We start from the raw sequence: 72,089 nt of genomic DNA on the forward strand, positions 1-72,089 counted from the left end.
TCAGCTGGTTAACGAATTGCCAGGTGAATTGTCCTTGGTCAGTCAGCTGGTTAACGAATTGCCAGGTGAATTGTCCTTGGTCAGTCAGCTGGTTAACGAATTGCCAGGTGAATTGTCCTTGGTCAGTCAGCTGGTTAACGAATTGCCAGGTGAATTGTCCTTGGTCAGTCAGCTGGTTAACGAATTGCCAGGTGAATTGTCCTTGGTCAGTCAGCTGGTTAACGAATTGCCAGGTGAATTGTCCTTGGTCAGTCAGCTGGTTAACGAATTGCCAGGTGAATTGTCCTTGGTCAGTCAGCTGGTTAACGAATTGCCAGGTGAATTGTCCTTGGTCAGTCAGCTGGTTAACGAATTGCCAGGTGAATTGTCCTTGGTCAGTCAGCTGGTTAACGAATTGCCAGGTGAATTGTGGTCAGTCAGCTGGAATTGCCAGGTGAATTGTCCTTGGTCAGTCAGCTGGTTAACGAATTGCCAGGTGAATTGTCCTTGGTCAGTCAGCTGGTTAACGAATTGCCAGGTGAATTGTCCTTGGTGTCCAGGTGAATTGTCCTTGGTCAGTCAGCTGGTTAACGAATTGCCAGGTGAATTGTCCTTGGTCAGTCAGCTGGTTAACGAATTGCCAGGTGAATTGTCCTTGGTCAGTCAGCTGGTTAACGAATTGCCAGGTGAATTGTCCTTGGTCAGTCAGCTGGTTAACGAATTGCCAGGTGAATTGTCCTTGGTCAGTCAGCTGGTTAACGAATTGCCAGGTGAATTGTCCTTGGTCAGTCAGCTGGTTAACGAATTGCCAGGTGAATTGTCCTTGGTCAGTCAGCTGGTTAACGAATTGCCAGGTGAATTGTCCTTGGTCAGTCAGCTGGTTAACGAATTGCCAGGTGAATTGTCCTTGGTCAGTCAGCTGGTTAACGAATTGCCAGGTGAATTGTCCTTGGTCAGTCAGCTGGTTAACGAATTGCCAGGTGAATTGTCCTTGGTCAGTCAGCTGGTTAACGAATTGCCAGGTGAATTGTCCTTGGTCAGTCAGCTGGTTAACGAATTGCCAGGCTGGATTGTCCTTGGTCGTGCCAGGTGAATTGTCCTTGGTCAGCTGGTCAGCTGGTTCAGTCACGTTAACGAATTGCCAGGTGAATTGTCCTTGGTCAGTCAGCTGGTTAACGAATTGCCAGGTGAATTGTCCTTGGTCAGTCAGCTGGTTAACGAATTGCCAGGTGAATTGTCCTTGGTCAGTCAGCTGGTTAACGAATTGCCAGGTGAATTGTCCTTGGTCAGTCAGCTGGTTAACGAATTGCCAGGTGAATTGTCCTTGGTCAGTCAGCTGGTTAACGAATTGCCAGGTGAATTGTCCTTGGTCAGTCAGCTGGTTAACGAATTGCCAGGTGAATTGTCCTTGGTCAGTCAGCTGGTTAACGAATTGCCAGGTGAATTGTCCTTGGTCAGTCAGCTGGTTAACGAATTGCCAGGTGAATTGTCCTTGGTCAGTCAGCTGGTTAACGAATTGCCAGGTGAATTGTCCTTGGTCAGTCAGCTGGTTAACGAATTGCCAGGTGAATTGTCCTTGGTCAGTCAGCTGGTTAACGAATTGCCAGGTGAATTGTCCTTGGTCAGTCAGCTGGTTAACGAATTGCCAGGTGAATTGTCCTTGGTCAGTCAGCTGGTTAATTGCCAGGTGAATTGCCAGGTGAATTGTCCTTGGTCAGTCAGCTGGTTAACGAATTGCCAGGTGAATTGTCCTTGGTCAGTCAGCTGGTTAACGAATTGCCAGGTGAATTGTCCTTGGTCAGTCAGCTGGTTAACAGGTGAATTGCCAGGTGAATTGTCCTTGGTCAGTCAGCTGGTTAACGAATTGCCAGGTGAATTGTCCTTGGTCAGTCAGCTGGTTAACGAATTGCCAGGTGAATTGTCCTTGGTCAGTCAGCTGGTTAACGAATTGCCAGGTGAATTGTCCTTGGTCAGTCAGCTGGTTAACGAATTGCCAGGTGAATTGTCCTTGGTCAGTCAGCTGGTTAACGAATTGCCAGGTGAATTGTCCTTGGTCAGTCAGCTGGTTAACGAATTGCCAGGTGAATTGTCCTTGGTCAGTCAGCTGGTTAACGAATTGCCAGGTGAATTGTCCTTGGTCAGTCAGCTGGTTAACGAATTGCCAGGTGAATTGTCCTTGGTCAGTCAGCTGGTTAACGAATTGCCAGGTGAATTGTCCTTGGTCAGTGTCCAGGTGAATTGTCCTTGGTCAGTCAGCTGGTTAACGAATTGCCAGGTGAATTGTCCTTGGTCAGTCAGCTGGTTAACGAATTGCCAGGTGAATTGTCCTTGGTCAGTCAGCTGGTTAACGAATTGCCAGGTGATTGTCCTTGGTCAGTTGTCCAGGTGAATTGTTGGTCAGTCAGCTGGTTAACGAATTGCCAGGTGAATTGTCCTTGGTCAGTCAGCTGGTTAACGAATTGCCAGGTGAATTGTCCTTGGTCAGTCAGCTGGTTAACGAATTGCCAGGTGAATTGTCCTGGTCAGTCAGCTGGTTAACGAATTGCCAGGTGAATTGTCCTTGGTCAGTCAGCTGGTTAACGAATTGCCAGGTGAATTGTCCTTGGTCAGTCAGCTGGTTAACGAATTGCCAGGTGAATTGTCCTTGGTCAGTCAGCTGGTTACGAAGTGCCAGGTGAATTGTCCTTGGTCAGTCAGCTGGTTAACGAATTGCCAGGTGAATTGTCCTTGGTCAGTCAGCTGGTTAACGAATTGCCAGGTGAATTGTCCTTGGTCAGTCAGCTGGTTAACGAATTGCCAGGTGAATTGTCCTTGGTCAGTCAGCTGGTTAACGAATTGCCAGGTGAATTGTCCTTGGTCAGTCAGCTGGTTAACGAATTGCCAGGTGAATTGTCCTTGGTCAGTCAGCTGGTTAACGAATTGCCAGGTGAATTGTCCTTGGTCAGGTGAATTGTCCTTGGTCAGTCAGCTGGTTAACGAATTGCCAGGTGAATTGTCCTTGGTCAGTCAGCTGGTTAACGAATTGCCAGGTGAATTGTCCTTGGTCAGTCAGCTGGTTAACGAATTGCCAGGTGAATTGTCCTTGGTCAGTCAGCTGGTTAACGAATTGCCAGGTGAATTGTCCTTGGTCAGTCAGCTGGTTAACGAATTGCCAGGTGAATTGTCCTTGGTCAGTCAGCTGGTTAACGAATTGCCAGGTGAATTGTCCTTGGTCAGTCAGCTGGTTAACGAATTGCCAGGTGAATTGTCCTTGGTCAGTCAGCTGGTTAACGAATTGCCAGGTGAATTGTCCTTGGTCAGTCAGCTGGTTAACGAATTGCCAGGTGAATTGTCCTTGGTCAGTCAGCTGGTTAACAGAATTGCCAGGTGAATTGTCCTTGGTCAGTCAGCTGGTTAACGAATTGCCAGGTGAATTGTCCTTGGTCAGTCAGCTGGTTAACGAATTGCCAGGTGAATTGTCCTTGGTCAGTCAGCTGGTTAACGAATTGCCAGGTGAATTGTCCTTGGTCAGTCAGCTGGTTAACGAATTGCCAGGTGAATTGTCCTTGGTCAGTCAGCTGGTTAACGAATTGCCAGGTGAATTGTCCTTGGTCAGTCAGCTGGTTAACTAATTGCCAGGTGAATTGTCCTTGGTCAGTCAGCTGGTTAACGAATTGCCAGGTGAATTGTCCTTGGTCAGTCAGCTGGTTAACGAATTGCCAGGTGAATTGTCCTTGGTCAGTCAGCTGGTTAACGAATTGCCAGGTGAATTGTCCTTGGTCAGTCAGCTGGTTAACGAATTGCCAGGTGAATGGTGTCAGCTGGTTTGGTGAAGTCTTGGTCAGTCAGGTTAACGAATTGCCAGGTGAATTGTCCTGGTCAGTCAGCTGGTTAACGAATTGCCAGGTGAATGGTGTCTGGTTAACTTGGTCAGTCAGCTGGTTAACGAATTGCCAGGTGAATTGTCCTTGGTCAGTCAGCTGGTTAACGAATTGCCAGGTGAATTGTCCTTGGTCAGTCAGCTGGTTAACGAATTGCCAGGTGAATTGTCCTTGGTCAGTCAGCTGGTTAACGAATTGCCAGGTGAATTGTCCTTGGTCAGTCAGCTGGTTAACGAATTGCCAGGTGAGTCAGCTGGTTGTCCTTGGTCAGTCAGCTGGTTAACGAATTGCCAGGTGAATTGTCCTTGGTCAGTCAGCTGGTTAACGAATTGCCAGGTGAATTGTCCTTGGTCAGTCAGCTGGTTAACGAATTGCCAGGTGAATTGTCCTTGGTCAGTCAGCTGGTTAACGAATTGCCAGGTGAATTGTCCTTGGTCAGTCAGCTGGTTAACGAATTGCCAGGTGAATTGTCCTTGGTCAGTCAGCTGGTTAACGAATTGCCAGGTGAATTGTCCTTGGTCAGTCAGCTGGGTGCCAGGTGAATTGTCCTTGGTCAGTCAGCTGGTTAACGAATTGGTGAATTGTCCTTGGTCAGTCAGCTGGTTAACGAATTGCCAGGTGAATTGTCCTTGGTCAGTCAGCTGGTTAACGAATTGCCAGGTGAATTGTCCTTGGTCAGTCAGCTGGTTAACGAATTGCCAGGTGAATTGTCCTTGGTCAGTCAGCTGGTTAACGATTGCCAGGTGAATTGTCCTTGGTCAGTCAGCTGGTTAACGAATTGCCAGGTGAATTGTCCTTGGTCAGTCAGCTGGTTAATTGCCAGGTGAATTGCCAGGTGAATTGTCCTTGGTCAGTCAGCTGGTTAACGAATTGCCAGGTGAATTGTCCTTGGTCAGTCAGCTGGTTAACGAATTGCCAGGTGAATTGTCCTTGGTCAGTCAGCTGGTTAACGAATTGCCAGGTGAATTGTCCTTGGTCAGTCAGCTGGTTAACGAATTGCCAGGTGAATTGTCCTTGGTCAGTCAGCTGGTTAACGAATTGCCAGGTGAATTGTCCTTGGTCAGTCAGCTGGTTAACGAATTGCCAGGTGAATTGTCCTTGGTCAGTCAGCTGGTTAACGAATTGCCAGGTGAATTGTCCTTGGTCAGTCAGCTGGTTAACGAATTGCCAGGTGAATTGTCCTTGGTCAGTCAGCTGGTTAACGAATTGCCAGGTGAATTGTCCTTGGTCAGTCAGCTGGGTGCCAGGTGGTGTCCTTGGTCAGTCAGCTGGTTGAATTGCCAGGTGAACTGTCCTGGTGGTCAGCTGGGAATTGTCAGGTGAACTGTGGTCTGGATATGATCCATTCATCCCAAATGGCACCTAATACCTTTTATAATTCACTACTTTGACCTGTGCTCTATGGGCCTGGTCAACAGTAGTGCACTATAAAGGGAATAGGGTGCCATTTGGGAGGCACAGATGGATGGAGAGGGACAGGGAATGATAGCTAGACAGGCAAACAAACTTCTGAAACCTCTCTACTCTGCCCCTGGTGGCAGTAGCAACTGTCGTCGGTGAGGACAAAAACAGAGCTTTAAAGTTAAATGCCAAAACAACCTAATCAGCAGCCCTAGTAAGGTGCTATGTTATCAAGCTAGCTAACACTGCTAGCAAACTGACATCTCTGTTGTTTGGTTGACATTCCACAGTAAATTCAGCTAAACAAGATGCATTATTAGCCAATTCCTTCCCCTTTAGCTAGCGTTAGATAGGTAGACTTGACTGGTTGTCAAAACAAGAGAGTTAGCTAACCTAGCTAGTTAGCTAGCTGTCTAGTTCTGATGGGGTTCGCTAGCTGACGTAGCGACCTACTTAGCTACGATTCCAGGCAAAATAAGTAAAGGAAATATTAGTATAACTGGACAACACTTCGCGAACTATGTCAGCTCAAAAGTGAATAGAGGATAATGGCTACAATTAGCTGGGTAGCCAGCTGACCTTACCTTGTTTATGCGCTCGAACAAGAGGAAAGTGTGGGGTGAAATCCCTTGGGTGTCGTTTAAAGTGTTTTCTACAGTGGAAACACCATGATAAAACCCAAATTTGCTCTCTATTCAGAAAACCACTGACACTGGTCTCCCACCAATACATTAGCTGGCTAGTCAGCTTTTGCTAATTTGACAACTAGCCGAGTTGGCTTCTTCCTGTGCATGTCACATTCCGGAAGTCATTCAACTTTGTGTGCGGAAATGTAGTTTCTCTGGGATATGGTTTTGTAGTTTAATTTCCCCAAAATGATTGTAACAAACATACTATACATTCAGACATAGGCAGTATTTCTGTTACATGTATTTTAAATACGTATTTAATTACTCTTGAGTATGTTTTTTTTACACTGTCCCGAACTACAATGTATTTTTGTAACAAGATACATACAGACCTTTAATGTATATTTACAAAATAATTTTCTATATAAAAAAAGTTATATATATATTTTTTTTTATTATTATTTTTATAGCGGTTCACAATTTTGTCACCCCCTTTCACACTGCAATGGTATCAGAAGTCTGATGGCACTATGTGTCTGCTAAATGACAACAATGTAAATTAACACTGGGTATTATTCTAATGAGCTCCGCACCCAAAACAAGGCCAATAATAATACCCAGTGTATTTTGCAATTGATCATTTTTACTTTTACATTTTGGTCAGTGCATTTAACCAAGGTATAATAACAACCACATATCACAGTCATAGCAACTAAACTGTTTTTTATACCATTACTGAGAATGCTGTTGGAGTGAAGTATCAGGACTTCCGCCGAAGTCCGTCCCTCTCCTTGTGCGGGCGGTGTTCGCGGTCTACCGGCTGGTTTACGCCGGGTTATATTTTACACCCGTGCTTTGTGACATCCTGAACTTTGTACCTTGTTATTGTTGTACTTGGTGCTGCCTCACCTGTTCTGAGGGCATTTGTTTTTGTGACGCGGTTGCATTCTGTTCACATACTGCCTCATTAAAGTGCCTTGTCCACTCATCTCTGATCTCCTGCGCCTGACTTTCCAACACACCTGCTACACCCACCACCTTGACATGACCGCGTACTGGCAAATGTATTTAGAATTTTGAAAAGTTTGAAAATACAAAATACTTGTATTTTATCGAGATACAATACTTTGCAAAAGTATTTTGTATTTTATGTTTGATACTTTGGTTTTTAGAATATCTTGTACTTGTAACAAGAGAGATTTGTGTGCATATTTTTCCAGTATTACAGCCCTGGGAGGACAATAACATCAGGCCAGTATTACAGCCCTGTGTGGACAATAACATCAGGCCAGTATTACAGTCCTGGGAGGACAATAACATCAGGCCAGTATTACAGTCCTGTGTAGACAATAACATCAGGCCAGTATTACATTCCTGTGTAGACAATAACATCAGGCCAGTATTACAGTCCTGTGTAGACAATAACATCAGGCCAGTATTACAGCCCTGGGTGGACATTAACATCAGACCAGTATTACAGTCCTGTGTAGACAATAACATCAGGCCAGTATTACAGTCCTGGGTGGACAATAACATCAGGCCAGTATTACAGCCCTGGGTGGACAATAACATCAGGCCAGTATTACAGCCCTGGGTGGACAATAACATCAGGCCAGTATTACAGCCCTGGGTGGACAATAACATCAGGCCAGTATTACAGCCCTGGGTGGACAATAACATCAGGCCAGTATTACAGTCCTGTGTAGACAATAACATCAGGCCAGTATTACAGTCCTGTGTAGACAATAACATCAGGCCAGTATTACAGTCCTGGGTAGACAATAACATCAGGCCAGTATTACAGTCCTGGGTGGACAATAACATCAGGCCAGTATTACAGTCCTGGGTGGACATTAACATCAGGCCAGTATTACAGCCCTGTGTAGACAATAACATCAGGCCAGTATTACAGTCCTGGGTGGACAATAACATCAGGCCAGTATTACAGTCCTGGGTGGACAATAACATCAGGCCAGTATTACAGCCCTGGGTGGACATTAACATCAGGCCAGTATTACAGTCCTGGGTGGACATTAACATCAGGCCAGTATTACAGCCCTGTGTAGACAATAACATCAGGCCAGTATTACAGTCCTGGGTGGACAATAACATCAGGCCAGTATTACAGTCCTGGGTGGACAATAACATCAGGCCAGTATTACAGTCCTGGGTGGACAATAACATCAGGCCAGTATTACAGCCCTGGGTGGACAATAACATCAGGCCAGTATTACAGCCCTGGGTGGACATTAACATCACAATTTATTACATAATTTATGAATTAACATGTATTATTTATTTGATCATTTATGAGTTAATACCACTATTTATTAGTATACTGTACATAACTAGATAATAACAATGTCCGGTCTGATTCTCTCGCTATCAACACACTATCAACTGCAAGTGCAACTAACTTGCCTCTCAGACAGACGATCAAATGCTGCACCACTTTTGATCAGGGTCCTTTCGGGACACCATACAGAGACTTCAGGAAGTAATCAGGAAGTAATCACACCCCTTTTGATCAGGGTCCTTACGGGACACCATACAGAGACTTCAGGAAGTAATCAGGAAGTAATCAGGAAGTAATCACACCCCTTTTGATCAGGGTCCTTACAGGACACCATACAGAGACTTCAGGAAGTAATCAGGAAGTAATCCGGAAGTAATCACACCCCTTTTGATCAGGGTCCTTACGGGACACCATACAGAGACTTCAGGAAGTAATCAGGAAGTAATCACACCCCTTTTGATCAGGGTCCTTACGGGACACCATACAGAGACTTCAGGAAGTAATCAGGAAGTAATCACACCCCTTTTGATCAGGGTCCTTACGGGACACCATGCAGAGGCTTCAGGAAGTAATCAGGAAGTAATCACACCCCTTTTGATCAGGGTCCTTACGGGACACCATGCAGAGGCTTCAGGAAGTAATCACACCCTTTTGATCAGGGTCCTTACGGGACACCATACAGAGGCTTCAGGAAGTAATCAGGAAGTAATCAGGAATTAATCACACCCCTTTTGATCAGGGTCCTTACGGGACACCATACAGAGGCTTCAGGAAGTAATCAGGAAGTAATCAGGAAGTAATCACACCCCTTGACTTATTGCAACATTTTATTGTGTTACAGCCTGAATTCAAAATGGATTAAATGGAGATTTTGTGTCACTGTCCTAAACACAATACTCTACAATGTTGATTTTAAAAAAAAGTTTGTTTTTTTAGAAATGTTAACAAATGTATTTCAAATGAAAAGCTGATATGTCTTTTTTTAAGTCAATAATTATTCAACCCCGTTGTTATGGAAACGCTTAAATAAGTTCAGGAGTAAACATTTGCTTCAGTCACATAATAAGTTTCATGAACTCACTGTGTGCAAATATAGTGTTTAACATGATTTATTAATGACAACCTCATCTCTGTACCCCCCCACCTACCATTATATCTGTAAGGTCCCTCAGTCGAGCAGTACATTTCAAACACAATGCCGTTTAAGAAAATAAAAATAAAAGTTTTAAGAAAGTAAATTTATATACTAAAATAAACTGAAGTAAAAATAAGTTTAAAAGTTTTAAAAACCCACTATGTATGGAATAGGGTCACAGGTGCCATTTGATAACGTAGATACAGATATGCTGTGTCATCCCTGAGACTCACATGGAAAGTTACCCCCTTAACCAGTAAGAGCACCAGTCAAACACGTAGCTCCTTCACTCTATCTAGTTTAGGTTTAATCTTATCACCTCACTGAAGACACCTGGTCCCGTCTCACACCCAGGACAAACACTAACACGACAGGACCTCTGAGCTGGGCTGTGAAGCAGCTCCGCAACGCTTTATATTGGATAGGCTGCAGCAGGAGTGAACTCCTTTGTCGGCATGTGCACCTGCGTGTGCACGATATCGTCTGGGAAGCTATTTATGTGCCCGACTTATCTCATCTATAGTATTAGATTCCCGAGTGGTGCAGCGGCCTAAGGCACTGCATCTCAGTGCAAGAGGCATCACTACAGTCCCTGGTTTGAATCCAGGCTGTATCACATCTGGCCGTGATTGGGAATCACGTAGGGCGGCGCACAATTAACTCAGCGTTGTCTGGGTTTGGCCAGGGTAGGCTGTCATTGTAAATAAGAATTTGTTCTTAGCTGACTTGCCTAGTTAAATAAAGGTTAAATAAAAGAGTAGTCAATATGTGTCCTGAACAGTTCAACTGATCTCAGTTCTAGTAGTCTATATGTGTCCTGAACAGTTCAACTGATCTCCGTTCTAGTAGTCAATATGTGTCCTGAACAGTTCAACTGATCTCAGTTCTAGTAGTCTATATGTGTCCTGAACAGTTCAACTGATCTCAGTTCTAGTAGTCTATATGTGTCCCGTACAGTTCAACTGATCTCACTAGCCTTGAACCGGGATTCAATCCCATCACCACAATATCTTCATCTGAACTAGCCTTGGACCGGGATTCAATCCCATCACCACTCTATCTTCATCTGAACTAGCCTTGGGCCGGGGGATTCAACCCCATCACCACTCTATCTTCATCTGAACTAGCCTTGGACCGGGGATTCAACCCCATCACCACTCTATCTTCATCTGAACTAGCCTTGGGCTGGGGATTCAATCCCATCACCACAATATCTTCATCTGAACTAGCCTTGGACCGGGATTCAATCCCATCACCACTCTATCTTCATCTGAACTAGCCTTGGACCGGGGATTCAACCCCATCACCACTCTATCTTCATCTGAACTAGCCTTGGGCTGGGGATTCAATCCCATCACCACAATATCTTCATCTGAACTAGCCTTGGACCGGGATTCAATCCCATCACCACTCTATCTTCATCTGAACTAGCCTTGGGCCGGGGATTCAATCCCATCACCACTTTATCTTCATCTGAACTAGCATTGGGCCGGGGATTCAACCCATCACCACTCTATCTTCATCTGAACTAGCATTGGGCCGGGGATTCAATCCCATCACCACAATATCTTCATCTGAACTAGCCTTGGACCGGGATTCAATCCCATCACCACTCTATCTTCATCTGAACTAGCCTTGAATCCCGGGGATTCAATCCCATCACCACTCTTCAGCTATGCACCTTTTAAAGGTAATGTTCCCTCCTTACCACCGTAGCTCTGTCTAGTTCAGCCTTGATGCTTTCACTCCCCCCTGCCCCGCTACCCCCGCTACCCTCAACCCCCCCCCCACTCCCTCCCCTCCACCCACCTCTTCCTCCCTCAGTGGACCTAACAACGTGCTGTTTTCCCACAGTCCCAGCCTCCAGCCCAGGTGAATGTAAGCCGATGGGGGGGGCCAGATAGGGGCTTCTGTGTCAAAGGTACTACAGTAGACTGTTAGAACGGACACACAGAGGGCTCTGTCCTCTCTCCATAATAGCAGGCTTCCTCTCCCTTCAGACCCACAGTGGACCCACACTACATTGAACCAACCAACACCAGCAGGTAAGTTGCTCTTCTTCATGTTTCATTTACACTATGCTTATGTCCCAAATGTGTCTTTGTATTTATTATGGATCCCCATTAGTTCCTGTCAAGGCAGCAGCTACTCTTCCTGGGGTTTATTATGGATCCCCATTAGTTCCTGCCTTGGCAGCAGCTACTCTTCCTGGGGTTTATTATGGATCCCCATTAGTTCCTGCCAAGGCAGCAGCTACTCTTCCTGGGGTTTATTATGGATCCCCATTAGTTCCTGCCAAGGCAGCAGCTACTCTTCCTGGGGTTTATTATGGATCCCCATTAGTTCCTGCCAAGGCAGCAGCTACTTTTCCTGGGGTTTATTAGGGATCCCCATTAGTTCCTGTCAAGGCAGCAGCTACTCTTCCTGGGGTTTATTATGGATCCTCATTAGTTCCTGTCAAGGCAGCAGCTACTCTTCCTGGGGTTTATTATGGATCCTCATTAGTTCCTGTCAAGGCAGCAGCTACTCTTCCTGGGGTTTATTATGGATCCTCATTAGTTCCTGTCAAGGCAGCAGCTACTCTTCCTGGGGTTTATTATGGATCCTCATTAGTTCCTGTCAAGGCAGCAGCTACTCTTCCTGGGGTTTATTATGGATCCTCATTAGTTCCTGCCAAGGCAGCACTACTCTTCCTGGGGTTTATTATGGATCCTCATTAGTTCCTGTCAAGGCAGCAGCTACTCCACCTGGGGTTTATTATGGATCCCCATTAGTTCCTGCCAAGGCAGCAGCTACTCATCCTGGGGTTTATTATGGATCCTCATTAGTTCCTGCCAAGGCAGCAGCTACTCTTCCTGGGGTTTATTATGGATCCCCATTAGTTCCTGCCAAGGCAGCAGCTACTCTTCCTGGGGTTTATTATGGATCCCCATTAGTTCATGCCACGGCAGCAGCTACTCTTCCTGGGGTTTATTATGGATCCCCATTAGTTCCTGCCAAGGCAGCAGCTACTCTTCCTGGGGTTTATTATGGATCCCCATTAGTTCCTGCCACGGCAGCAGCTACTCTTCCTGGGGTTTATTATGGATCCCCATTAGTTCCTGCCAAGGCAGCAGCTACTCTTCATGGGGTTTATTATGGATCCCCATTAGTTCCTACCAAGGCAGCAGCTACTCTTCCTGGGGTTTATTATGGATCCCCATTAGTTCCTGCCAAGGCAGCAGCTACTCTTCCTGGGGTTTATTATGGATCCCCATTAGTTCCTGCCAAGGCAGCAGCTACTCTTCCTGGGGTTTATTATGGATCCCCATTAGTTCCTGGCAAGGCAGCAGCTACTCTTCCTGGGGTTTATTATGGATCCCTATTAGTTCCTGCCAAGGCAGCAGCTACTCTTCCCTGGGTTTATTATGGATCCCCATTAGTTCCTGCCAAGGCAGCAGCTACTCTTCCTGGGGTTTATTACGTCCCGAACCCGGAGCCACCACCGAGGCTAGATGCCCACCCGGACCCTCCCCCATAGAGTCAGGTTTTGCGGCCGGAGTCCGCACCTTTGGGGGGGGTACTGTCACGCCCTGACCTTAGAGAGCCTTTTTATTTCTCTATTTGGTTAGGTCAGGGTGTGATTTGGGTGGGCATTCTAGTTTCTATATTTCTTTGTTGGTCGGGTATGGTTCCCAATCAGCTGTCTATCGTTGTCTCTGATTGGGGATCATACTTAGGCAGCCTTTTTTCCACCTTTAGTTTGTGGGATCTTGTTTTTGGTTAGTTGCTGTGTTAGTGCTACAAAACTTTATGTTCATTTAATAAATGTATGATGTACACCTACCACGCTGCACCTTGGTCCAATCCATCTCTAAACGAACGTGACACCATACAACAATATTACAATGAACGTATGTGTAGAGTGTGTGTGTATGTATGCATGTGTCTTTTCCTGTGTGTGTGTGTGTGTGTGTGTCTTCACATTCCCCACTGTTCCATAAGATGTGTGTGTGTGTGTTTTGTTCTGTGTCACATTCCCCACTGTTCCATAAGATGCACTTCTCTCACACCACCATCTATTTTACTAGCAGGCTTCTCTTCACACCACCATCTATTTTACTAGCAGGCTTCTCCTACACCACCATCTATTTTACTAGCAGGCTTCTCCTACACCACCATCTATTTTACTAGCAGGCTTCTCTCACACCACCATCTATTTTACTAGCAGGCTTCTCCTACACCACCATCTATTTTACTAGCAGGCTTCTCTCACACCACCATCTATTTTACTAGCAGGCTTCTCTTACACCACCATCTATTTTACTAGCAGGCTTCTCTCACACCACCATCTATTTTACTAGCAGGCTTCTCCTACACCACCATCTATTATACTAGCAGGCTTCTCCTACACCACCATCTATTTTACTAGCAGGCTTCTCTCACACCACCATCTATTTTACTAGCAGGCTTCTTTCACACCACCATCTATTTTACTAGCAGGCTTCTCTCACACCACCATCTATTTTACTAGCAGGCTTCTCTCACACCACCATCTATTTTACTAGCAGGCTTCTCTCACACCACCATCTATTTTACTAGCAGGCTTCTCTTACACCACCATCTATTTTACTAGCAGGCTTCTTTCACACCACCATCTATTTTACTAGCAGGCTTCTTTCACACCACCATCTATTTTACTAGCAGGCTTCTCCACACCACCATCTATTTTACTAGCAGGCTTCTCCTACACCACCATCTATTTTACTAGCAGGCTTCTCTTACACCACCATCTATTATACTAGCAGGCTTCTCTCACACCACCATCTATTTTACTAGCAGGCTTCTCCTACACCACCATCTATTTTACTAGCAGGCTTCTCTTACACCACCATCTATTATACTAGCAGGCTTCTCTTACACCACCATCTATTTTACTAGCAGGCTTCTCTTACACCACCATCTATTTTACTAGCAGGCTTCTCTCACACCACCATCTATTTTACTAGCAGGCTTCTCCTACACCACCATCTATTATACTAGCAGGCTTCTCTCACACCACCATCTATTATACTAGCAGGCTTCTTTCACACCACCATCTATTATACTAGCAGGCTTCTCCTACACCACCATCTATTATACTAGCAGGCTTCTTTCACACCACCATCTATTATACTAGCAGGCTTCTCCTACACCACCATCTATTATACTAGCAGGCTTCTTTCACACCACCATCTATTATACTAGCAGGCTTCTTTCACACCACCATCTATTATACTAGCAGGCTTCTCTTACACCACCATCTATTTTACTAGCAGGCTTCTCTCACACCACCATCTATTTTACTAGCAGGCTTCTCTCACACCACCATCTATTTTACTAGCAGGCTAGGATGTGTGTGGCCTGTCTATTTTACCCTAACCCCTAATCTCCAGGATGTGCGTGGCCTATAATATCTGACCTCTAACCCCTAATCTCCAGGATGCATGTGGCCTGTAATATCTCAATCAATCAACCAAATGTATTTATAATTTATAAAGCCCTTCTTACCAGCTGATGTCACAAAGTGCTGTACAGAAACCCAGCCTAAAATCCCAAACAGCAAGCAATGCAGGTGTAGAAGCACGGTGGCTAGGAAAAGTCCCTAGAAAGGCCAGAACCTAGGAAGAAACCTAGAGAGGAACCAGGCTATGAGGGGTGGCCAGTCCTCTTCTGGCTGTGCCGGGTGGAGATTATAACAGAACATGGCCAAGATGTTCAAATGTTCATAGATGACCAATAGGGTCAAATAATAATAATCACAGTGGCTGTTGAGGTTGCAACAGGTCAGCACCTCAGGAGTAAATGTCAGTTGGCTTTTCATAGCCAATCATTGGAGTATCTCTACCTCTCCTACTGTCTAGAGAGTTGAAAACAGCAGGTCTGGGACAGGTAGCACATCCGGTGAACAGGTCAGGGTTCCATAGCCGCAGACAGAACAGTTGAAACTGGAGCAGCAGCACGGCCACGTGGACTGGGGACAGCAAGTCGTCATCATGCCAGGTAGTCCTGAGGCATGGTCCTAGGGCTCAGGTCCTCCAAGAGAAAGAAAGAAAGAAAAAGAAAGAAAAAGAATTAGAGAACGCATACTTAAATTCACACAGGACACTGGATAAGACAGGAGAAGTACTCCAGATATAACAAACTGACCCTAGCCCCCCGACACATAAACTACTGCAGCATAAATACTGGAGACTGAGACAGGAGGGGTCAGGAGACACTGTGGTCCCGCCCGACGATACCCCAGGACAGGGCCAAACAGGCATGATATAACCCCTTATCTAACCTCTAATTCCTGACCTCCAGAATGTGTGGCCTGTAATATCTGACCTCTAATCCCTGACCTCCAGGATGTGTGTGTGGCCTGTAATATCTGACCTCTAACCCCTGACCCCTAGAATGCGTGTAGCCTGTCTGTTAGTGCTGTTCCTATTGGCCCTGGTGCAGCTGGGAGGCTGTCTGCTGCTAGGAGCCTTCAACATCAAGACATTCGGAGACAAGAAGTCCTCCAACTCAACCCTCATGGACATCATCACTCAGGTAGAGCTTTATCTCAAAACATCACAATGTAACGTTTTATCTCATAACATCATGATGTAACGTTTTATCTCATAACATCACGATGTAACGTTTTATCTCATAACATCACAATGTAACGTTTTATCTCATAACATCATAATGTAACGTTTTATCTCATAACATCACAATGTAACGTTTTATCTCATAACATCATGATGTAACGTTTTATCTCATAACATCACAATGTAACGTTTTATCTCATAACATCACAATGTAACGTTTTATCTCATAACATCATGATGTAACGTTTTATCTCATTACATCACAATGTAACGTTTTATCTCATAACATCATAATGTAACGTTTTATCTCATAACATCATGATGTAACGTTTTATCTCATGACATCATAATGTAACGTTTTATCTCATGACATCATAATGTAACACTTTATCTCATGACATCATAATGTAACACTTTATCTCATTACATCACAATGTAACGTTTTATCTCATAACATCATAATGTAACGTTTTATCTCATAACATCATGATGTAACGTTTTATCTCATGACATCATAATGTAACGTTTTATCTCATGACATCATAATGTAACACTTTATCTCATAACATCACAATGTAACACTGTATCTCATAACATCTTGGGACTAAAAGGGATTGTAGATTCTCCATTTGAAAGTACATCTTAGTCCCAGACCAGGCTGTGTCCGGGAACCTTAGTTGTTATTCATTTATATTATGATTTTTTAAATATATTAGATAGTGCACCGTTATGATATCATGCTGATCCAGGAAGTAAGAGACACTGACCTATCAGCAACCAACAAACTGATGCAGCACGTCAACAAGTAAGACCAATCACAGCCCTGAAACAATATTACATCCACTAACCAATGACAGCCCCTCCAATATAAAGACTTTGTAATGTGTGTTGTCTAAAAACTATATTTCTTTGTTGTCAGAGGCTTGTCTCCCTATAGGTACAGTCACATTGTCAGCGAGGAACTGGGCCGCAGTACCTACACAGAGAGATACCTCTACCTGTACAGGTAATATACAGAGAGATACCTCTACCTGTACAGGTAATATACAGAGAGATACCTCTATCTGTACAGGTAATATACAGAGAGATACCTCTACCTGTACAGGTAATATACAGAGAGATACCTCTACCTGTACAGGTAATATACAGAGAGATACCTCTACCTGTACAGGTAATATACAGAGAGATACCTCTACCTGTACAGGTAATATACAGAGAGATACCTCTACCTGTACAGGTAATATACAGAGAGATACCTCTACCTGTACAGGTAATATACATAGAGATACCCCTATCTGTACAGGTAATATACAGAGAGATACCTCTACCTATACAGGTAATATACAGAGAGATACCTCTACCTATACAGGTAATATATGTAATATACAGAGTGATACCTCTACCTGTACAGGTAATATACAGAGAGATACCTCTACCTATACAGGTAATATACAGAGAGATACCTCTACCTGTACAGGTAATATACAGAGAGATACCTCTACCTGTACAGGTAATATACAGAGAGATACCTATACAGATAATATAGGTAATATACAGAGAGATACCTCTACCTGTACAGGTAATATACAGAGAGATACCTCTATCTGTACAGGTAATATACAGAGAGATACCTCTACCTGTACAGGTAATATACAGAGATACCTCTACCTGTACAGGTAATATACAGAGAGATACCTCTACCTGTACAGGTAATATACAGAGAGATACCTCTACCTGTACAGGTAATATACAGAGAGATACCTCTACCTGTACAGGTAATATACAGAGAGATACCCTATCTGTACAGGTAGTATACAGAGAGATACCTTTACCTGTACAGGTAATATACAGAGAGATACCTCTACCTGTACAGGTAATATACAGAGATACCTCTACCTGTACAGGTAATATACAGAGAGATACCTCTACCTGTACAGGTAATATACAGAGAGATACCTCTACCTGTACAGGTAATATACAGAGAGATACCTCTACCTGTACAGGTAATATACAGAGATACCTCTACCTGTACAGGTAATATACAGAGAGATACCTCTACCTGTACAGGTAATATACAGAGAGATACCTCTACCTGTACAGGTAATATACAGAGAGATACCTCTACCTGTACAGGTAATATACAGAGAGATACCTCTACCTGTACAGGTAATATACAGAGAGATACCTCTACCTGTACAGGTAATATACAGAGAGATACCCCTATCTGTACAGGTAGTATACAGAGAGATACCTCTACCTGTACAGGTAATATACAGAGAGATATACCTGTACAGGTAATATACAGAGAGATACCTCTACCTATACAGATAATATACAGAGAGATACCTCTACCTGTACAGGTAATATACAGAGAGATACCTATACAGATAATATATGTAATATACAGAGAGATACCTCTACCTGTACAGGTAATATACAGAGAGATACCTCTATCTGTACAGATAATATACAGAGAGATACCTCTACCTGTACAGGTAATATACAGAGAGATACCTCTACCTGTACAGGTAATATACAGAGAGATACCTCTACCTATACAGGTAATATACAGAGAGATACCTCTACCTGTACAGGTAATATACAGAGAGAGATACCTCTACCTGTACAGGTAATATACAGAGAGATACCTCTATCTGTACAGGTAATATACAGAGAGATACCTCTACCTATACAGGTAATATACAGAGAGATACCTCTACCTATACAGGTAATATATGTAATATACAGAGAGATACCTCTACCTGTACAGGTAATATACAGAGAGATACCTCTATCTATACAGGTCATATACAGAGAGATACCTCTACCTGTACAGGTATTATACAGGTAATATACAGAGAGATACCTCTATCTGTACAGGTTCTGTTCTGCTCTGTTCTGCTCTGTTCTGCTCTGTACTGTGTCGTTCTGTGCTGCACTAAACACTGAAACCATCTCCTAAAGCGTGTGTTTCTGCTGTTATATGATAGAGAGGAGACGGTCTCTGTGGCTAAGAACTACACGTACGATGACGGCTGTGAGCCCTGCGGTACAGATACCTTCATCAGAGAGCCCTTCATTGTCATGTTCTCCTCGAACTACACAGGTAGAAGGGGGTGATGGGGAGAGGTGGGAGGGGAGGGAGATTGTGATGGGGGAGAGAGTGGGGAGGGAGAGGGGGAATGAGAGGGAGAGAGGGATTCAGTGTGTGTGTGAGAGAGAGAGAGAGAGAGAGACACAGAGAGAGAGAGACAGAAAGACACAGAGAGAGAGAAAGACAGAGAGAGAGAGAGAGAGAGAGAGAGAGAGAGAGAGAAAGAGAGAGGAGGAAAAATATGAGGTTCCCTTACATAAAAAGAAAAAATAATTAAGAGGAAAAAATGTGTATTTGTTTCCATTAGTCCTGTTGATACAGTCAGTCCATTAGTCCTGTTGATACAGTCAGTCCATTAGTCCTGTTGATACAGTCAGTACCAAGATGTGTTGCATGTCAGCAGGCAAGTTTTCAAGATATTAGACTTTCAAGAAGCAAAGTGTCAGGAAGCATTTTGCATCATACAGTTGCACCATTGAGAGCATCCTGACCGGTTGCATCACCGCCTGGTATGGCAACTGTTCGGTATCCGATCGTAAGGCGCTACAGAGGGTAGTGCGCACGTGCCAATACATCACTGGGGCCAAGCTTCCTGCCATCCAGGACCTCTATACCAGGCAGTGTCAGAGGAAGGCCCAAAAAATAGTCAAAGACTCCAGTCACCCAAGTCATAGACTGTTTTCTCTGCTACCGCACGGCAAGCGGTACCGGAGCGCCAAGGCTTGGTCCAAAAGCCAAGGCTAGGTCCAAAAGCCAAGGCTAGGTCCAAAAGCCAAGGCTAGGTCCAAAAGCCAGGTCCAAAAGCCAAGGCTAGGTCCAAAAGCCAAGGCTTGGTCCAAAAGCCAAGGCTAGGTCCAAAAGCCAAGGCTTGGTCCAAAAGCCAAGGCTTGGTCCAAAAGCCAAGGCTAGGTCCAAAAGCCAGGTCCAAAAGCCAAGGCTAGGTCCAAAAGCCAGGTCCAAAAGCCAAGGCTAGGTCCAAAAGCCAAGGCTAGGTCCAAAAGCCAAGGCTAGGTCCAAAAGCCAAGGCTAGGTCCAAAAGCCAAGGCTTGGTCCAAAAGCCAAGGCTTGGTCCAAAAGCCAAGGCTAGGTCCAAAAGCCCAGGTCCAAAAGCCAAGGCTTGGTCCAAAAGCCAAGGCTAGGTCCAAAAGCCAAGGCTAGGTCCAAAAGCCAAGGCTTGGTCCAAAAGCCAAGGCTAGGTCCAAAAGCCAAGGCTAGGTCCAAAAGCCAAGGCTAGGTCCAAAAGCCAAGGCTTGGTCCAAAAGCCAAGGCTAGGTCCAAAAGCCAAGGCTTGGTCCAAAAGCCAAGGCTAGGTCCAAAAGCCAAGGCTAGGTACAAAAGCCAAGGCCAGGTCCAAAAGCCAAGGCTAGGTCCAAAAGCCATAAGACCACTGGACAATTAATCAAACAGATTATTTACATTCAGGTTTTTTTAGGTGCCTTTTGGCAAACTCCAAGTTGACTGTCATGTGCTTTTTACTGAGGAATGGCTTTCATCTGGCTACTCTAACATAAAGGCCTGATTGGTGGAGTGCTGTCAGAGTGACCATCAGGTTTTTGGTCACCTCGCTGACCAAGGTTCTTCTCCCCCGAATGCTCGGCTTGGCCGGGTGGCCAGCTCTAGGAAGTGTTTTGGTGGATCCAAACTTCTTCCAATTGAATGATGGAGGCCACTATGGTGACCTTGGTGACCTTCAATGCTGCAGAAATGTTTTGGTACCCTTCTTTAGATCTGTGCCTTGACACAATCCTGGTTATGTCGATATAGGACTTGTTTTACTGTGGATCTAGATAATTTTTTACCTGTTTCTTCCAGCATCTTCACAAGGTCCTTTGCTGTTGTTCTGGGATTGATTTGCACTTTTCGCACCTAAGTACGTTAATCTATAGGAGACAGAATGTGTCTCCTTCCTGAGGGGTATGACGGCTGCGTGGTCCATTGGTGTTTATACTTACGTACTATTGTTTGTACAGATGAATTTAGTACCTTCAGGTGTTTGGAAATTGCTCCCAAGGATGAACCAGACTTATGGAGGTCTACAATTTTCTTCTGAGGTCTTGGCTGATTTCTTTTGATTTTCCCATGATGTCAGGCAAAAAGGCACTGAGTTTGAAGGTAGGCCTTGAAATACATCCACAGTTACACCTCCAATTGACTCAAATTATGTCAATTAGCAGAAGCTTCTAAAGCCATGACATCATTTTCTGGAATTTTCCAAGCTGTTTAAAGGCACAGTCAACTTAGTGTATGTAAACGTCTGATCCACTGGAATTGAAGTGAAATAATCTGTCTGTAAACAATTGTTGGAAAAATGACTTGTGTCATACACAAAGTAGATGTCCTAACCAACTTGCCAAAACTATAGTTTGTGAACAATAAATCTGTGGAGTGGTTGTAAAACGAGTTCTAATGACTCCAACCTAAGTGTATGTAAACTTCCCACTTCAACTGTCTGTCTCCATCACCTCCCTTTGGTTCCTTCCCCGTTATTGTTTCTGGTCCAGTGTTCATGTCTGTACCCGTGTTTCTTGTTTTGTTCTATGTTCATTTATTAAAAACACTCCCTGAACCTGCTTCCCGACTCCCAGCGTTACAGTTCCATCTCGTCTATGAGACCAGGCTGAATATCTTGAAAAACTTGACTGCTGCAAAACATTTTGGAACTGATTAATGAAGATTTTAAATCTTTAACTCTCCATTCCCCTCTTTCGGTGTTTTTCTCACTCCCTTTCTGCCTCCCTCCCTCCCCACCCTCCCCTCCCTCTCTCCCTCCCACCCTCCCTGCTTCCCTCTCTCTCTCCCTCTCCTCCCTCCTCCCTCCCCAACTCCCCTCCCCCCTCCCTCTCTCTCCCTCCCTCCCCCTCTCCTCCTCCCCACCTCCCTCCCTCCCTCCCTCCCCCTCCTAGCTGTGGGGAACTTTGTTTTGATTCCTCAACACACGTCTCCAGACTCGGCAGTGAAGGAGGTTGATGCTCTGTACGATGTGGCCGCTGACGTCAGAGCTCGCTGGAACACCAATGTGACTATACAACACACACACACACACACACACACACACACACACTGACACACACGGACACACACACACACACACAGACAAAAAACACACACACTGACACACACACAAACTGACACATGTATACTGACTCCACACACACTGACACACACACACACTAACACACACACACACACCAACTGACACACACACACACACTGACATATAATGATCATTTACACTGAGTGTACAAAACATTAAGAACACCTTCATACTATTGAGTTATAGAGTTTAAATGTATTCCATGTTGAGATTCAATCCCAATATTACCCTTTATATTCATGATGAAAAAAATAATAAAATAATAATAATAAATAAAATATGACTGTATTTAATCATATTAATATTATTATTACTACCCTTGAGGCCAAAGAGGGAGAGGTTGGTCTTTGACTGCAGGAAAGGGCTACCCTGTCTCCTCTCCATCATCTTCATCATCTGATCTCCACCTCTTCATCGACACTGATTGAAGTAGATTTAACTAAGTGACATCAATAAGGGATCATATCTTTAACCCGGATCCACCTGGTCAGTCTGTCATGGAAATGTATCGTACAATCACTGCTACTGCTCCTGTTGATCATATATCCTGATGTCACCTCACCCCTCTACATACAGTATCTAACTCTATCACTCCAGTATCCTATCTGCTCCTGTTTATCATATATCCTGATGTCACCTCACCCCTCTACATACAGTATCTAACTCTATCACTCCAGTATCCTATCTGCTCCTGTTGATCATATATCCTGATGTCACCTCACCCCTCTACATACAGTATCTAACTCTATCACTCCAGTATCCTATCTGCTCCTGTTGATCATATATCCTGATGTCACCTCACCCCTCTACATACAGTATCTAACTCTATCACTCCAGTATCCTATCTGCTCCTGTTTATCATATATCCTGATGTCACCTCACCCCTCTACATATAGTATCTAACTCTATCACTCCAGTATCCTATCTGCTCCTGTTGATCATATATCCTGATGTCACCTCACCCCTCTACATACAGTATCTAACTCTATCACTCCAGTATCCTATCTGCTCCTGTTGATCATATATCCTGATGTCACCTCACCCCTCTATACAGTATCTAACTCTATCACTCCAGTATCCTATCTGCTCCTGTTGATCATATATCCTGATGTCACCTCACCCCTCTACATACAGTATCTAACTCTATCACTCCAGTATCCTATCTGCTCCTGTTGATCATATATCCTGATGTCACCTCACCCCTCTACATACAGTATCTAACTCTATCACTCCAGTATCCTATCTGCTCCTGTTGATCATATATCCTGATGTCACCTCACCCCTCTACATACAGTATCTAACTCTATCACTCCAGTATCCTATCTGCTCCTGTTGATCATATATCCTGATGTCACCTCACCCCTCTACATACAGTATCTAACTCTATCACTCCAGTATCCTATCTGCTCCTGTTGATCATATATCCTGATGTCACCTCACCACTCTACATACAGTATCTAACTCTATCACTCCAGTATCCTATCTGCTCCTGTTGATCATATATCCTGATGTCACCTCACCACTCTACATACAGTATCTAACTCTATCACTCCAGTATCCTATCTGCTCCTGTTGATCATATATCCTGATGTCACCTCACCCCTCTACATACAGTATCTAACTCTATCACTCCAGTATCCCTGCATGTTGCAAATATGGTATTGGAACTGACCCTGTATATACAGTGGGGCAAAAAAGTATTTAGTCAGCCACCAATTGTGTAAGTTCTCCCACTTAAAAAGATGAGGTACACTCCAACTAGGACAGACAAAATGAGAAGAAAAAAATCCAGAAAATCACATTGTAGGATTTTTAATGAATTTATTTGCAAATTATGCTGGAAAATAAGTATGTCAACGTTTTGGACAGAGTGCCCCATGGTGGTGGTGGGGTTATGGTATGGGCAGGCATAAGTTAAGGATAATGAACACAATTGCATTTTATCGATGGCAATTTGAATGCACAGAGATACCGTGATGAGATCCTGAGGCCCATTATCGTGCCATTCATCCGCCACCATCACCTCATGTTTCAACATGATAATGCACGGCCCCCATGTCGCAAGGATCTGTACACAATTCCTGGAAGCTGTAAATGTCCCACTTCTTCCCTGGCCTGCATACTCACCAGACATGTCACCCATTGAGCATGTGTGGGATGCTCTGGATAGACATGTCACCCATTGAGCATGTTTGGGATGCTCTGGATAGACATGTCACCTATTGAGCATGTTTGGGATGCTCTGGATAGACATGTCACCCATTGAGCATGTTTGGGTTGCTCTGGATAGACAAGTACGACAGCGTGTTCCAATTCCCGTCAATATCCAGCAACTTTGAACAACCATTGAAGAGGACTGGGACAACATTCCACAGGCCACAATCAACAGCCTGATCAACTCAAGGTGAAGGAGATGTGTCGCGCTGCATGAGGCAAATGGTGTTCACACGAGATACTGACTGGTTTTCTGATCCACACTCCTACTGTTTTATTAAGGTGTCTGACAAACTGATGCATATCTGTGTTTCCAGTCATGTGAAATCTGTAGATCAGGGCCTAATGAATATGATTTCCTCATTTCCTGATATGAACTGTAACTCAGTAAGATGTTAGAAATTGTTGCATGTTGGGTTTATATTTTTGTTCAGTGTTGTACTACATTGATGTTGATTATTGCATTGTTGGGTTGTAGAGTTTACAAGATAAAAGGCATTTCACTGTTCTTGTGCACATTACATTAAAACATGAAACTTGACTAGCACACAAAGGTTTGATCGATTGATGAATTGATTGATTGATTTATGAATTGATTGATTAATTGATTGACTGATGACTTGATTGATTGATTGATTGGTTGATTGATTGGCAGGACATAGTGCTGCTGGGGGACTTCAACGCAGGCTGTCGCTACGTCAGTGGATCAGACTGGCAGCGGATACGTCTCTTCACAGACGACAGATACCACTGGCTGATACCTGACCACGCTGACACCACGGTCTCTAACACCGACTGCCCCTACGACAGGTCAGAGACACCTATATACATGCAACCACACACACACACACATTTCCAACACACACACACACCAACTGCCCCCACGACAGGTCAGACCTAGCATACACAGTCACTCACTCACTCACAGACTAACTGTTGGTCTGGTTGTGAAGGGTGGTGGCCACCACTGAGATGATGAGAGGAGTGGTCCCTGGGTCGGCTGAGGTGTTCAACTACATGACTCACCTGAAGCTCAGCCACAGCATGGTAACAACTCTTGACCCTTAAAGGTGGACTCAGTCAGATGATGTGGCACGAAGTCAACACAAAATCGGGTCAATTTACACAACTGACAGCATTGAAGCGCGAGGCTAAACTTTCAATGTTTATGTTTTATTGTCTCGTACACCGGATTGATGCAGTGAAATGTGTTGTTTTACAGGGTCAGTCATAGTAGTATGATAGGTGTTGTTTTACAGGGTCATAGTAGTATGATAGGTGTTGTTTTACAGGGTCAGTCATAGTAGTATGATAGGTGTTGTTTTACAGGGTCAGTCATAGTAGTATGATAGGTGTTGTTGTACAGGGTCAGTCATAGTAGTATGATAGGTGTTGTTTTACAGGGTCAGTCATAGTAGTATGATAGGTGTTGCTTTACAGGGTCAGTCATAGTAGTATGATAGGTGTTGTTTTACAGGGTCAGTCATAGTAGTATGATAGGTGTTGCTTTACAGGGTCAGTCATAGTAGTATGATAGGGGTTGTTTTACAGGGTCATAGTAGTATGATAGGTGTTGTTGTACAGGGTCAAACATAGAGCGAATCAGGGTTAAGTGCCTTGCTTGAGGCCACATGGACAGATTTTTCACCTTGTCGGCTGAACATTCACCTCAGTCAATAAGAGACTGAACATTCACCTCAGTCAATAGGAGACTGAACATTCACCTCAGTCAATAAGAGACTGAACATTCACCTCAGTCAATAAGAGACATGAACATTCACCTCAGTCAATAAGAGACATTCACCTCAGTCAATAAGAGACTTAACATTCACCTCAGTCAATAAGAGACATGAACATTCACCTCAGTCAATAAGAGACATTCACATTCACCTCAGTCAATAAGAGACATTCACATTCACCTCAGTCAATAAGAGACATTCACATTCACCTCAGTCAATAAGAGACTGACCTAAGAGACACATTCACCTCAGTCAATAAGAGAGACATTCACCTCAGTCAATAAGAGACATTCACATTCACCTCAGTCAATAAGAGACTGAACATTCACCTCAGTCAATAAGAGACATTCACCTCAGTCAATAAGAGACATTCACATTCACCTCAGTCAATAGGAGACATTCACCTCAGTCAATAAGAGACATTCACCTCAGTCAATAAGAGACATTCACCTCAGTCAATAAGAGACATTCACCTCAGTCAATAAGAGACATTCACCTCAGTCAATAAGAGACATTCACATTCACCTCAGTCAATAGGACACTGAACATTCACCTCAGTCAATAGGAGACTGAACATTCACCTCAGTCAATAGGAGACTGAACATTCACCTCAGTCAATAAGAGACTTAACATTCACCTCAGTCAATAAGAGACTTGAACATTCACCTCAGTCAATAAGAGACATGAACATTCACCTCAGTCAATAAGAGAACATTCACCTCAGTCAATAAGGACACTGAACATTCACCTCAGTCAATAGGACAGAACATTCACCTCAGTCAATAGGACACTGAACATTCACCTCAGTCAATAGGAGACTGAACATTCACCTCAGTCAATAAGAGACATTCACAGTCAATAAGAGACATTCACCTCAGTCAATAAGAGACTGAACATTCACCTCAGTCAATAAGGACACTGAACATTCACCTCAGTCAATAGGAGACATGAACATTCACCTCAGTCAATAAGAGACTGAACATTCACCTCAGTCAATAAGAGACTGAACATTCACCTCAGTCAATAAGAGACAGCTACTTGTATTTGCCTTCTAATAAGAGACATTGATTTTAGTAGCCCATTTTAAATGGTTGGTGTTGAGCTAGGTCAATAACAGTGTCTTACAATGGTCAGCTCTAGTCTAAGAGACCTCTCAGTCATAAGGCATGTCAGCGACACTCACCCGTTGAGGTGAAGCTGAACATTCACGCCCCTGCTGCATGAGCCCGCCTCAGGAAGTGTTCCGACACTCTCAAATGGCACTGAACATTCACGGCGTAGTCACTACTTTGAGACTGAACATTCACCTCAGTCTATAGGGAATGAAGGGTGCCAGTTGAGACTGAACATTCACCATGACAGTCAATAAAACTCAACAAACTGTGCTCCTGTTATCGTTTGAGTCCAACATTCAGCTGAGTCAATAGGAGATGGAACATTCACGTCAATGAATTCTACATTCATTTTGGAGTTCTGTTAGTCCCTCAGTAACATTCAGCTCAGTCAAGTGGAATGACATCCAATCAGAAACAACATTAAACCTCAGTCACTGTTTTGATCACTTAAATTCAACCGTTTGAAGGTTATAAGATTGACTGAACATTCATATTTAGTCTGTCTCACACTAAACATGTGGCTCAGGGGTGGGAAGAGATCCAGGCCTCTGCCTCTGGACCACATGTACAATGTACCACTGAACCACGTGGGTTTCTGGTTTAACATTCCTCAGTCCTGGGGCCTGAACCACCTCAGTCAATGCACTGATCATTCAGCTGTCAATGAAGGACGGAACATTCAGCCTAGTGGTTAGAGGGCTGGCAGGTAGCCTAGTGGTTAGAGGGCGGCATTCAGCCAATAAGAGACAGCTACTTGTATTTGCCTAATGGTTGGAATGATTTTAGTAGCCCATTTTAAATGGTTGGTGTTGAGCTAGTGGTAACAGTGTCTTACTGGTACAGCCTACTCTCTGGTTCAGGGGCGACAGGTAGCCTAGTGGTTGAGGTGAAGCTGATTGGTCACGCCTGCTGGCATGAGGGCGGCAGGAAGTGTGGTTAGATGGCACCCTATTCACGTGGTTAGTGCACTACTTTGGGCCAGAGCCCTAGTGGAATAGGGTGCCAGTTGAGTGTCATCGCATGAGCCTAGTTTCAATAAAGCAGTGGAACTGTGCCTAGTGGTTGTGTCCAACAGCTGAAACAAGTGCTTTATAAGAGATGGAAGAGCACATATGGTTACATTAATTTAGGAGTTTGGTTCTGTCAGGCAGGTAACAGCTCAGACACCAGTGGAATGATGTCCAAGGTAAACACCTAGTGGTTAGGGCGTTTGCAGGTAGCCTAGTGGTTAGAGCAATTAGCCTAGTGGTTAGAAGATTGCCTACATGGTTAGTCTGTCTCAATCGGGGTGGTGAAGTGGTTAGGGCCTCTAGCCTCTGACCAGATGCAGGTAGCCAGTGGTTAGCACGCAGGTAGCCTAGTGGTTAAGGCCCCACCTGGGTGCATATCAATCAGCTGTGAAAGGGGGCGGCAGGTAGCCTAGTGGTTAGAGCAGGTAGCCTAGTGGTTAGAGGGGCGACAGGTAGCCTAGTGGTTAGAGCAGGTAGCCTAGTGGTTAGAGCAGGTAGACTAGTGGTTAGAGCAGGTAGCCTCGTGGTTAGAGCAGGTAGCCTCGTGGTTAGAGCAGGTAGCCTCGTGGTTAGAGCAGGTAGCCTAGTGGTTAGAGCAGGTAGCCTAGTGGTTAGAGCAGGTAGCCTAGTGGTTAGAGCAGGTAGCCTAGTGGTTAGAGCAGGTAGCCTAGTGGTTAGAGCAGGTAGCCTAGTGGTTAGAGCAGGTAGCCTAGTGGTTAGAGCAGGTAGCCTAGTGGTTAGAGCAGGTAGCCTAGTGGTTAGAGGGGCGGCAGGTAGCCTAGTGGTTAGAGGGGCAGCAGGTAGCCTAGTGGTTAGAGGGTTGGACTAGTAACCAGAAGGAGGGACTGTTAAGTATAAAGTGTCCTCTAAACCAGGGTCTCCCCAACTCGGTCCTGGGGCCCCACCTGGGTGCATATGAACTGTTGTTGCCCTTAACACTACACAGCAGATTCAAATCATCGAAGCTTGATGAGGAGTTGGTTACTTCAAATCAGCTGTGAAGTGCAAAAAATAAAAACACACACACCGTTGGGGCAGGACAGAATGTAGTAAACCCTGGCCTGAACTCGTGACATCGTAGAACATGAAACTCAACACACATTCCACGGAAGGTATTTTACAGATGTTTACTTGCAAACCAACAGTACAGGAAAAGATCATACAAAGAAAAAAAAAACATTATGTTCACAAAGGCAAGATGACTTCCTGTATAATCACCTACATGGTAACAGTGTTCGTTGTTTCAGTCCAAACAGTCAAACATTGTGGCAGGGGGAAATAAGGCCGGGGGTGTGTTCATTAGGATCCAAACGAGCCAGAACGGGGAGTGAACTACCTGATTTTGTCCAATAACAAAACGGTTGTTTTCGTTTTCTGTTGCACTATGTTTCGCTACGGTCTGCACTAATAAACACACCCCATGTCGTTTCATGAAGGTTGCAGACAGAAAGAGAATGAAATACAGCTGACAAAATGCCCTAATATATATATATAATATATAGGGGCATTTTATATATATATATATATATATATATATATATATATTAGTGCATATATACACACTTTTGACCAGGACATATATATATATATATGACAGGGTAGTGTGTCAACTGGCACCCTATTCCCTATATAGTGCACTACTTTTGACCAGGACCTATAGGACTGAGGGCACTACTTTTGACCAGGGCCTATAGGACTGAGGGCACTACTTTTGACCAGGGCCTATAGGACTGAGGGCACTACTTTAGACCAGGACCTATAGGACTGAGGGCACTACTTTAGACCAGGACCTATAGGACTGAGGGCACTACTTTAGACCAGGGTCTATAGGACTGAGGGCACTACTTTAGACCAGGGCTATAGGGGTAAGTGCACTACTTTAGGGACCAGGGGGGAGCACTACGTTAGACCCCAGACTAAGGCTTTCTACTCTTGAGCATCTCCAGGTACTAGACCAGGGCCTATAGGGGAGGGCACTCTGACCAGATGGAGTCTTTAGACCAGGACCTAAGCTGAGGGCACACAAAGGGTTGGTGAGGGCAGCTTCCCTGTTGGACAGCAGAGTCTATAGTCTGTTTGGAGTCTCATCACAAAGTTGGTGGACTCCCTGGACAGATCTGTCTATGGTCTGTTTCCTCATCATGGACTTTTGAGGCATGGTCTGGAGGGAGGAGTTTATATACACACAGATTATACATCTATCTGTCTGGCATGGTCTGGAGGGTCTACACACAGATTATACATCTAGGGCATGGTCTGGAGGTGTTTATATAATTATATATCTGTCTGGCATGGTCTGGAGGACAGATCTATCTGTCTGGCATGGTCTAGGAGGGAGATCTATCTGTCTGGCATGGAGAGGTGTTTATATAATATATACACACAGATCTATCTGTCTGGCATGGTCTCTAGAGGGAGAGGTGTTTATAGGGATCTACACACAGATCTATCTGTCTGGCATGGTCTAGAGGGAGAGGAGAGGTGTTTATATACAGTACCAGACAACAGTTTGGACACCTACTCATGCAAGGGATTCTCTTTATTTTTACTAGAGTGGCTACTTTGAAGAATCAAAAACTCTGACGAAGGCCGTGAGGCCAATACATATAGCAGTGACACCAGCGTGAGAGCGAGAGAGAGACAGAGAGCAGAGAGAGACACAGGAGAGCTGGAGAGAGACAGAGAGATCAGTCTGAGCGAGAGAGACAGAGAGAGCGAGAGAGACAGAGAGAGCGAGAGAGAGAGTATTCTGACCTGGTACAGTGAGAGAGAGACAGAGAGAGAGACAGAGAGAGAGAGAGAAGGAGAGAGACAGAGAGAGAGAGAGCGACAGAGAGAGAGAGAGAGAGAGACAGAGAGAATATTCTGACCTGGTACAGCGAGCCACTTGGACATGGTGTCCTGTGCAGTGGAGAGGACCTGGTCCTCAGGGACTAACTGGTCCACCAGGCCGATCTTCAGGGCATCAGGAGCGCTGTACAACAGACCCAGCTCCAACGACAGCTCTGCTGCCCGGTTACCAACCGTGTTCACCAGCGTGTCTTTAAACCTGGACCGCAACATGACCACAACATGAACACAACGACAACACAACATGACCGCAACATGAACACAACGACAACACAACCACAACCATAACACGACCGCAACATGAACACAACCACATTCAGCACCTCACACACACTACAGTAACCATGAACCATCACAACCCTGAGCAGATTCAACACATCAACACTCACTGTGTATTAGTGTGTGTGTGTGTGTGTATTAGTGTGTGTGTGTGTGTGTGTATTAGTGTGTGTGTGTGTGTATTAGTGTGTGTGTCTGTATGTTTATTAGTGTGTGTGTATTAGTGTGTCTGTATTAGTGTATTAGTGTGTGTGTATTAGTGTGTTCGTGTATTAGTGTGTGTGTGTGTGTATTAGTGTGTGTATTAGTGTGTGTGTGTGTATTAGTGTGTGTGTGTGTATTAGTGTGTGTGTGTGTATTAGTGTGTGTGTGTATTAGTGTGTGTGTGTATTTGTGTGTGTGTGTGTGTGTGTATTTGTGTGTGTGTATTAGTGTGTGTGTGTGTATTAGTGTGTGTATTAGTGTGTGTGTGTGTATTAGTGTGTGTGTGTGTGTGTGTATTAGTGTGTGTGTGTGTGTGTGTATTAGTGTGTGTGTGTGTGTGTGTATTACAGTGTGTGTGTACAGTATTAGTGTGTGTGTGTGTGTGTGTGTGTGTGTGTGTATTACCATTAGTGTGTGTGTGTGTGTGTGTATTAGTGTGTGTGTGTGTGTGTAGTGTGTGTGTGTGTGTGTATTAGTGTGTGTGTGTGTGTGTATTAGTGTGTGTGTGTGTGTGTATTGTGGTGTGTGTGTGTGTATTAGTGTGTGTGTGTGTGTAGTGTGTGTGTGTATTAGTGTGTGTGTGTGTGTGTGTATTAGTGTGTGTGTGTGTGTGTATTAGTGTGTGTGTGTGTGTATTAGTGTGTGTGTGTGTGTATTAGTGTGTGTGTGTGTGTATTAGTGTGTGTGTGTGTGTATATTGTGTGTGTGTGTGTGTATATTAGTGTGTGTGTGTGTGTATTAGTGTGTGTGTGTGTGTATTAGTGTGTGTGTGTGTGTATTAGTGTGTGTGTGCCTGTACCAGAAGGGAGCTACAATGCCTCACCAGAAGGGCTGAGCTGAGTCTCGTTGAGTCCGATGCTGTAGCGAGGATTATCAGCCATGATCCTGTAGTCACATCCAATAGACATGAGACAGCCACCTGCTGGACTAGAGCCCTATAGACAGAGAGAGGTGGTTATAGTCACATCCTATAGACATGAGTCAGCCACCTGCGGGACTAGAGCCCTATAGACAGAGAGACAGAGAGGTGGTTATAGTCACATCCAATAGACATGAGACAGCCACCTGCTGGACTAGAGCCCTATAGACAGAGAGACAGAGAGGTGGTTATAGTCACATCCTATAGACATGAGACAGCCACCTGCTGGACTAGAGCCCTATAGACAGAGAGAGAGATGGTTATAGTCACATCCTATAGACATGAGACAGCCACCTGCGGGACTAGAGCCCTATAGACAGAGAGACGGTTATAGTCACATCCAATAAACATGAGACAGCCACCTGCTGGACTAGAGCCCTATAGACAGAGACAGAGAGATGGTTATAGTCACATCCTATAGACATGAGACAGCCACCTGCGGGACTAGAGCCCTATAGACAGAGAGACAGAGAGGTGGTTATAGTCACATCCTATAGACATGAGACAGCCACCTGCTGGACTAGAGCCCTATAGACAGAGAGAGGTGGTTATAGTCACATCCTATAGACATGAGACAGCCACCTGCGGGACTAGAGCCCTATAGACAGAGAGAGGTGGTTATAGTCACATCCTATAGACATGAGACAGCCACCTGCTGAACTAGAGCCCTATAGACAGAGAGACAGAGAGGTGGTTATAGTCACATCCTATAGACATGAGACAGCCACCTGCTGAACTAGAGCCCTATAGACAGAGAGACAGAGGTGTTATAGTCACATCCAATAGACAGAGACAGCCACCTGAGGTGAGCCCTATAGACAGAGAGACAGAGGTGATTATAGTCACATCCAATAGACAGAGACAGAGAGAGGTGATTATCAGTCATGATCCTATAGTCACATCCAATAGACAGAGAGACAGAGAGAGGTGGTTATCAGTCATGATCCTATAGTCACATCCAATAGACATGAGACAGAGAGAGGTGGTTATAGTCACATCCTATAGACGGAGAGACAGAGAGGTGGTTATCAGTCATGATCCTGTTGTCACATCCAATAGACATGAGACAGCCACCTGCTGGATAGGAGCCCTATATATAGATAAACACATGGGACCAACAGACAGAGACACAGACAGAGACAGAGACACAGACAGAGACACAGACAGAGACGGCTGGGTGTGCTGACTCACGTTGATGGCAGCTATGGTGGCCATGTTGGATCCGTAGACTTTGAGCCACATCTCCTGAACAGCCTTCCAGAACTCTCCACAGCGCTCCGGACTTTTCCCATACATCTCCATGATGTCTAGCCCCGCAGAGAACACCTTGGAGAGGGTCTGGGACACCACACACACACACAGGGAGAGTTATGATGTCTAGCCTTGCAGAGGGTCTGGGACACCACACACACACACACACACACACACACACACACACACACAAACAAACACAGGGAGAGTTATGATGTCTAGCCTTGCAGAGGGTCTGGGACACCACACACACACAGGGAGAGTTATGATGTCTAGCCTTGCAGAGGGTCTGGGACACCACACACACACGGGGGGAGTTACAGTGTGTATCATGGTTTTGTAACAGGACGTGTGTGTGTGTGTGTGTGTGTGTGTGTGTGTGTGTGTGTGTGTGTGTGTGTGTGTGTGTGTGTACTGACCGAGGTGATGATCAGACCTCTACAACTCTTATCCATCTCTAGTTTATCCAGATTGATACAGAACTCAGTGAGGAAGTCCAGACTCAGACTGTTGACAGGGGGGCTCTGCATCCTCAACACAGCTACACCTAGAGAGGGAGGAGGAGGGGGAGAGGGAGGGGAGAGGGATGAGAGAGGGAGGAGGAGAGGGAGAGGGAGGAGGAGGATGAGAGGGATGAGAGAGGGAGGAGGAGAGGGATGAGAGAGGGAGGAGGAGAGGGATGAGAGGAGGGAGGAGGAGGGGGAGAGGGATGAGGAGGGGAGGGAGGAGGGGGAGGAGGGAGAGGGATGAGGGGGAGGAGGGAGGAGGGAGAGAGAGGGAGGAGAGAGAGGAGGGAGGAGAGAGGGAGAGGGGAGGAGGGGAGGGAGGAGGAGAGGGGAGAGGGAGGAGGGGGAGGAGGGGGAGGAGGGGAGAGGGATGAGGAGGGGGAAGAGGAGGGGGAGAGGGATGAGAGAGGGATGAGAGGAGAGGGAGAGGGAGAGAGGGAGGAGGGAGAGAGGGATGGGGAGGGGAGAGGGATGAGGAGGGGAGAGGGATGAGGAGGGGGAGAGGGATGAGGAGGGGGAGAGGGGAGGGGGAGAGGGATGAGGAGGGGGAGAGGGATGAGGGGGGAGGGAGAGAGGGGGAGAGGGATGAGGGGAGAGGGATGAGGAGGGAGGGAGGAAGGGAGGGGAGAGGGATGAGAGGAGGAGGAGGGTGAGAGGGATGAGAGAGGGAGGAGGAGAGGGATGAGGAGGGAGGAGGAGAGGGATGAGAGAGGGAGGAGGAGAGGGATGAGAGAGGGATGAGAGAGGGAGAGAGAGGGAGGAGGGAGGGATGAGAGAGGGAGGGAGAGAGGATGAGAGAGGGGAGAGGGAGGAGGGAGAGAGGGAGGAGGGAGGAGGGAGGAGGGAGAGAGGGAGGGAGGGAGGGAGAGAGGGAGGAGGGAGAGAGGGAGGAGGGGGAGGGAGGAGGGGGAGGTAGGAGGGGGAGGAGAGGGGAGGGGAGAGGGAGGCGGGAGGAGGGGGGGGAGAGGGAGGGGGGGGCGGGAGGAGGAGGGGAGGGAGAGGGAGGAGGAGGGAGAGGGATGAGGAGGGGAGAGTGAGGAGGGGAGAGAGGGAGGAGGGAGGGATGAGGAGGGGGAGTGAGGGGAGAGGGATGAGAGAGGGAGGAGGAGAGGGAGAGGGAGGAGGAGGATGAGAGGGAGGAGAGGGAGGGGGAGAGGGATGAGAGAGGGAGGGGGAGAGGGATGAGAGAGGGAGGGGGAGGGATGAGAGAGGGAGGAGGAGAGGATGAGAGAGGGATGAGGGAGGAGAGGGGAGAGGGAGGGAGGAGGGGAGGGGAGGAGGAGGGGAGAGGGATGAGGGGGAGGAGGAGGGGGGGAGGAGGGAGAGAGAGGGAGGAGGGGAGAGGGATGGGAGGGGAAGGGAGGAGGAGAGGGATGAGAGGGGGGAGGAGAGGGAGAGAGGGAGGAGGGAGGGAGATGAGGGGGAGGAGGGGGAGGAGGAGGGAGAGGGATGAGGGAGGAGGAGGGGGAGGAGGGGAGAGGGATGAGGGGGGAAGAGGAGGGGAGAGGGATGAGAGAGGGGGAGGAGAGGAGAGGGAGGAGGGAGAGGGAGGAGGAGGGGAGAGGGAGGAGGAGGGGGGAGAGGGAGGAGGAGGGGGAGAGGGGAGGAGGGGGAGAGGGATGAGGAGGGGGAGAGGGATGAGGAGGGGGAGAGGGATGAGGAGGGGAGAGGTAGGAGGGGGAGAGGGGAGAGGGATGAGGAGGGGGAAGAGGAGGGGGAGAGGGATGAGAGAGGGGGGAGAGGGAGAGAGGAGGAGAGGGTGAGAGGGATGAGAGAGGGAGGAGGAGAGGGATGAGAGAGGGAGGAGGAGAGGGATGAGAGAGGGAGGAGGGAGAGAGGGAGGAGAGGGAGGAGGGAGAGAGGGAGGAGAGGGAGGAGGAGAGAGAGGGAGGAGGGAGGAGGGAGGAGGGAGGGAGGGAGGAGAGGGAGGGAGGAGAGGGATGAGGGGAGGAGGGAGGAGGGGGCGGGAGGAGGGGGGGAGGAGGAGAGTGAGGAGGGGAGAGTGAGGAGGGGAGTGAGGAGGAGGGAGAGTGAGGAGGGGAGAGTGAGGAGGGGAGAGTGAGGAGGGGAGAGTGAGGAGGGGAGAGTGAGGGAGGGGAGGGAGGAGAGTGAGGAGGGGAGAGTGAGGAGAGTGAGGAGGGGAGAGTGAGGAGGATGAGAGGGATGAGAGGGAGGGGGATGAGAGGGATGAGAGAGGGATGAGGGGGAGAGGGATGAGAGAGGGAGGAGGAGGGGGAGAGGGATGAAAGGAGGGGGAGACAACCAATGGCAGCCTAATCCCTGTGGTGAAAACCGTAACCCGTCGTCCAGGTCTGGCCCAAATAAGAATTTGTTCTTAAAACTGACTTAGCTAGTTAAATAAAGGTTGAATAAAATACATATATAGGGCTGTGGTTAAATAGTACACTATATAGGGAAGAGGGCCCTATAACAAATACATATGTAGGGAAGAGGGCCCTATAACAAATACATATGTAGGGAAGAGGGCCCTATAACAAATACATATATAGGGAAGAGGGCCCTATAACAAACACATATATAGGGCTGTGGTTAAATAGTACACTATGTAGGGAAGAGGGCCCTATAACAAATAATGAAAAACGATTACAATTGTTGCCTGATTCCATTTAGTTTTCCCAGGTTTCTGTTTTTTCAGGTTTTCACTCTCAAAATCACATTTGTTTGATAGAAGAAAAAACAACACAATTGGAAGTCCACATCAACGCTGAAACCACATCAGGAGACCATTTATGAGGTCTGGGGAAAATCTGAGATATTTAGATTTTTTGGGTGTAGTTACAACAATATAACAATATATCAGTTCAGTGATGTCCTGAAATTCCACACCCCTGGTCTTCCAGGTCGGTTAAATCACAACCATGAAGTACCGGAGACCTCCAGGGCCAGGACTGTCTACCCTGATGTAAACAGTACCTGAGACCTCCAGGACCAGGGCTGTCTACCCTGATGTAACCTGTACCTCCAGGACCAGGGCTGTCTACCCTGATGTAAACAGTACCTCCAGGACCAGGACTGTCTACCCTGATGTAAACAGTACCTCCAGGACCAGGGCTGTCTACCCTGATGTAAACAGTACCTGAGACCTCCAGGACCAGGGCTGTCTACCCTGATGTAAACAGTACCTCCAGGACCAGGGCTGTCTACCCTGATGTAAACAGTACCTCCAGGACCAGGGCTGTCTACCCTGATGTAAACAGTACCTGAGACCACCAGGGCTGTCTACCCTGATGTAAACAGTACCTGAGACCTCCAGGACCAGGACTCTCTACCCTGATGTAAACAGTACCTGTTGTCTCCAGGACCAGGGCTGTCTACCCTGATGTAAACAGTACCTCCAGGACCAGGGCTGTCTACCCTGATGTAAACAGTACCTGAGACCTCCAGGACCAGGGCTGTCTACCCTGATGTAACCTGTACCTCCAGGACCAGGGCTGTCTACCCTGATGTAAACAGTACCTCCAGGACCAGGGCTGTCTACCCTGATGTAAACAGTACCTCCAGGACCAGGGCTGTCTATCCTGATGTAAACAGTACCTGAGACCTCCAGGACCAGGGCTGTCTACCCTGATGTAAACAGTACCTCCAGGACCAGGGCTGTCTACCCTGATGTAAACAGTACCTCCAGGACCAGGGCTGTCTACCCTGATGTAAACAGTACCTGAGACCTCCAGGACCAGGGCTGTCTACCCTGATGTAAACAGTACCTCCAGGACCAGGGCTGTCTACCCTGATGTAAACAGTACCTGAGACCACCAGGGCTGTCTACCCTGATGTAAACAGTACCTGAGACCTCCAGGACCAGGACTCTCTACCCTGATGTAAACAGTACCTGTTGTCTCCAGGACCAGGGCTGTCTACCCTGATGTAAACAGTACCTCCAGGACCAGGGCTGTCTACCCTGATGTAAACAGTACCTGAGACCTCCAGGACCAGGGCTGTCTACCCTGATGTAAACAGTACCTGTTGTCTCCAGGACCAGGGCTGTCTACCCTGATGTAAACAGTACCTGAGACCTCCAGGACCAGGGCTGTCTACCCTGATGTAACCTGTACCTCCAGGACCAGGGCTGTCTACCCTGATGTAAACAGTACCTCCAGGACCAGGGCTGTCTACCCTGATGTAAACAGTACCTCCAGGACCAGGGCTGTCTATCCTGATGTAAACAGTACCTGAGACCTCCAGGACCAGGGCTGTCTACCCTGATGTAAACAGTACCTGAGACCTCCAGGACCAGGACTGTCTACCCTGATGTAAACAGTACCTCCAGGACCAGGACTGTCTACCCCGATGTAAACAGTACCTCCAGGACCAGGGCTGTCTACCCTGATGTAAACAGTACCTGAGACCTCCAGGACCAGGGCTGTCTACCCTGATGTAACCTGTACTTCCAGGACCAGGGCTGTCTACCCGGATGTAAACAGTACCTGAGACCTCCAGGACCAGGGCTGTCTACCCGGATGTAAACAGTACCTCCAGGACCAGGGCTGTCTACCCTGATGTAAACAGTACCTCCAGGACCAGGGCTGTCTACCCTGATGTAAACAGTACCTCCAGGACCAGGGCTGTCTACCCTGATGTAAAGAGTACCTGAGACCTCCAGGACTGTCTACCCTGATGTAACCTGTACCTCCAGGACCAGGGCTGTCTACCCTGATGTAAACAGTACCTCCAGGACCAGGGCTGTCTACCCTGATGTAACCTGTACCTCCAGGACCAGGGCTGTCTACCCTGATGTAAACAGTACCTCCAGGACCAGGGCTGTCTACCCTGATGTAGGGGACAGGGTGCCATTTGGGACAGGTAAAGAAGCTGTGCAGGGGTTTACCTGTAGTGTTGTCCAGGTCCACCTTGATCTTAGGTGAGGTAGAGCTGTTTCTCTGCTGCAGAGAGAAGCACGGCGACACACACTCTCTCCCATGTCTACTGTGGATGGACAACTGGGACAACACACCTGCCAAAGAACAACAATATCATAAAACAATATAAAATAACATAATATAACAAATTAATATAACAAATAAAATAACTTAATAAAACAATATAATAAAACAATATAATATAACGATATAACAATGAGGGGGTGGAATAATGATAGTTGACATCGTCACTGAAACCACGTGACCTTGTATTATAAGACCATGGTTGAAATGGAGCCCTAGTCACTATATACAGTGAGTTCCACAAGCATTGGGTCAGTGTCATGTTGTTGGAGCCCTAGTCACTATATACAGTGTCATGTTGTTGGAGCATTGGGTCAGTGTCATGTTGTTGGAGCCCTAGTCACTATATACAGTGTCATGTTGTTGGAGCCCTAGTCACTATATACAGTATACAGTGTCATGTTGTTGGAGCCCTAGTCACTATATACAGTGTCATGTTGTTGGAGCCCTAGTCACTATATACAGTGAGTTCCACAAGCATTGGGTCAGTGTCATGTTGTTGGAGCCCTAGTCACTATATACAGTGTCATGTTGTTGGAGCCCTAGTCACTATATACAGTGTCATGTTGTTGGAGCCCTAGTCACTATATATATCCACAAGCATTGGGTCAGTGTCATGTTGTTGGAGCCCTAGTCACTATATACAGTGTCATGTTGTTGGAGCCCTAGTCACTATATACAGTGTCATGTTGTTGGAGCCCTAGTCACTATATACAGTGTCATGTTGTTGGAGCCCTAGTCACTATATACAGTGTCATGTTGTTGGAGCCCTAGTCACTATATACAGTGAGTTCCACAAGCATTGGGTCAGTGTCATGTTGTTGGAGCCCTAGTCACTATATACAGTGTCAGATCCCAAGCATTATCAGTGTCATGTTGTTGGAGCCCTAGTCACTATATACAGTGAGTTCCACAAGCATTGGGTCAGTGTCATGTTGTTGGAGCCCTAGTCACTATATACAGTGTCATGTTGTTGGAGCCCTAGTCACTATATACAGTGTCATGTTGTTGGAGCCCTAGTCACTATATACATATCCACAAGCATTGGGTCAGTGTCATGTTGTTGGAGCCCTAGTCACTATATACAGTGTCATGTTGTTGGAGCCCTAGTCACTATATACAGTGTCATGTTGTTGGAGCCCTAGTCACTATACAGTGTCATGTTGTTGAGCCCTAGTCACTATATACAGTGTCATGTTGTTGGAGCCCTAGTCACTATATACAGTGTCATGTTGTTGGAGCCCTAGTCACTATATACAGTGAGTTCCACAAGCATTGGGTCAGTGTCATGTTGTTGGAGCCCTAGTCACTATATACAGTGTCATGTTGTTGGAGCCCTAGTCATGTTGTTGGAGCCCTAGTCACTATATACAGTGAGTTCCACAAGCATTGGGTCAGTGACATGTTGTTGGAGCCCTAGTCACTATAAACAGTGACATGTTGTTGGAGCCCTAGTCACTATATACAGTGTCATGTTGTTGGAGCCCTAGTCACTATATACAGTGAGATCCACAAGCATTGGGTCAGTGTCATGTTGTTGGAGCCCTAGTCACTATATACAGTGAGTTCCACAAGCACAGTGTCATGTTGTTGGAGCCCTAGTCACTATATACAGTGTCATGTTGTTGGAGCCCTAGTCACTATATACAGTGAGTTCCACAAGCATTGGGTCAGTGTCATGTTGTTGGAGCCCTAGTCACTATATACAGTGTCATGTTGTTGAGCCCTAGTCACTATATACAGTGAGTTCCACAAGCATTGGGTCAGTGTCATGTTGTTGGAGCCCTAGTCACTATATACAGTGAGTTCCACAAGCATTGGGTCAGTGTCATGTTGTTGGAGCCCTAGTCACTATATACAGTGTCATGTTGTTGGAGCCCTAGTCACTATATACAGTGAGTTCCACAAGCATTGGGTGTCATGTTGTTGGAGCCCTAGTCACTATATACAGTGTCATGTTGTTGGAGCCCTAGTCACTATATACAGTGATAGCATTGGGTCAGTGTCATGTTGTTGGAGCCCTAGTCACTATATACAGTGTCATGTTGTTGGAGCCCTAGTCACTATATACAGTGTCATGTTGTTGGAGCCCTAGTCACTATATACAGTGAGTTCCACAAGCATTGGGTCAGTGTCATGTTGTTGGAGCCCTAGTCACTATATACAGTGAGATCCACAAGCATTGGGTCAGTGTCATGTTGTTGGAGCCCTAGTCACTATATACAGTGAGTTCCACAAGCATTGGGTCAGTGTCATGTTGTTGGAGCCCTAGTCACTATATACAGTGTCATGTTGTTGGAGCCCTAGTCACTATATACAGTGTCATGTTGTTGGAGCCCTAGTCACTATATACAGTGTCATGTTGTTGGAGCCCTAGTCACTATATACAGTGTCATGTTGTTGGAGCCCTAGTCACTATATACAGTGTCATGTTGTTGGAGCCCTAGTCACTATATACAGTGTCATGTTGTTGGAGCCCTAGTCACTATACACAGTGTCATGTTGTTGGAGCCCTAGTCACTATATATAGTGTCATGTTGTTGGAGCCCTAGTCACTATATACAGTGAGATCCACAAGCATTGGGTCAGTGTCATGTTGTTGGAGCCCTAGTCACTATATACAGTGTCATGTTGTTGGAGCCCTAGTCACTATATACAGTGAGTTCCACAAGCATTGGGTCAGTGTCATGTTGTTGGAGCCCTAGTCACTATATACAGTGTCATGTTGTTGGAGCCCTAGTCACTATATACATGAGATCCACAGTGTCATGTTGTTGGAGCCCTAGTCACTATATACAGTGAGATCCACAAGCATTGGGTCAGTGTCATGTTGTTGGAGCCCTAGTCACTATATACAGTGTCATGTTGTTGGAGCCCTAGTCACTATATACAGTGAGATCCACAAGCATTGGGTCAGTGTCATGTTGTTGGAGCCCTAGTCACTATATACAGTGAGTTCCACAAGCATTGGGTCAGTGTCATGTTGTTGGAGCCCTAGTCACTATATACAGTGTCATGTTGTTGGAGCCCTAGTCACTATATACAGTGAGTTCCACAAGCATTGGGTCAGTGTCATGTTGTTGGAGCCCTAGTCACTATATACAGTGAGTTCCACAAGCATTGGGTCAGTGTCATGTTGTTGGAGCCCTAGTCACTATATACAGTGAGTTCCACAAGCATTGGGTCAGTGTCATGTTGGAGCCCTAGTCACTATATACAGTGAGTTCCACAAGCATTGGGTCAGTGTCATGTTGTTGGAGCCCTAGTCACTATATACAGTGTCATGTTGTTGGAGCCCTAGTCACTATATACAGTGAGTTCCACAAGCATTGGGTCAGTGTCATGTTGTTGGAGCCCTAGTCACTATATACAGTGTCATGTTGTTGGAGCCCTAGTACAGTGTCATGTTGTTGGAGCCCTAGTCACTATATACAGTGAGATCCACAAGCATTGGGTCAGTGTCATGTTGTTGGAGCCCTAGTCACTATGAGTTCCACAAGCATTGTCATGTTGTTGGAGCCCTAGTCACTATATACAGTGTCATGTTGTTGGAGCCCTAGTCACTATATACAGTGTCATGTTGTTGGAGCCCTAGTCACTATCCACAAGCATTGGGTCAGTGTCATGTTGTTGGAGCCCTAGTCACTATATACAGTGAGTTCCACAAGCATTGGGTCAGTGTCATGTTGTTGGAGCCCTAGTCACTATATACAGTGAGTTCCACAAGCATTGGGTCAGTGTCATGTTGTTGGAGCCCTAGTCACTATATACAGTGTCATGTTGTTGGAGCCCTAGTCACTATATACAGTGTCATGTTGTTGGAGCCCTAGTCACTATATACAGTGTCATGTTGTTGGAGCCCTAGTCACTATATACAGTGAGTTCCACAAGCATTGGGTCAGTGTCATGTTGTTGGAGCCCTAGTCACTATATACAGTGAGTTCCACAAGCATTGGGTCAGTGTCATGTTGTTGGAGCCCTAGTCACTATATACAGTGAGTTCCACAAGCATTGGGTCAGTGTCATGTTGTTGGAGCCCTAGTCACTATATACAGTGTCATGTTGTTGGAGCCCTAGTCACTATATACAGTGAGTTCCACAAGCATTGGGTCAGTGTCATGTTGTTGGAGCCCTAGTCACTATATACAGTGAGTTCCACAAGCATTGGGTCAGTGTCATGTTGTTGGAGCCCTAGTCACTATATACAGTGAGTTCCACAAGCATTGGGTCAGTGTCATGTTGTTGGAGCCCTAGTCACTATATACAGTGAGTTCCACAAGCATTGGGTCAGTGTCATGTTGTTGGAGCCCTAGTCACTATATACAGTGTCATGTTGGAGCCCTAGTCACTATATACAGTGAGTTCCACAAGCATTGGGTCAGTGTCATGTTGTTGGAGCCCTAGTCACTATATACAGTGTCATGTTGTTGGAGCCCTAGTCACTATATACAGTGAGTTCCACAAGCATTGGGTCAGTGACATGTTGTTGGAGCCCTAGTCACTGAGTTAACAGTGTCATGTTGTTGGAGCCCTAGTCACTATATACAGTGTCATGTTGTTGGAGCCCTAGTCACTATATACAGTGTCATGTTGTTGGAGCCCTAGTCACTATATACAGTGAGTTCCACAAGCATTGGGTCAGTGTCATGTTGTTGGAGCCCTAGTCACTATATACAGTGTCATGTTGTTGGAGCCCTAGTCACTATATACAGTGTCATGTTGTTGGAGCCCTAGTCACTATATACAGTGTCATGTTGTTGGAGCCCTAGTCACTATATACACAGTGAGTAGTCACAAGTGTCATGTTGTTGGCCCTAGTCACTATATCAGTGTCATGTTGTTGGAGCCCTAGTCACTATATACAGTGAGTTCCACAAGCATTGGGTCACTAGTCACTATATACAGTGTCATGTTGTTGAGCCCTAGTCACTATATACAGTGAGTTCCACAAGCATTGGGTCAGTGTCATGTTGTTGGAGCCCTAGTCACTATATACAGTGTCAGTTCCCCTAGTCATTGGGTCAGTGTCATGTTGTTGGAGCCCTAGTCACTATATACAGTGTCATGTTGTTGGAGCCCTAGTCACTATATACAGTGAGTTCCACAAGCATTGGGTCAGTGTCATGTTGTTGGAGCCCTAGTCACTATATACAGTGTCATGTTGTTGGAGCTAGTCACTATATAGTTCCACAAGCATTGGGTCAGTGTCACTATATACAGTGAGTTCCACAAGCATTGGGTCAGTGTCATGTTGTTGGAGCCCTAGTCACTATATACAGTGTCATGTTGTTGGAGCCCTAGTCACTATATACAGTGAGTTCCACAAGCATTGGGTCAGTGTCATGTTGTTGGAGCCCTAGTCACTATATACAGTGTCATGTTGTTGGAGCCCTAGTCACTATATACAGTATACATTGGGTCAGTCATGTTGTTGGAGCCCTAGTCACTATATACAGTGAGTTCCACAAGCATTGGGTCAGTGTCATGTTGTTGGAGCCCTAGTCACTATATACAGTGAGTTCACAAGCATTGGGTCAGTGTCATGTTGTTGGAGCCCTAGTCACTATAGTTACAGTGTCATGTTGTTGGAGCCCTAGTCACTATATACAGTGAGTTCCACAAGCATTGGGTCAGTGTCATGTTGTTGGAGCCCTAGTCACTATATCAGTGAGTTCCACAAGCATTGGGTCAGTGTCATGTTGTTGAGCCCTAGTCACTATATACAGTGTCATGTTGTTGGAGCCCTAGTCACTATATACAGTGAGTTCCACAAGCATTGGGTCAGTGTCATGTTGTTGGAGCCCTAGTCACTATATACAGTGTCATGTTGTTGGAGCCCTAGTCACTATATACAGTGAGTTCCACAAGCATTGGGTCAGTGTCATGTTGTTGGAGCCCTAGTCACTATATACAGTGTCATGTTGTTGGAGCCCTAGTCACTATATACAGTGTCATGTTGTTGGAGCCCTAGTCACTATATACAGTGAGTTCCACAAGCATTGGGTCAGTGTCATGTTGTTGGAGCCCTAGTCACTATATACAGTGAGTTCCACAAGCATTGGGTCAGTGTCATGTTGTTGGAGCCCTAGTCACTATATACAGTGAGTTCCACAAGCATTGGGTCAGTGTCATGTTGTTGGAGCCCTAGTCACTATATACAGTGTCATGTTGTTGGAGCCCTAGTCACTATATACAGTGTCATGTTGTTGGAGCCCTAGTCACTATATACAGTGTCATGTTGTTGGAGCCCTAGTCACTATATACAGTGTCATGTTGTTGGAGCCCTAGTCACTATATACAGTGTCATGTTGTTGGAGCCCTAGTCACTATATACATAGTTCCACAAGCACAGTGTCATGTTGTTGGAGCCCTAGTCACTATATACAGTGTCATGTTGTTGGAGCCCTAGTCACTATATACAGTGTCATGTTGTTGGAGCCCTAGTCACTATATACAGTGAGTTCCACAAGCATTGGGTCAGTGTCATGTTGTTGGAGCCCTAGTCACTATATACAGTGTCATGTTGTTGGAGCCCTAGTCACCTGAGTTCAAGCATTGGGTCAGTGTCATGTTGTTGGAGCCCTAGTCACTATATACAGTGTCATGTTGTTGGAGCCCTAGTCACTATATACAGTGAGTTCCACAGCATTGGGTCAGTGTCATGTTGGAGCCCTAGTCACTATATACAGTGAGTTCCACAAGCATTGGGTCAGTGTCATGTTGTTGGAGCCCTAGTCACTATATACAGTGTCATGTTGTTGGAGCCCTAGTCACTATATACAGTGAGTTCCACAAGCATTGGGTCAGTGTCATGTTGTTGGAGCCCTAGTCACTATATACAGTGAGTTCACAAGCATTGGGTCAATGCATTGGCCCTAGTCACTATATCAGTGTCATGTTGTTGGAGCCCTAGTCACTATATACAGTGAGTTCCACAAGCATTGGGTCAGTGTCATGTTGTTGGAGCCCTAGTCACTATATACATAGTTACAGTGTCAGTGTCATGTTGGAGCCCTAGTCACTTGGGTCAGTGACAGTGTTGGAGCCACAAGTCACTGGGTCAGTGTCATGTTGTTGAGCCCTAGTCACTATATACAGTGAGTTCCACAAGCATTGGGTCAGTGTCATGTTGTTGGAGCCCTAGTCACTATATACAGTGTCATGTTGTTGGAGCCCTAGTCACTATATACAGTGAGTTCCACAAGCATTGGGTCAGTGTCATGTTGTTGGAGCCCTAGTCACTATATACAGTGTCATGTTGTTGGAGCCCTAGTCATTATCAGTGTCATGTTGTTGGAGCCCTAGTCACTATATACAGTGAGTTCCACAAGCATTGGGTCAGTGTCATGTTGTTGGAGCCCTAGTCACTATATACAGTGAGTTCCACAAGCATTGGGTCAGTGTCATGTTGTTGGAGCCCTAGTCACTATATACAGTGTCATGTTGTTGGAGCCCTAGTCACTATATACAGTGAGTTCCACAAGCATTGGGTCAGTGTCATGTTGTTGGAGCCTAGTCACTATATACAGTGAGTTCCACAAGCATTGGGTCAGTGACATGTTGTTGGAGCCCTAGTCACTATATACAGTGTCATGTTGTTGGAGCCCTAGTCACTATATACAGTGAGTACCACAAGCATTGGGTCAGTGTCATGTTGTTGGAGCCCTAGTCACTATATACAGTGTCATGTTGTTGGAGCCCTAGTCACTATATACAGTGTCATGAGTTCCACAAGCATTGGGTCAGTGTCATGTTGTTGGAGCCCTAGTCACTATATACAGTGAGATCCACAAGCATTGGGTCAGTGTCATGTTGTTGGAGCCCTAGTCACTATATACAGTGTCATGTTGTTGGAGCCCTAGTCACTATATACAGTGAGTTCCACAAGCATTGGGTCAGTGTCATGTTGTTGGAGCCCTAGTCACTATATACAGTGTCATGTTGTTGGAGCCCTAGTCACTATATACAGTGAGTTCCACAAGCATTGGGTCAGTGTCATGTTGTTGGAGCCCTAGTCACTATATACAGTGAGAACCACAAGCATTGGGTCAGTGTCATGTTGTTGGAGCCCTAGTCACTATATACAGTGAGTTCCACAAGCATTGGGTCAGTGTCATGTTGTTGGAGCCCTTGTCACTATATACAGTGTCATGTTGTTGGAGCCCTATTCACTATATACAGTGAGATCCACAAGCATTGGGTCAGTGTCATGTTGTTGGAGCCCTAGTCACTATATACAGTGAGATCCACAAGCATTGGGTCAGTGTCATGTTGTTGGAGCCCTAGTCACTATATACAGTGTCATGTTGTTGGAGCCCTAGTCACTATATACAGTGAGTTCCACAAGCATTGGGTCAGTGTCATGTTGTTGGAGCCCTAGTCACTATATACAGTGTCATGTTGTTGGAGCCCTAGTCACTATATACAGTGTCATGTTGTTGGAGCCCTAGTCACTATATACAGTGAGTTCCACAAGCATTGGGTCAGTGTCATGTTGTTGGAGCCCTAGTCACTATATACAGTGAGTTCCACAAGCATTGGGTCAGTGTCATGTTGTTGGAGCCCTAGTCACACAGTGAGTTCCACAAGCATTGGGTCAGTGTCATGTTGTTGGAGCCCTAGTCACTATATACAGTGAGTTCCACAAGCATTGGGTCAGTGTCATGTTGTTGGAGCCCTAGTCACTATATACAGTGAGTTCCACAAGCATTGGGTCAGTGTCATGTTGTTGGAGCCCTAGTCACTATATACAGTGAGTTGGAGCACAAGCATTGGGTCAGTGTCATGTTGTTGGAGCCCTAGTCACTATATACAGTGTCATGTTGTTGGAGCCCTAGTCACTATATACAGTGTCATGTTGTCCAGCCCTAGTCACTATATCAGTGTCATGTTGTTGGAGCCCTAGTCACTATATACAGTGTCATGTTGTTGGAGCCCTAGTCACTATATACAGTGAGTTGCATTGGGTCAGTGTCATGTTGTTGGAGCCCTAGTCACTATATACAGTGAGTTCCACAAGCATTGGGTCAATGTCATGTTGGAGCCCTAGTCACTATATACAGTGTCATGTTGTTGGAGCCCTAGTCACTATATACAGTGAGATCCACAAGCATTGGGTCAGTGACATGTTGTTGGAGCCCTAGTCACTATATACAGTGAGTTCCACAAGCATTGGGTCAGTGTCATGTTGTTGGAGCCCTAGTCACTATATACAGTGAGTTCCACAAGCATTGGGTCAGTGTCATGTTGTTGGAGCCCTAGTCACTATATACAGTGTCATGTTGTTGGAGCCCTAGTCACTATATACAGTGAGTTCCACAAGCATTGGGTCAGTGTCATGTTGGAGCCCTAGTCACTATATACAGTGAGTTCCACAAGCATTGGGTCAGTGTCATGTTGTTGGAGCCCTAGTCACTATATACAGTGTCATGTTGTTGGAGCCCTAGTCACTATATACAGTGAGTTCCACAAGCATTGGGTCAGTGACATGTTGTTGGAGCCCTAGTCACTATATACAGTGTCATGTTGTTGGAGCCCTAGTCACTATATACAGTGAGATCCACAAGCATTGGGTCAGTGTCATGTTGTTGGAGCCCTAGTCACTATATACAGTGTCATGTTGTTGGAGCCCTAGTCACTATATACAGTGAGTTCCACAAGCATTGGGTCAGTGTCATGTTGTTGGAGCCCTAGTCACTATATACAGTGAGATCCACAAGCATTGGGTCAGTGTCATGTTGTTGGAGCCCTAGTCACTATATACAGTGTCATGTTGTTGGAGCCCTAGTCACTATATACAGTGAGTTCCACAAGCATTGGGTCAGTGTCATGTTGTTGGAGCCCTAGTCACTATATACAGTGTCATGTTGTTGGAGCCCTAGTCACTATATACAGTGAGTTCCACAAGCATTGGGTCAGTGTCATGTTGTTGGAGCCCTAGTCACTATATACAGTGTCAGTTCCACAAGCATTGGGTCAGTGTCATGTTGTTGAGCCCTAGTCACTATATCAGTGTCATGTTGTTGGAGCCCTAGTCACTATATACAGTGTCATGTTGTTGGAGCCCTAGTCACACAGTGTCATGTTGTTGGAGCCCTAGTCACTATATACAGTGTCATGTTGTTGGAGCCCTAGTCACTATATACAGTGTCATGTTGTTGGAGCCCTAGTCACTATATACAGTGAGTTCCACAAGCATTGGGTCAGTGTCATGTTGTTGGAGCCCTAGTCACTATATACAGTGAGTTCCACAAGCATTGGGTCAGTGTCATGTTGTTGGAGCCCTAGTCACTATATACAGTGTCATGTTGTTGGAGCCCTAGTCACTATATACAGTGAGTTCCACAAGCATTGGGTCAGTGTCATGTTGTTGGAGCCCTAGTCACTATATACAGTGTCATGTTGTTGGAGCCCTAGTCACTATATACAGTGTCATGTTGTTGGAGCCCTAGTCACTATATACAGTGAGTTCCACAAGCATTGGGTCAGTGTCATGTTGGAGCCCTAGTCACTATATACAGTGAGTTCCACAAGCATTGGGTCAGTGTCATGTTGTTGGAGCCCTAGTCACTATATACAGTGAGTTCCACAAGCATTGGGTCAGTGTCATGTTGTTGGAGCCCTAGTCACTATATACAGTGAGTTCCACAAGCATTGGGTCAGTGTCATGTTGTTGGAGCCCTAGTCACTATATACAGTGAGTTCCACAAGCATTGGGTCAGTGTCATGTTGTTGGAGCCCTAGTCACTATATACAGTGAGTTGCACAAGCATTGGGTCAGTGTCATGTTGTTGGAGCCCTAGTCACTATATACAGTGTCATGTTGTTGGAGCCCTAGTCACTATATACAGTGTCATGTCATGTTGGAGCCCTAGTCACTATATAGCATTGGGTCAGTCAGTGTCACATACAGTGTCATGTTGTTGGAGCCCTAGTCACTATATACAGTGAGTTCCACAAGCATTGGGTCAGTGACATGTTGGAGCCCTAGTCACTACATGAGATACAGTGTCATGTTGTTGGAGCCCTAGTCACTATATACAGTGTCATGTTGTTGGAGCCCTAGTCACTATATACAGTGAGTTCCACAAGCATTGGGTCAGTGACATGTTGTTGGAGCCCTAGTCACTATATACAGTGAGTTCCACAAGCATTGGGTCAGTGTCATGTTGTTGGAGCCCTAGTCACTATATACAGTGAGTTCCACAAGCATTGGGTCAGTGTCATGTTGTTGGAGCCCTAGTCACTATATACAGTGTCATGTTGTTGGAGCCCTAGTCACTATATACAGTGAGTTCCACAAGCATTGGGTCAGTGTCATGTTGGAGCCCTAGTCACTATATACAGTGAGTTCCACAAGCATTGGGTCAGTGTCATGTTGTTGGAGCCCTAGTCACTATATACAGTGTCATGTTGTTGGAGCCCTAGTCACTATATACAGTGAGTTCCACAAGCATTGGGTCAGTGACATGTTGTTGGAGCCCTAGTCACTATATACAGTGTCATGTTGTTGGAGCCCTAGTCACTATATACAGTGAGTACCACAAGCATTGGGTCAGTGACATGTTGTTGGAGCCCTAGTCACTATATACAGTGTCATGTTGTTGGAGCCCTAGTCACTATATACAGTGAGTTCCACAAGCATTGGGTCAGTGTCATGTTGTTGGAGCCCTAGTCACTATATACAGTGAGATCCACAAGCATTGGGTCAGTGTCATGTTGTTGGAGCCCTAGTCACTATATACAGTGTCATGTTGTTGGAGCCCTAGTCACTATATACAGTGAGTTCCACAAGCATTGGGTCAGTGTCATGTTGTTGGAGCCCTAGTCACTATATACAGTGAGTTCCACAAGCATTGGGTCAGTGTCATGTTGTTGGAGCCCTAGTCACTATATACAGTGAGTTCCACAAGCATTGGGTCAGTGTCATGTTGTTGGAGCCCTAGTCACTATATACAGTGAGTTCCACAAGCATTGGGTCAGTGTCATGTTGTTGGAGCCCTAGTCACTATATACAGTGTCATGTTGTTGGAGCCCTAGTCACTATATACAGTGTCATGTTGTTGGAGCCCTAGTCACTTGGGTCAGTGTCATGTTGTTGGAGCCCTAGTCACTATATACAGTGTCATGTTGTTGGAGCCCTAGTCACTATATACAGTGTCATGTTGTTGGAGCCCTAGTCACTATATACAGTGAGTTCCACAAGCATTGGGTCAGTGTCATGTTGTTGGAGCCCTAGTCACTATATACAGTGAGTTCCACAAGCATTGGGTCAGTGACATGTTGTTGGAGCCCTAGTCACTATATACAGTGTCATGTTGTTGGAGCCCTAGTCACTATATACAGTGAGTACCACAAGCATTGGGTCAGTGACATGTTGTTGGAGCCCTAGTCACTATATACAGTGTCATGTTGTTGGAGCCCTAGTCACTATATACAGTGAGTTCCACAAGCATTGGGTCAGTGTCATGTTGTTGGAGCCCTAGTCACTATATACAGTGAGTTCCACAAGCATTGGGTCAGTGTCATGTTGTTGGAGCCCTAGTCACTATATACAGTGTCATGTTGTTGGAGCCCTAGTCACTATATACAGTGAGTTCCACAAGCATTGGGTCAGTGTCATGTTGTTGGAGCCCTAGTCACTATATACAGTGTCATGTTGTTGGAGCCCTAGTCACTATATACAGTGAGTTCATTGGGTCAGTGTCATGTTGTTGGAGCCCTAGTCACTATATACAGTGAGATCCACAAGCATTGGGTCAGTGTCATGTTGTTGGAGCCCTAGTCACTATATACAGTGTCATGTTGTTGAGCCCTAGTCACTATATCCCAAGCATTGGGTCAGTGTCATGTTGTTGGAGCCCTAGTCACTATATACAGTGTCATGTTGTTGGAGCCCTAGTCACTATATACAGTGAGTTCCACAAGCATTGGGTCAGTGTCATGTTGTTGGAGCCCTAGTCACTATATACAGTGAGTTCCACAAGCATTGGGTCAGTGTCATGTTGTTGGAGCCCTAGTCACTATATACAGTGAGTTCCACAAGCATTGGGTCAGTGTCATGTTGTTGGAGCCCTAGTCACTATATACAGTGTCATGTTGTTGGAGCCCTAGTCACTATATACAGTGAGATCCACAAGCATTGGGTCAGTGTCATGTTGTTGGAGCCCTAGTCACTATATACAGTGAGATCCACAAGCATTGGGTCAGTGTCATGTTGTTGGAGCCCTAGTCACTATATACAGTGTCATGTTGTTGGAGCCCTAGTCACTATATACAGTGAGTTCCACAAGCATTGGGTCAGTGTCATGTTGTTGGAGCCCTAGTCACTATATACAGTGTCATGTTGTTGGAGCCCTAGTCACTATATACAGTGTCATGTTGTTGGAGCCCTAGTCACTATATACAGTGAGTTCCACAAGCATTGGGTCAGTGTTGTTGGAGCCCTAGTCACTATATACAGTGAGTTCCACAAGCATTGGGTCAGTGTCATGTTGTTGGAGCCCTAGTCACTATATACAGTGTCATGTTGTTGGAGCCCTAGTCACTATATACAGTGAGTTCCACAAGCATTGGGTCAGTGTCATGTTGTTGGAGCCCTAGTCACTATATACAGTGCGTTCCACAAGCATTGGGTCAGTCATGTTGTTGGAGCCCTAGTCACTATATACAGTGTCATGTTGTTGGAGCCCTAGTCACTATATACAGTGAGTTCCACAAGCATTGGGTCAGTGTCATGTTGGAGCCCTAGTCACTATATATCCACAAGCATTGGGTCATGTCATGTTGTTGGAGCCCTAGTCACTATATACAGTGTCATGTTGTTGGAGCCCTAGTCACTATATACAGTGAGATCCACAAGCATTGGGTCAGTGACATGTTGTTGGAGCCCTAGTCACTATATACAGTGTTGTTGGTCAGTGCCCTAGTCACTATATACAGTGAGTTCCACAAGCATTGGGTCAGTGTCATGTTGTTGGAGCCCTAGTCACTATATACAGTGTCATGTTGTTGGAGCCCTAGTCACTATATACAGTGAGTTCCACAAGCATTGGGTCAGTGTCATGTTGGAGCCCTAGTCACTATATACAGTGAGTTCCACAAGCATTGGGTCAGTGTCATGTTGTTGGAGCCCTAGTCACTATATACAGTGTCATGTTGTTGGAGCCCTAGTCACTATATACAGTGAGATCCACAAGCATTGGGTCAGTGTCATGTTGTTGGAGCCCTAGTCACTATATACAGTGAGTTCCACAAGCATTGGGTCAGTGTCATGTTGTTGGAGCCCTAGTCACTATATACAGTGAGTTCCACAAGCATTGGGTCAGTGTCATGTTGTTGGAGCCCTAGTCACTATATACAGTGAGTTCCACAAGCATTGGGTCAGTGTCATGTTGTTGGAGCCCTAGTCACTATATACAGTGTCATGTTGTTGGAGCCCTAGTCACTATATACAGTGTCATGTTGTTGGAGCCCTAGTCACTATATACAGTGTCATGTTGTTGGAGCCCTAGTCACTATATACAGTGTCATGTTGTTGGAGCCCTAGTCACTATATACAGTGAGTTCCACAAGCATTGGGTCAGTGTCATGTTGTTGGAGCCCTAGTCACTATATACAGTGAGTTCCACAAGCATTGGGTCAGTGTCATGTTGTTGGAGCCCTAGTCACTATATACAGTGTCATGTTGTTGGAGCCCTAGTCACTATATACAGTGAGATCCACAAGCATTGGGTCAGTGACATGTTGTTGGAGCCCTAGTCACTATATACAGTGTCATGTTGTTGGAGCCCTAGTCACTATATACAGTGAGTTCCACAAGCATTGGGTCAGTGTCATGTTGTTGGAGCCCTAGTCACTATATACAGTGAGTTCCACAAGCATTGGGTCAGTGTCATGTTGTTGGAGCCCTAGTCACTATATACAGTGTCATGTTGTTGGAGCCCTAGTCACTATATACAGTGAGTACCACAAGCATTGGGTCAGTGACATGTTGTTGGAGCCCTAGTCACTATATACAGTGTCATGTTGTTGGAGCCCTAGTCACTATATACAGTGAGTTCCACAAGCATTGGGTCAGTGTCATGTTGTTGGAGCCCTAGTCACTATATACAGTGAGATCCACAAGCATTGGGTCAGTGTCATGTTGTTGGAGCCCTAGTCACTATATACAGTGTCATGTTGTTGGAGCCCTAGTCACTATATACAGTGAGTTCCACAAGCATTGGGTCAGTGTCATGTTGTTGGAGCCCTAGTCACTATATACAGTGTCATGTTGTTGGAGCCCTAGTCACTATATACAGTGAGTTCCACAAGCATTGGGTCAGTGTCATGTTGTTGGAGCCCTAGTCACTATATACAGTGAGAACCACAAGCATTGGGTCAGTGTCATGTTGTTGGAGCCCTAGTCACTATATACAGTGAGTTCCACAAGCATTGGGTCAGTGTCATGTTGTTGGAGCCCTTGTCACTATATACAGTGTCATGTTGTTGGAGCCCTATTCACTATATACAGTGAGATCCACAAGCATTGGGTCAGTGTCATGTTGTTGGAGCCCTAGTCACTATATACAGTGAGATCCACAAGCATTGGGTCAGTGTCATGTTGTTGGAGCCCTAGTCACTATATACAGTGTCATGTTGTTGGAGCCCTAGTCACTATATACAGTGAGTTCCACAAGCATTGGGTCAGTGTCATGTTGTTGGAGCCCTAGTCACTATATACAGTGTCATGTTGTTGGAGCCCTAGTCACTATATACAGTGTCATGTTGTTGGAGCCCTAGTCACTATATACAGTGAGTTCCACAAGCATTGGGTCAGTGTCATGTTGGAGCCCTAGTCACTATATACAGTGAGTTCCACAAGCATTGGGTCAGTGTCATGTTGTTGGAGCCCTAGTCACTATATACAGTGAGTTCCACAAGCATTGGGTCAGTGTCATGTTGTTGGAGCCCTAGTCACTATATACAGTGAGTTCCACAAGCATTGGGTCAGTGTCATGTTGTTGGAGCCCTAGTCACTATATACAGTGAGTTCCACAAGCATTGGGTCAGTGTCATGTTGTTGGAGCCCTAGTCACTATATACAGTGTCATGTTGTTGGAGCCCTAGTCACTATATACAGTGTCATGTTGTTGGAGCCCTAGTCACTATATACAGTGTCATGTTGTTGGAGCCCTAGTCACTATATACAGTGAGTTCCACAAGCATTGGGTCAGTGTCATGTTGTTGGAGCCCTAGTCACTATATACAGTGAGTTCCACAAGCATTGGGTCAGTGTCATGTTGTTGGAGCCCTAGTCACTATATACAGTGAGTTCCACAAGCATTGGGTCAGTGACATGTTGTTGGAGCCCTAGTCACTATATACAGTGTCATGTTGTTGGAGCCCTAGTCACTATATACAGTGAGTTCCACAAGCAGCCCTAGTCACTATATACAGTGTCATGTTGTTGGAGCCCTAGTCACTATATACAGTGAGTTCCACAAGCATTGGGTCAGTGTCATGTTGTTGGAGCCCTAGTCACTATATACAGTGAGTTCCACAAGCATTGGGTCAGTGTCATGTTGTTGGAGCCCTAGTCACTATATACAGTGTCAGTTCCCTAGTCACTATATACAGTGAGTCCACAAGCATTGGGTCATGTTGTTGGAGCCCTAGTCACTATATACAGTGTCATGTTGTTGGAGCCCTAGTCACTATATACAGTGAGTTCCACAAGCATTGGGTCAGTGTCATGTTGTTGGAGCCCTAGTCACTATATACAGTGAGTTCCACAAGCATTGGGTCAGTGTCATGTTGTTGGAGCCCTAGTCACTATATACAGTGTCATGTTGTTGGAGCCCTAGTCTATATACACAAGCATTGGGTCAGTGTCATGTTGTTGGAGCCCTAGTCACTATATACAGTGTCATGTTGTTGGAGCCCTAGTCACTATATACAGTGAGTTCCACAAGCATTGGGTCAGTGTCATGTTGTTGGAGCCCTAGTCACTATATACAGTGAGTTCCACAAGCATTGGGTCAGTGTCATGTTGTTGGAGCCCTAGTCACTATATACAGTGTCATGTTGTTGGAGCCCTAGTCACTATATACAGTGAGTTCCACAAGCATTGGGTCAGTGTCATGTTGTTGGAGCCCTAGTCACTATATACAGTGAGATCCACAAGCATTGGGTCAGTGTCATGTTGTTGGAGCCCTAGTCACTATATACAGTGTCATGTTGTTGGAGCCCTAGTCACTATATACAGTGAGTTCCACAAGCATTGGGTCAGTGTCATGTTGTTGGAGCCCTAGTCACTATATACAGTGTCATGTTGTTGGAGCCCTAGTCACTACAAGTCACTATTACAGTGAGTCATGTCAGTGTCATGTTGGAGCCCTAGTCACTATATACAGTGAGTTCCACAAGCATTGGGTCAGTGTCATGTTGTTGGAGCCCTAGTCACTATATACAGTGAGTTCACAAGCATTGGGTCAGTGTCATGTTGTTGGAGCCCTAGTCACTATATACAGTGAGTTCCACAAGCATTGGGTCAGTGTCATGTTGTTGGAGCCCTAGTCACTATATACAGTGTCATGTTGTTGGAGCCCTAGTCACTATATACAGTGTCATGTTGTTGGAGCCCTAGTCACTATATACAGTGAGTTCCACAAGCATTGGGTCAGTGTCATGTTGTTGGAGCCCTAGTCACTATATACAGTGAGTTCCACAAGCATTGGGTCAGTGTCATGTTGTTGGAGCCCTAGTCACTATATAGTGAGTTCCACAAGCATTGGGTCAGTGTCATGTTGTTGGAGCCCTAGTCACTATATACAGTGAGTTCCACAAGCATTGGGTCAGTGTCATGTTGTTGGAGCCCTAGTCACTATATACAGTATCCACAAGCATTGGGTCAGTGTCATGTTGTTGGAGCCCTAGTCACTATATACAGTGTCATGTTGTTGGAGCCCTAGTCACTATATACAGTGTCATGTTGTTGAGCCCTAGTCACTATATCAGTGTCATGTTGTTGGAGCCCTAGTCACTATATACAGTGTCATGTTGTTGGAGCCCTAGTCACTATATACAGTGAGTTCCACAAGCATTGGGTCAGTGTCATGTTGTTGGAGCCCTAGTCACTATATACAGTGAGTTCCACAAGCATTGGGTCAGTCATGTTGTTGGAGCCCTAGTCACTATATACAGTGTCATGTTGTTGGAGCCCTAGTCACTATATACAGTGAGTTCCACAAGCATTGGGTCAGTGACATGTTGTTGGAGCCCTAGTCACTATATACAGTGTCATGTTGTTGGAGCCCTAGTCACTATATACAGTGAGTTCCACAAGCATTGGGTCAGTGTCATGTTGTTGGAGCCCTAGTCACTATATACAGTGAGTTCCACAAGCATTGGGTCAGTGTCATGTTGTTGGAGCCCTAGTCACTATATACAGTGTCATGTTGTTGGAGCCCTAGTCACTATATACAGTGAGTTCCACAAGCATTGGGTCAGTGTCATGTTGTTGGAGCCCTAGTCACTATATACAGTGTCATGTTGTTGGAGCCCTAGTCACTATATACAGTGAGTTCCACAAGCATTGGGTCAGTGTCATGTTGTTGGAGCCCTAGTCACTATATACAGTGAGATCCACAAGCATTGGGTCAGTGTCATGTTGTTGGAGCCCTAGTCACTATATACAGTGTCATGTTGTTGGAGCCCTAGTCACACAGTGAGTTCCACAAGCATTGGGTCAGTGTCATGTTGTTGGAGCCCTAGTCACTATATACAGTGTCATGTTGTTGGAGCCCTAGTCACTATATACAGTGAGTTCCACAAGCATTGGGTCAGTGTCATGTTGTTGGAGCCCTAGTCACTATATACAGTGAGTTCCACAAGCATTGGGTCAGTGTCATGTTGTTGGAGCCCTAGTCACTATATACAGTGTCATGTTGTTGGAGCCCTAGTCACTATACAGTGAGTTCCACAAGCATTGGGTCAGTGTCATGTTGTTGGAGCCCTAGTCACTATATACAGTGAGATCCACAAGCATTGGGTCAGTGTCATGTTGTTGGAGCCCTAGTCACTATATACAGTGTCATGTTGTTGGAGCCCTAGTCACTATATACAGTGAGTTCCACAGTGTCATGTTGTTGGAGCCCTAGTCACTATATACAGTGTCAGTTGAGCCCTAGTCACTATATACAGTGTCATGTTGTTGGAGCCCTAGTCACTATATACAGTGTCATGTCAGTGTTGTTGGAGCCCTAGTCACTATATACAGTGAGTTCCACAAGCATTGGGTCAGTGTCATGTTGTTGGAGCCCTAGTCACTATATACAGTGAGTTCCACAAGCATTGGGTCAGTGTCATGTTGTTGGAGCCCTAGTCACTATATACAGTGAGTTCCACAAGCATTGGGTCAGTGTCATGTTGTTGGAGCCCTAGTCACTATATACAGTGTCATGTTGTTGGAGCCCTAGTCACTATATACAGTGTCATGTTGTTGGAGCCCTAGTCACTATATACAGTGTCATGTTGTTGGAGCCCTAGTCACTATATACAGTGTCATGTTGTTGGAGCCCTAGTCACTATATACAGTGAGTTCCACAAGCATTGGGTCAGTGTCATGTTGTTGGAGCCCTAGTCACTATATACAGTGAGTTCCACAAGCATTGGGTCAGTGACATGTTGTTGGAGCCCTAGTCACTATATACAGTGTCATGTTGTTGGAGCCCTAGTCACTATATACAGTGAGTTCCACAAGCATTGGGTCAGTGACATGTTGGAGCCCTAGTCACTATATACAGTGAGATCCACAAGCATTGGGTCAATGTCATGTTGGAGCCCTAGTCACTATATACAGTGTCATGTTGTTGGAGCCCTAGTCACTATATACAGTGAGATCCACAAGCATTGGGTCAGTGACATGTTGTTGGAGCCCTAGTCACTATATACAGTGAGTTCCACAAGCATTGGGTCAGTGTCATGTTGTTGGAGCCCTAGTCACTATATACAGTGAGTTCCACAAGCATTGGGTCAGTGTCATGTTGTTGGAGCCCTAGTCACTATATACAGTGTCATGTTGTTGGAGCCCTAGTCACTATATACAGTGAGTTCCACAAGCATTGGGTCAGTGTCATGTTGGAGCCCTAGTCACTATATCAGTGAGTTCCACAAGCATTGGGTCAGTGTCATGTTGTTGGAGCCCTAGTCACTATATACAGTGTCATGTTGTTGGAGCCCTAGTCACTATATACAGTGAGTTCCACAAGCATTGGGTCAGTGACATGTTGTTGGAGCCCTAGTCACTATATACAGTGTCATGTTGTTGGAGCCCTAGTCACTATATACAGTGAGTCCACAAGCATTGGGTCAGTGACATGTTGTTGGAGCCCTAGTCACTATATACAGTGTCATGTTGTTGGAGCCCTAGTCACTATATACAGTGAGTTCCACAAGCATTGGGTCAGTGTCATGTTGTTGGAGCCCTAGTCACTATATACAGTGAGATCCACAAGCATTGGGTCAGTGTCATGTTGTTGGAGCCCTAGTCACTATATACAGTGTCATGTTGTTGGAGCCCTAGTCACTATATACAGTGAGTTCCACAAGCATTGGGTCAGTGTCATGTTGTTGGAGCCCTAGTCACTATATACAGTGTCATGTTGTTGGAGCCTAGTCACTATATACAGTGAGTTCCACAAGCATTGGGTCAGTGTCATGTTGTTGGAGCCCTAGTCACTATATACAGTATCCACAAGCATTGGGTCAGTGTCATGTTGTTGGAGCCCTAGTCACTATATACAGTGAGTTCCACAAGCATTGGGTCAGTGTCATGTTGTTGGAGCCCTAGTCACTATATACAGTGTCATGTTGTTGGAGCCCTAGTCACTATATACAGTGAGTTCCACAAGCATTGGGTCAGTGTCATGTTGTTGGAGCCCTAGTCACTATATACAGTGTCATGTTGTTGGAGCCCTAGTCACTATATACAGTGAGTTCCACAAGCATTGGGTCAGTGTCATGTTGTTGGAGCCCTAGTCACTATATACAGTGTCATGTTGTTGGAGCCCTAGTCACTATATACAGTGTCATGTTGTTGGAGCCCTAGTCACCTAGTCACTAAGCATTGGGTCAGTGTCATGTTGTTGGAGCCCTAGTCACTATATACAGTGTCATGTTGTTGGAGCCCTAGTCACTATATACAGTGAGTTCCACAAGCATTGGGTCAGTGTCATGTTGTTGGAGCCCTAGTCACTATATACAGTGAGTTCCACAAGCATTGGGTCAGTGTCATGTTGTTGGAGCCCTAGTCACTATATACAGTGTGAGTTCACAAGTCAGTGTCATGTTGTTGGAGCCCTAGTCAGTGTCATGTTGTTGGAGCCCTAGTCACTATATACAGTGTCATGTTGTTGGAGCCCTAGTCACTATATACAGTGTCATGTTGTTGGAGCCCTAGTCACATATACAGTGAGTTCCACAAGCATTGGGTCAGTGTCATGTTGTTGGAGCCCTAGTCACTATATACAGTGAGTTCCACAAGCATTGGGTCAGTGACATGTTGTTGGAGCCCTAGTCACTATATACAGTGTCATGTTGTTGGAGCCCTAGTCACTATATACAGTGAGTACCACAAGCATTGGGTCAGTCATGTTGTTGGAGCCCTAGTCACTATATACAGTGTCATGTTGTTGGAGCCCTAGTCACTATATACAGTGAGTTCCACAAGCATTGGGTCAGTGTCATGTTGTTGGAGCCCTAGTCACTATATACAGTGAGTTCCACAAGCATTGGGTCAGTGTCATGTTGTTGGAGCCCTAGTCACTATATACAGTGTCATGTTGTTGGAGCCCTAGTCACTATATACAGTGAGTTCCACAAGCATTGGGTCAGTGTCATGTTGTTGGAGCCCTAGTCACTATATACAGTGTCATGTTGTTGGAGCCCTAGTCACTATATACAGTGAGTTCCACAAGCATTGGGTCAGTGTCATGTTGTTGGAGCCCTAGTCACTATATACAGTGAGTTCCACAAGCATTGGGTCAGTGTCATGTTGTTGGAGCCCTAGTCACTATATACAGTGTCATGTTGTTGGAGCCCTAGTCACTATATACAGTGAGTTCCACAAGCATTGGGTCAGTGTCATGTTGTTGGAGCCCTAGTCACTATATACAGTGTCATGTTCATAGTCACTATATACAGTGAGAACCACAAGCATTGGGTCAGTGTCATGTTGTTGGAGCCCTAGTCACTATATACAGTGAGTTCCACAAGCATTGGGTCAGTGTCATGTTGTTGGAGCCCTTGTCACTATATACAGTGTCATGTTGTTGGAGCCCTAGTCACTATATACAGTGAGTTCCACAAGCATTGGGTCAGTGTCATGTTGTTGGAGCCCTAGTCACTATATACAGTGAGTTCCACAAGCATTGGGTCAGTGTCATGTTGTTGGAGCCCTAGTCACTATATACAGTGTCATGTTGTTGGAGCCCTAGTCACTATATACAGTGAGTTCCACAAGCATTGGGTCAGTGTCATGTTGTTGGAGCCCTAGTCACTATATACAGTGTCATGTTGTTGGAGTAGTCACAAGCATTGGGTCAGTGTCATGTTGTTGGAGCCCTAGTCACTATATACAGTGAGTTCCACAAGCATTGGGTCAGTGTCATGTTGTTGGAGCCCTAGTCACTATATACAGTGAGTTCCACAAGCATTGGGTCAGTGTCATGTTGTTGGAGCCCTAGTCACTATATACAGTGTCATGTTCCACAAGCATTGGTCAGTGTCATGTTGTTGGAGCCCTAGTCACTATATACAGTGAGTTCCACAAGCATTGGGTCAGTGTCATGTTGTTGGAGCCCTAGTCACTATATACAGTGTCATGTTGTTGGAGCCCTAGTCACTATATACAGTGTCATGTTGTTGGAGCCCTAGTCACTATATACAGTGAGTTCCACAAGCATTGGGTCAGTGTCATGTTGTTGGAGCCCTAGTCACTATATACAGTGAGTTCCACAAGCATTGGGTCAGTGTCATGTTGTTGGAGCCCTAGTCACTATATACAGTGAGTTCCACAAGCATTGGGTCAGTGTCATGTTGTTGGAGCCCTAGTCACTATATACAGTGAGTTCCACAAGCATTGTCATGTCATGTTGTTGGAGCCCTAGTCACTATATACAGTGAGTTCCACAAGCATTGGGTCAGTGTCATGTTGTTGGAGCCCTAGTCACTATATACAGTGTCATGTTGTTGGAGCCCTAGTCACTATATACAGTGTCATGTTGTTGGAGCCCTAGTCACTATATACAGTGTCATGTTGTTGGAGCCCTAGTCACTATTACAGTGTCATGTTGTTGGAGCCCTAGTCACTATATACAGTGAGTTCCACAAGCATTGGGTCATGTGTCATGTTGTTGGAGCCCTAGTCACTATATACAGTGAGTTCCACAAGCATTGGGTCAGTGTCATGTTGTTGGAGCCCTAGTCACTATATACAGTGTCATGTTGTTGGAGCCCTAGTCACTATATACAGTGAGTTCCACAAGCATTGGGTCAGTGACATGTTGTTGGAGCCCTAGTCACTATATACAGTGTCATGTTGTTGGAGCCCTAGTCACTATATACAGTGAGTTCCACAAGCATTGGGTCAGTGTCATGTTGTTGGAGCCCTAGTCACTATATACAGTGAGTTCCACAAGCATTGGGTCAGTGTCATGTTGTTGGAGCCCTAGTCACTATATACAGTGTCATGTTGTTGGAGCCCTAGTCACTATATACAGTGAGTTCCACAAGCATTGGGTCAGTGTCATGTTGTTGGAGCCCTAGTCACTATATACAGTGTCATGTTGTTGGAGCCCTAGTCACTATATACAGTGAGTTCCACAAGCATTGGGTCAGTGTCATGTTGTTGGAGCCCTAGTCACTATATACAGTGAGTTCCACAAGCATTGGGTCAGTGTCATGTTGTTGGAGCCCTAGTCACTATATACAGTGTCATGTTGTTGGAGCCCTAGTCACTATATACAGTGAGTTCCACAAGCATTGGGTCAGTGTCATGTTGTTGGAGCCCTAGTCACTATATACAGTGTCATGTTGTTTAGTCACTATATTGAGTTCCACAAGCATTGGGTCAGTGTCATGTTGTTGGAGCCCTAGTCACTATATACAGTGAGTTCCACAAGCATTGGGTCAGTGTCATGTTGTTGGAGCCCTAGTCACTATATACAGTGTCATGTTGTTGGAGCCCTAGTCACTATATCCACAAGCATTGGGTCAGTGTCATGTTGTTGGAGCCCTAGTCACTATATACAGTGAGATCCACAAGCATTGGGTCAGTGTCATGTTGTTGGAGCCCTAGTCACTATATACAGTGTCATGTTGTTGGAGCCCTAGTCACTATATACAGTGAGTTCCACAAGCATTGGGTCAGTGTCATGTTGTTGGAGCCCTAGTCACTATATACAGTGTCAGTAGTCAGTGTCATGTTGTTGGAGCCCTAGTCACTATATACAGTGAGTTCCACAAGCATTGGGTCAGTGTCATGTTGTTGGAGCCCTAGTCACTATATACAGTGAGTTCCACAAGCATTGGGTCAGTGTCATGTTGTTGGAGCCCTAGTCACTATATACAGTGAGTTCCACAAGCATTGGGTCAGTGTCATGTTGTTGGAGCCCTAGTCACTATATACAGTGAGTTCCACAAGCATTGGGTCAGTGTCATGTTGTTGGAGCCCTAGTCACTATATACAGTGTCATGCATTGGCCCTAGTCACTATATACAGTGTCATGTTGTTGGAGCCCTAGTCACTATATACAGTGTCATGTTGTTGGAGCCCTAGTCACTATATACAGTGTCATGTTGTTGGAGCCCTAGTCACTATATACAGTGAGTTCCACAAGCATTGGGTCAGTGTCATGTTGTTGGAGCCCTAGTCACTATATACAGTGAGTTCCACAAGCATTGGGTCAGTGTCATGTTGTTGGAGCCCTAGTCACTATATACAGTGTCATGTTGTTGGAGCCCTAGTCACTATATACAGTGAGTTCCACAAGCATTGGGTCAGTGTCATGTTGGAGCCCTAGTCACTATATACAGTGAGATCCACAAGCATTGGGTCAGTGTCATGTTGTTGGAGCCCTAGTCACTATATACAGTGAGTTCCACAAGCATTGGGTCAGTGTCATGTTGTTGGAGCCCTAGTCACTATATACAGTGAGTTCCACAAGCATTGGGTCAGTGTCATGTTGTTGGAGCCCTAGTCACTATATACAGTGAGTTCCACAAGCATTGGGTCAGTGTCATGTTGTTGGAGCCCTAGTCACTATATACAGTGTCATGTTGTTGGAGCCCTAGTCACTATATACAGTGAGTTCCACAAGCATTGGGTCAGTGTCATGTTGTTGGAGCCCTAGTCACTATATACAGTGAGTTCCACAAGCATTGGGTCAGTGTCATGTTGTTGGAGCCCTAGTCACTATATACAGTGTCATGTTGTTGGAGCCCTAGTCACTATATACAGTGAGTTCCACAAGCATTGGGTCAGTGACATGTTGTTGGAGCCCTAGTCACTATATACAGTGTCATGTTGTTGGAGCCCTAGTCACTATATACAGTGAGTTCCACAAGCATTGGGTCAGTGTCATGTTGTTGGAGCCCTAGTCACTATATACAGTGTCATGTTGTTGGAGCCCTAGTCACTATATACAGTGAGTTCCACAAGCATTGGGTCAGTGTCATGTTGTTGGAGCCCTAGTCACTATATACAGTGAGATCCACAAGCATTGGGTCAGTGTCATGTTGTTGGAGCCCTAGTCACTATATACAGTGTCATGTTGTTGGAGCCCTAGTCACTATATACAGTGAGTTCCACAAGCATTGGGTCAGTGTCATGTTGTTGGAGCCCTAGTCACTATATACAGTGTCATGTTGTTGGAGCCCTAGTCACTATATACAGTGAGTTCCACAAGCATTGGGTCAGTGTCATGTTGTTGGAGCCCTAGTCACTATATACAGTGAGTTCCACAAGCATTGGGTCAGTGTCATGTTGTTGGAGCCCTAGTCACTATATACAGTGAGTTCCACAAGCATTGGGTCAGTGTCATGTTGTTGGAGCCCTAGTCACTATATACAGTGTCATGTTGTTGGAGCCCTAGTCACTATATACAGTGAGTCAGTGTCATGTCATGTTTGGAGCCCTAGTCACTATATACAGTGTCATGTTGTTGGAGCCCTAGTCACTATATACAGTGAGTTCCACAAGCATTGGGTCAGTGTCATGTTGTTGGAGCCCTAGTCACTATATACAGTGTCATGTTGTTGGAGCCCTAGTCACTATATACAGTGTCATGTTGTTGGAGCCCTAGTCACTATATACAGTGTCATGTTGTTTAGTACAGTGTCATGTTGTTGGAGCCCTAGTCACTATATACAGTGAGTTCCACAAGCATTGGGTCAGTGTCATGTTGTTGGAGCCCTAGTCACTATATACAGTGAGTTCCACAAGCATTGGGTCAGTGTCATGTTGTTGGAGCCCTAGTCACTATATACAGTGTCATGTTGTTGGAGCCCTAGTCACTATATACAGTGAGTTCCACAAGCATTGGGTCAGTGTCATGTTGTTGGAGCCCTAGTCACTATATACAGTGAGTTCCACAAGCATTGGGTCAGTGTCATGTTGTTGGAGCCCTAGTCACTATATACAGTGAGTTCCACAAGCATTGGGTCAGTGTCATGTTGTTGGAGCCCTAGTCACTATATACAGTGAGTTCCACAAGCATTGGGTCAGTGTCATGTTGTTGGAGCCCTAGTCACTATATACAGTGTCATGTTGTTGGAGCCCTAGTCACTATATAGTTCCACAAGCATTGGGTCAGTGTCATGTTGTTGGAGCCCTAGTCACTATATACAGTGTCATGTTGTTGGAGCCCTAGTCACACAGTGTTGTTGTTGGAGCCCTAGTCACTATATCAGTGTCATGTTGTTGGAGCCCTAGTCACTATATACAGTGTCATGTTGTTGGAGCCCTAGTCACTATATACAGTGTCATGTTGTTGGAGCCCTAGTCACTATATACAGTGTCATGTTGTTGGAGCCCTAGTCACTATATACAGTGTCATGTTGTTGGAGCCCTAGTCACTATATGGGTCAGTGTCATGTTGTTGGAGCCCTAGTCACTATATACAGTGTCATGTTGTTGGAGCCCTAGTCACTATATACAGTGTCATGTTGTTGGAGCCCTAGTCACTATATACAGTGTCATGTTGTTCTAGTCACTATACACAGTGTCATGTTGTTGGAGCCCTAGTCACTATATATAGTGTCATGTTGTTGGAGCCCTAGTCACTATATACAGTGAGATCCACAAGCATTGGGTCAGTGTCATGTTGTTGGAGCCCTAGTCACTATATACAGTGTCATGTTGTTGGAGCCCTAGTCACTATATACAGTGAGATCCACAAGCATTGGGTCAATGTCATGTTGGAGCCCTAGTCACTATATACAGTGTCATGTTGTTGGAGCCCTAGTCACTATATACAGTGAGATCCACAAGCATTGGGTCAGTGACATGTTGTTGGAGCCCTAGTCACTATATACAGTGAGTTCCACAAGCATTGGGTCAGTGTCATGTTGTTGGAGCCCTAGTCACTATATACAGTGAGTTCCACAAGCATTGGGTCAGTGTCATGTTGTTGGAGCCCTAGTCACTATATACAGTGTCATGTTGTTGGAGCCCTAGTCACTATATACAGTGAGTTCCACAAGCATTGGGTCAGTGTCATGTTGTTGGAGCCCTAGTCACTATATACAGTGTCATGTTGTTGGAGCCCTAGTCACTATATACAGTGTCATGTTGTTGGAGCCCTAGTCACTACAGTGATCCACAAGCATTGGGTCAGTGTCATGTTGTTGGAGCCCTAGTCACTATATACAGTGAGTTCCACAAGCATTGGGTCAGTGTCATGTTGTTGGAGCCCTAGTCACTATATACAGTGAGTTCCACAAGCATTGGGTCAGTGTCATGTTGTTGGAGCCCTAGTCACTATATACAGTGTCATGTTGTTGGAGCCCTAGTCACTATAGCACAGTGTCATGTTGTTGGAGCCCTAGTCACATTGGTGTCAGTGTCATGTTGTTGGAGCCCTAGTCACTATATACAGTGAGATCCACAAGCATTGGGTCAGTGTCATGTTGTTGGAGCCCTAGTCACTATATACAGTGTCATGTTGTTGGAGCCCTAGTCACTATATACAGTGAGATCCACAAGCATTGGGTCAGTGACATGTTGTTGGAGCCCTAGTCACTATATACAGTGAGTTCCACAAGCATTGGGTCAGTGTCATGTTGTTGGAGCCCTAGTCACTATATACAGTGAGTTCCACAAGCATTGGGTCAGTGTCATGTTGTTGGAGCCCTAGTCACTATATACAGTGTCATGTTGTTGGAGCCCTAGTCACTATATACAGTGAGTTCCACAAGCATTGGGTCAGTGTCATGTTGTTGGAGCCCTAGTCACTATATACAGTGTCAGTTCCCTAGTCATATATACAGTGTCATGTTGTTGGAGCCCTAGTCACTATATACAGTGAGTTCCACAAGCATTGGGTCAGTGTCATGTTGTTGGAGCCCTAGTCACTATATCCACAAGCATTGGGTCAGTGTCATGTTGTTGGAGCCCTAGTCACTATATACAGTGAGTTCCACAAGCATTGGGTCAGTGTCATGTTGTTGGAGCCCTAGTCACTATATACAGTGTCATGTTGTTGGAGCCACTAGTCACTATATACAGTGAGTTCCACAAGCATTGTCAGTGTTGTTGGAGCCCTAGTCACTATATACAGTGTCATGTTGTTGGAGCCCTAGTCACTATATACAGTGTCATGTTGTTGGAGCCCTAGTCACTATATACAGTGAGATCCACAAGCATTGGGTCAGTGTCATGTTGTTGGAGCCCTAGTCACTATATACAGTGTCATGTTGTTGGAGCCCTAGTCACTATATACAGTGAGATCCACAAGCATTGGGTCAATGTCATGTTGGAGCCCTAGTCACTATATACAGTGTCATGTTGTTGGAGCCCTAGTCACTATATACAGTGAGATCCACAAGCATTGGGTCAGTGACATGTTGTTGGAGCCCTAGTCACTATATACAGTGAGTTCCACAAGCATTGGGTCAGTGTCATGTTGTTGGAGCCCTAGTCACTATATACAGTGAGTTCCACAAGCATTGGGTCAGTGTCATGTTGTTGGAGCCCTAGTCACTATATACAGTGTCATGTTGTTGGAGCCCTAGTCACTATATACAGTGAGTTCCACAAGCATTGGGTCAGTGTCATGTTGTTGGAGCCCTAGTCACTATATACAGTGAGTTCCACAAGCATTGGGTCAGTGTCATGTTGTTGGAGCCCTAGTCACTATATACAGTGAGTTCCACAAGCATTGGGTCAGTGTCATGTTGTTGGAGCCCTAGTCACTATATACAGTGAGTTGCACAAGCATTGGGTCAGTGTCATGTTGTTGGAGCCCTAGTCACTATATACAGTGTCATGTTGTTGGAGCCCTAGTCACTATATACAGTGTCATGTTGTTGGAGCCCTAGTCACACAGTGTCATGTTGTTGGAGCCCTAGTCACTATATACAGTGTCATGTTGTTGGAGCCCTAGTCACTATATACAGTGAGTTCCACAAGCATTGGGTCAGTGTCATGTTGTTGGAGCCCTAGTCACTATATACAGTGAGTTCCACAAGCATTGGGTCAGTGACATGTTGTTGGAGCCCTAGTCACTATATACAGTGTCATGTTGTTGGAGCCCTAGTCACTATATACAGTGAGTACCACAAGCATTGGGTCAGTGACATGTTGTTGGAGCCCTAGTCACTATATACAGTGTCATGTTGTTGGAGCCCTAGTCACTATATACAGTGAGTTCCACAAGCATTGGGTCAGTGTCATGTTGTTGGAGCCCTAGTCACTATATACAGTGAGTTCCACAAGCATTGGGTCAGTGTCATGTTGTTGGAGCCCTAGTCACTATATACAGTGTCATGTTGTTGGAGCCCTAGTCACTATATACAGTGAGTTCCACAAGCATTGGGTCAGTGTCATGTTGTTGGAGCCCTAGTCACTATATACAGTGTCATGTTGTTGGAGCCCTAGTCACTATATACAGTGAGTTCCACAAGCATTGGGTCAGTGTCATGTTGTTGGAGCCCTAGTCACTATATACAGTGTCATCATGTTGTTGGAGCCCTAGTCACTATATACAGTGAGTTCCACAAGCATTGGGTCAGTGTCATGTTGTTGGAGCCCTAGTCACTATATAGTGTCAGTTGAGCCCTAGTCACTATATACAGTGAGTTCCACAAGCATTGGGTCAGTGTCATGTTGTTGGAGCCCTAGTCACTATATACAGTGTCATGTTGTTGGAGCCCAGTCACTATATACAGTGAGTTCCACAAGCATTGGGTCAGTGTCATGTTGTTGGAGCCCTAGTCAGTGAGTTCCACAAGCATTGGGTCAGTGTCATGTTGTTGGAGCCCTAGTCACTATATACAGTGAGTTCCACAAGCATTGGGTCAGTGTCATGTTGTTGGAGCCCTAGTCACTATATACAGTGAGTTCCACAAGCATTGGGTCAGTGTCATGTTGTTGGAGCCCTAGTCACTATATACAGTGTCATGTTGTTGGAGCCCTAGTCACTATATACAGTGAGATCCACAAGCATTGGGTCAGTGTCATGTTGTTGGAGCCCTAGTCACTATATACAGTGTCATGTTGTTGGAGCCCTAGTCACTATATACAGTGAGTTCCACAAGCATTGGGTCAGTGTCATGTGGAGCCCTAGTGTTGTGAGATCCCCATTGGGTCAGTGTCAGTGTTGGAGCCCAGTCACTATATACAGTGTCATGTTGTTGGAGCCCTAGTCACTATATACAGTGAGTTCCACAAGCATTGGGTCAGTGTCATGTTGTTGGAGCCCTAGTCACTATATACAGTGTCATGTTGTTGGAGCCCTAGTCACTATATACAGTGTCATGTTGTTGGAGCCCTAGTCACTATATACAGTGAGTTCCACAAGCATTGGGTCAGTGTCATGTTGTTGGAGCCCTAGTCACTATATACAGTGAGTTCCACAAGCATTGGGTCAGTGTCATGTTGTTGGAGCCCTAGTCACTATATACAGTGAGTTCCACAAGCATTGGGTCAGTGTCATGTTGTTGGAGCCCTAGTCACTATATACAGTGAGTTCCACAAGCATTGGGTCAGTGTCATGTTGTTGGAGCCCTAGTCACTATATACAGTGAGTTGCACAAGCATTGGGTCAGTGTCATGTTGTTGGAGCCCTAGTCACTATATACAGTGTCATGTTGTTTAGTCACTATATACAGTGTCATGTTGTTGGAGCCCTAGTCACTATATACAGTGTCATGTTGTTGGAGCCCTAGTCACTATATACAGTGTCATGTTGTTGGAGCCCTAGTCACTATATACAGTGAGTTCCACAAGCATTGGGTCAGTGTCATGTTGTTGGAGCCCTAGTCACTATATACAGTGAGTTCCACAAGCATTGGGTCAGTGACATGTTGTTGGAGCCCTAGTCACTATATACAGTGTCATGTTGTTGGAGCCCTAGTCACTATATACAGTGAGTTCCACAAGCATTGGGTCAGTGACATGTTGGAGCCCTAGTCACTATATACAGTGAGATCCACAAGCATTGGGTCAATGTCATGTTGGAGCCCTAGTCACTATATACAGTGTCATGTTGTTGGAGCCCTAGTCACTATATACAGTGAGATCCACAAGCATTGGGTCAGTGACATGTTGTTGGAGCCCTAGTCACTATATACAGTGAGTTCCACAAGCATTGGGTCAGTGTCATGTTGTTGGAGCCCTAGTCACTATATACAGTGAGTTCCACAAGCATTGGGTCAGTGTCATGTTGTTGGAGCCCTAGTCACTATATACAGTGTCATGTTGTTGGAGCCCTAGTCACTATATACAGTGAGTTCCACAAGCATTGGGTCAGTGTCATGTTGGAGCCCTAGTCACTATATACAGTGAGTTCCACAAGCATTGGGTCAGTGTCATGTTGTTGGAGCCCTAGTCACTATATACAGTGTCATGTTGTTGGAGCCCTAGTCACTATATACAGTGAGTTCCACAAGCATTGGGTCAGTGACATGTTGTTGGAGCCCTAGTCACTATATACAGTGTCATGTTGTTGGAGCCCTAGTCACTATATACAGTGAGTACCACAAGCATTGGGTCAGTGACATGTTGTTGGAGCCCCTACAGTGTCACTAGTCACTATATACAGTGAGTTCCACAAGCATTGGGTCAGTGTCATGTTGTTGGAGCCCTAGTCACTATATACAGTGAGATCCACAAGCATTGGGTCAGTGTCATGTTGTTGGAGCCCTAGTCACTATATACAGTGTCATGTTGTTGGAGCCCTAGTCACTATATACAGTGAGTTCCACAAGCATTGGGTCAGTGTCATGTTGTTGGAGCCCTAGTCACTATATACAGTGTCATGTTGTTGGAGCCCTAGTCACTATATACAGTGAGTTCCACAAGCATTGGGTCAGTGTCATGTTGTTGGAGCCCTAGTCACTATATACAGTGAGATCCACAAGCATTGGGTCAGTGTCATGTTGTTGGAGCCCTAGTCACTATATACAGTGAGTTCCACAAGCATTGGGTCAGTGTCATGTTGTTGGAGCCCTTGTCACTATATACAGTGTCATGTTGTTGGAGCCCTAGTCACTATATACAGTGAGATCCACAAGCATTGGGTCAGTGTCATGTTGTTGGAGCCCTAGTCACTATATACAGTGTCATGTTGTTGGAGCCCTAGTCACTATATACAGTGAGTTCCACAAGCATTGGGTCAGTGTCATGTTGTTGGAGCCCTAGTCACTATATACAGTGTCATGTTGTTGGAGCCCTAGTCACTATATACAGTGTC

The 72,089-nt window shown here is 45.6% G+C and overlaps 3 protein-coding genes across 3 annotated transcripts in view; 1 reads left to right on the plus strand and 2 right to left on the minus strand.

Moving 5' to 3' along the window:
• LOC135568225 (N-alpha-acetyltransferase 60-like) overlaps positions 1-6,024 on the minus strand; it is a gene marked incomplete at its 3' end in the record, with an annotated part of 10,034 nt that extends 4,010 nt beyond the window's left edge. The window contains exon 1 of the mRNA XM_065015167.1: positions 5,825-6,024. The remainder of the gene's footprint in view (positions 1-5,824) is intronic.
• Positions 6,025-11,167: 5,143 nt separating this feature from the next.
• On the plus strand, positions 11,168-25,584 carry LOC115116010 (deoxyribonuclease-1-like). Its single transcript, XM_065015165.1, has 8 exons — positions 11,168-11,345; positions 15,717-15,858; positions 16,616-16,704; positions 16,819-16,905; positions 18,890-19,005; positions 21,897-22,009; positions 24,957-25,111; positions 25,255-25,584. The coding sequence occupies exons 2-8, from the start codon at positions 15,718-15,720 to the stop codon at positions 25,367-25,369; spliced, it is 816 nt and encodes a 271-aa protein (XP_064871237.1). The 5' UTR covers positions 11,168-11,345; position 15,717; the 3' UTR covers positions 25,370-25,584.
• A 6,723-nt stretch (positions 25,585-32,307) lies between these two features.
• On the minus strand, positions 32,308-39,146 carry LOC135568224 (enoyl-CoA delta isomerase 1, mitochondrial-like; the record flags this gene model as incomplete). The annotated part of the gene is made up of 4 exons (XM_065015166.1): positions 32,308-32,433; positions 33,609-33,755; positions 34,088-34,215; positions 39,021-39,146. Coding segments are annotated over 4 exons (527 nt in total), but the record flags the coding sequence as incomplete, so codon positions are not given.
• Between the last annotated feature and the right edge of the window lie 32,943 nt (positions 39,147-72,089).

The sequence above is a fragment of the Oncorhynchus nerka genome, unplaced genomic scaffold (assembly GCF_034236695.1).
Source record: "Oncorhynchus nerka isolate Pitt River unplaced genomic scaffold, Oner_Uvic_2.0 unplaced_scaffold_1643, whole genome shotgun sequence".
NCBI lineage: Eukaryota > Metazoa > Chordata > Actinopteri > Salmoniformes > Salmonidae > Oncorhynchus > Oncorhynchus nerka.

Coding starts and splice junctions, on each gene's coding strand:
- LOC115116010 (XM_065015165.1), top strand. CDS start 15,718: ATGCGTGTAGCCTGTCTGTTAGTGCTGTTCCTATTGGCCCTGGTGCAG. Junction 16,705..16,818: donor CTGATGCAGCACGTCAACAA/GTAAGACCAATC, acceptor CTTTGTTGTCAG/AGGCTTGTCTCCCTATAGGT. Junction 25,112..25,254: donor ACCGACTGCCCCTACGACAG/GTCAGAGACACC, acceptor CTGGTTGTGAAG/GGTGGTGGCCACCACTGAGA.